This window comes from Populus trichocarpa, chromosome 2 (assembly GCF_000002775.5).
Source record: "Populus trichocarpa isolate Nisqually-1 chromosome 2, P.trichocarpa_v4.1, whole genome shotgun sequence".
Lineage (NCBI taxonomy): Eukaryota > Viridiplantae > Streptophyta > Magnoliopsida > Malpighiales > Salicaceae > Populus > Populus trichocarpa.
In genome coordinates this window covers 5287913-5359752 of record NC_037286.2, presented here as the reverse complement: position 1 = coordinate 5359752, position 71840 = coordinate 5287913, and the positions used below count along the sequence as shown (strand labels likewise).

The 71840-nt window shown below is 33.5% G+C and overlaps 5 protein-coding genes and 3 long non-coding RNA genes across 15 annotated transcripts in view; 6 read left to right on the top strand and 2 right to left on the bottom strand.

Annotated features, from left to right (window-relative positions):
- The first annotated feature begins 21517 nt into the window (after nt 1–21517).
- Nucleotides 21518–22442, top strand: LOC112326586 (uncharacterized). Its single transcript, XR_002980301.2, has 2 exons — nt 21518–21666; nt 21745–22442. It is a non-coding gene; the product is annotated as an uncharacterized LOC112326586 (long non-coding RNA).
- A 4446-nt stretch (nt 22443–26888) lies between these two features.
- LOC7467851 (uncharacterized) lies at nt 26889–28246 on the top strand. Its single transcript, XM_002302175.4, has one exon. It carries the CDS (start codon nt 27076–27078, stop codon nt 28003–28005), a length of 930 nt encoding a protein of 309 aa, XP_002302211.1. The 5' UTR covers nt 26889–27075; the 3' UTR covers nt 28006–28246.
- A 1411-nt stretch (nt 28247–29657) lies between these two features.
- Nucleotides 29658–49241, top strand: LOC18096192 (putative wall-associated receptor kinase-like 16). Of its 4 annotated transcripts, none has more exons than XM_052450663.1 (4): nt 29658–30653; nt 30842–31009; nt 31895–32549; nt 48512–49241. In XM_052450663.1, exons 1-4 carry the CDS (start codon nt 29771–29773, stop codon nt 49050–49052), a joined length of 2247 nt encoding a protein of 748 aa, XP_052306623.1. In that variant the 5' UTR covers nt 29658–29770; the 3' UTR covers nt 49053–49241. The 4 variants fall into 4 exon arrangements, with proteins under 4 accessions (XP_052306623.1, XP_052306624.1, XP_052306622.1 ...); XM_052450662.1 differs by having other exon boundaries at nt 29660–30653; nt 31895–32238; nt 48201–49241; XM_052450664.1 differs by lacking the exons at nt 30842–31009; nt 31895–32549 and adding an exon at nt 46798–46965 and having other exon boundaries at nt 47857–49241.
- LOC127905006 (uncharacterized) lies at nt 37749–44372 on the top strand. Its single transcript, XR_008058571.1, has 2 exons — nt 37749–38002; nt 44234–44372. It is a non-coding gene; the product is annotated as an uncharacterized LOC127905006 (long non-coding RNA).
- On the bottom strand, nt 40295–41391 carry LOC112326442 (uncharacterized). Its single transcript, XR_008058572.1, has 4 exons — nt 41274–41391; nt 40957–41029; nt 40439–40484; nt 40295–40335 (listed from the first exon to the last, which is right to left on the bottom strand). It is a non-coding gene; the product is annotated as an uncharacterized LOC112326442 (long non-coding RNA).
- A 4088-nt stretch (nt 49242–53329) lies between the features above and the next one.
- LOC18096191 (putative wall-associated receptor kinase-like 16) lies at nt 53330–56900 on the top strand. The gene is given in 4 exon segments (XM_024594103.2): nt 53330–54050; nt 54053–54238; nt 54427–54594; nt 55485–56900. Coding segments are annotated over 4 exon segments (2241 nt in total). The 5' UTR covers nt 53330–53359; the 3' UTR covers nt 56681–56900.
- A 4997-nt stretch (nt 56901–61897) lies between these two features.
- Nucleotides 61898–68910, bottom strand: LOC7467848 (probable methyltransferase PMT24). Of its 4 annotated transcripts, none has more exons than XM_002300921.4 (10): nt 68878–68910; nt 66951–67046; nt 64714–65795; nt 64485–64634; nt 64040–64310; nt 63842–63952; nt 63578–63752; nt 63108–63377; nt 62490–62684; nt 61898–62404 (listed from the first exon to the last, which is right to left on the bottom strand). In XM_002300921.4, the coding sequence occupies exons 3-10, from the start codon at nt 65758–65760 to the stop codon at nt 62170–62172; spliced, it is 2454 nt and encodes an 817-aa protein (XP_002300957.2). In that variant the 5' UTR covers nt 65761–65795; nt 66951–67046; nt 68878–68910; the 3' UTR covers nt 61898–62169. The 4 variants fall into 4 exon arrangements, with proteins under 4 accessions (XP_002300957.2, XP_024451583.1, XP_052306621.1 ...); XM_024595815.2 differs by lacking the exon at nt 68878–68910 and adding an exon at nt 68749–68860; XM_052450661.1 differs by lacking the exon at nt 68878–68910 and having other exon boundaries at nt 66951–67189.
- Nucleotides 68911–70604: 1694 nt separating this feature from the next.
- LOC7466435 (magnesium dechelatase SGRL, chloroplastic) overlaps nt 70605–71840 on the top strand; it is a 2290-nt gene continuing 1054 nt past the window's right edge. Inside the window, exons 1-3 of one of the 2 annotated variants that reach the window (XM_024595219.2) lie at nt 70605–70957; nt 71485–71661; nt 71803–71840. The exon at nt 71803–71840 is cut by the window's right edge and continues 382 nt beyond it. In XM_024595219.2, coding sequence (XP_024450987.2) covers nt 70799–70957; nt 71485–71661; nt 71803–71840 — 374 coding nt within the window. In that variant the 5' untranslated portion in view covers nt 70605–70798. The remainder of the gene's footprint in view (nt 70958–71484; nt 71662–71802) is intronic. The other variant, XM_002302172.4, reaches the window with a different exon arrangement.

Sequence of the window (71840 nt, the reverse complement as noted above, 5' to 3'; positions counted from 1 at the left end):
GCCGGATGCTTGACGTCCAAGCAGCTTCCTGCCTCTTTCTTTCTTTCTTTTTTTTTTTTTTAAATTACGTTTTAAAACTAATTCAAAAACTATAAATTCCCTTTCCCTGGTATTCACTATAAAGAGGCACCCATTCGAAACCAGAGCTTTGAAAGGCAAAACAGAGCAAAGAAAGAAGAAGAAAAAAAGAAAAAAGCAGCGATGGAAGTGAAGAACTGGAACAGCCCAGCTGGCGAGGAAGTGATCAAATCCAAGAAATACGCTTGTATTAAACACAAGAATGATAGTTTGATTCCGAAAAAGAGGAGGTCAGTGAAAAGCATGATGTTTGATTCTATTGCCTCTGCAATTTTTGGCTCCTCTTGTCTTCATCCTCCCTCTAAACCCAAAGAATACAACAGCGGTAGTACTTGTTGTATCACAAGAGTCACACCCACCTAAAATATCAGATGTAGAGTCGTTATTGTTGCTGCTGCTGCTGCTGTTGTTGTAGTTGTTGTTGTTTTATCTAGGAGATTTGTGCTTTAATTAGTGATGTTAATTGTGGGTTAAGGTGAGGTGGGATTTGGCAGAGGAAGGGAGAAGGAAACGGAGAACAGCGTTGTTTATATTAATTTTTCGGAGAATTGTAAATAATTAGTGTGATATAAAAGTAATTTTCATTATTAATGGTGTATCTTGCTTCTCTGCCTTCCAAAATTTTGGTGGGTGTCCTTTATAATGATTTATGATGTGCTTCTCGGGCTTATCAGAGCCGGCGGCTCAACGCAGGCGACCGGTTTCTGAACTGGATAAACCCGACCCGTTTCACAGCAATTAACAATTTTCAAAATCTGTAGATTCTTATCTCATCCTGAAAAAGGCAGAGAGGTACATTAGTTAAAGGACAATGATTCCGCATCACAGGTGAAACGAAGATTTAAGCGATGTCTAAAATTAAAGGGAAAAAAAACCCACAACTTTGAAGACGTTTCTTGGGAAAGCCCAGAGAACATTTGAAAAGAAGATTCTTGTGAATGTTAAAAAAGCTGCAGTCAAATTCACCATTGTTGCGGAACATTTGACTGACCACTGAATTGAGCCAACTCGGAAAAAGCCTTGAAAGTTAAACCGAAGACAAAAGGTAAAAAGAAGAAGTCTTTTTCTTTGGCAATAAAGTAGATTTAGCAGCAGATAGCGCCTACACTTGAGTGTGGAAACAGAAGGGAAGGGCCAAAAAATCCCTCTTGAAGGAGGTGGCTTCATTCATTCTGGGGCGTTGCATTATATAATTCCATTATTTCCCCCTTTTTCACTCAAAACTCAAAAGTACTCTTCAAATCTAGTTTCTGAAAACCTAATGTTTTCATATAAAGAACTATTTTAGAGTTTTTTTCTTCCTAAATTAGGCAGTTGTAGATATTTTTTCCATAATAATGTACTTTAAAACTTATTTATCAAAATAAGGTTCCTTTTGTCGGGTTAGACTTAAATAAAGTATTAAAGGCCACGTCTATCCTCGTTGTGTACGTGTCTGGTCTTTTATTTTGAAAAAATCAAAATCACGATTTTTCTCTCCCTCTCTCACGTCCTCCCATGTCAACTTGGTGCATCGTGAGAAAAATTTCATATACAATAAAGGGCATTCTCATGTCATAGTACACGTCAATCAATATTAAATTTCATTTGTTGAAAACTTTAAAAATGCACCCCCATGTCAACTTGGTGCATAGGGAGAAAATTAATAAATTCTCCATGGATTGTAATAATAATTTTTTTGAAAATTTACAATTTGATCCTCAAGCTTTGTTTCAATACAATTAAACCCAAATTAGAACCTAATTGAATGTTATTTTTGTGGATGAGGGTTAAATTGAAAGCCAGGAAACTAAAGTGCAAAACAAGGTTGACATGGGTGGCATATTCAAATTTATTTGTGAAATACATTTGTGCCCTCCATATATGATATTAGATTGATGTTTTATTTGTTAATTGTTTTTTTTATTTTATCATTTAATATTGAATTGGTTGGAAAATAAACTGCATGATTTGTTTTATTATTTTTTGCTTTTCATAGGGTTATTACTGTTTTAAATAAGTTTTTATTTTTAGATTGATATTTAATTTTTTTACCATATATTTTTATCATATAATTCAAAAAAATATTTAATAAAAAACAAATTAGTAAACTTAAAGGAGTCCATGACATGGTTTGCTGGGGGACTGAGATCGATTCAATATATTATTATCTTAATAATTTTTGTTAAAAAATTATTATCTTGTAATTTTATCAAATAATTAAATTGTGTGATTTTAAAATTAATTCATAAAATTAGATGGAATAAAAAAATTCCTTACTTTATTAATATTGTCCAATGGACTAGGAAAAAAGAAAAGGCGACTGCCACCCACGGAGTAAATTCATTGAACAAGAACGAGAAAGAAAGGCGAATGACGTTATGCCGTCGTAAGATAATGACGCAAGTCCAGCACTCTTTGTCGAGCAACCATTCTCTTTTTTCTTGGGATCTCGTATAAGGTATTCTAATTTCCTTACAACAGCTGGTGGGGACACACACACCGGCGGCTTTCTCAGGTCATGCGACAACGCTTGGCAGGAATTCCACGGCCACACAATCTTCATTGGGACGGACGGGAAAAGTAAAATAATAAGTCAGGTGGACTCAGGCCCAGGTGAGCGACTAATTAATTACCAAAGAGTTAGAGAATTAATAAATAAAACTACTAAGGATAGCATAGCAGTTATTTAATTAACGAGAGAATCTTGACTAACCCCTTTTCCTTTTCCGTTCTGAAATTGTTTTGAGTGAACAAGTGAAGAGGACCATGTGTGTGAATGATGAAGTGCTGGCTCGCTCTGGGCCAATGTTAATTAGGTACCTTCATCACGGTCATAAAGATTTGACATCTTAGTCATGAGATCGTCTTTTTTGTTGAATTCTTCGCTTGGATGGATGATTCATTATGATGATTCTTGATTTCACATGCACATGCACATGAACCCAGAAACCTCACTCGTAATTTTTACACATTTTTTATTCAGAATTTGGAGCTTTGTGGAGAAGTTTCGTATTCGTTCAAATCTTGAGAGAACGAATCCACATTCTTCAGTGTGAAAACTCGCAACGCACATACATAATATCGCCCAGATGATTAAGGATTCTCGGTGCCTCGGAAACAAGGGGAGTGATCAAGATTGTGGGTGAGGATAAATCGCACTCACGGGCTGCTCCTTGTCCTCCATTGAGCTAGGCCCACGTACCCCCCTTCATTTCTAAGAATATAATTCTCTCGGTTCTACCATTCTTTGACTGCGGAAAATGGGTCCAAGGTTACTTTCTAATCATACGTGTTCGTTCCTACTCATGGCTGAGAAGGAATGTTCCCAGTTGGATCGTGAGTGATCATCAGCTTAATTATTGAACAAATAATAATAATAACAGGATTTTCCAATAAAAATGAATGACATTGAAAAGTCTGAGCAGTTTTATTGAATTCTTTCCACTGGATGTATAGTGTCCATTAGTATATTGTAATAATTTTCTTCTATGGTCTGAATTCTGGTCACAAAATCTCGTGGTCAAGATTTCCAAATATATTCGTTCACACCATATTAACGAATATATTCTTCACTTGAATTCTCCCAAGGAACACGAGCTAGGAACACTTCCTCTTCTATCTTTTCCATTTCACATTAAGTATTTTAATTTTCTTTATATCTTTAGATAAAAGAAGAAATTACTGTCTAGTAAATGAACAAAAAAAAAAAATACTACTCAAGATAAAACACTTTAGAAACTATAATAAAACTATTCATGAACTGAAAAAAACCAAAAAACCGTCACAAAAACCACAAGCAACTTAAAACGAAAAATCTACTTGAGCTCAAATATGGTTTTTCTTGAACTTTGAAAGTAAAAAAACACATAATATGAACTTTTCTTGTCAAATCGAATAATTTGACACAAATATCGATCGTTTTGGTGGTCTAAATTAATGTTAACGACGTTTCTTTCCCTCTACACCGTCAAAATCTATCAACCTTTCTTTCTTCTCTCTTAACTAAGACTAAAAATAACAAAAATAAACTTTTACATCAAAATTGAATTGAAAAAAATTGAGGTATCAAAATTTTAAAATTCGCATTAGTTTTTAGAGCATCAAAGTGTTTATTTTCTAAAACTTTTAATATACCATCTATGTTTGATGTTTTTTTTTATTCCGATTCCTCTTCTTTCAATTCACAATTAACTAAGAAATTAGAAACAATTGGCCTTTAATTAGGATCAAATCGTACAAAATAAAACTTTGAGGACCAAAATAAAATTGTAAAAATTGTGTGGGTGAATAGTGGTGGCTACTACAGTAAAATGACCTTAGATATTTAGTTAATTATTAGTTAATAATGAAAGGTCCTTTCCCCAAATAAGAGTGAAAAGGACACCGTTAATTTGCAGCTTATAATCCTCTAACGTAGCAATCTTCAACAATCAAAAAGGGAAAAACCAAAGTAAAATTTCTTTTTTCAAGAGGAACATAATGTTATTGGCCAAAGTTGAAAATTCAAGTAGTTTTCATTGGGAATTAGGGGTTTTCGAAGGAAACAAGGGGAAGAGGGCCAGGTTTCCATGTTACCACCAAGGCAAAGTTCACCATTTTGTTGTTTTATGATCACAAATTCACAGCTGTGCATGTTTGTGGTCCTGACCAAATTAATTTAATTTATGAACAGACCCGTACAGTGATATCAATCCCATTCGCAGCTAAACTTTTTTGTTTTGCCCCTATTTTTCCTTTCCTCTACTAATTAAAAAAAACCGAGTCCAGAAAAGGAAATCAAGGGGTTGACCGTCGACAGTTAAACGTAAGAAGGCCGTCATACCCGCGAGGCAGCGTTCCTTTGGGCTAATAGACTGAGCGACTTGGAGCTCAAGCTTTCTACAGTATCAAAGGGGGCTAAACCTACGCCTCTAGGGACCTTGGCGGGAAATCTGGTGGACAGACAGACCACAGGGATCGTGTCTTCAATTTCCACGTGTCAAAAGAGGAAACCATCTCGCTTCAATAGAATCTTCTCCAGTAAGTTATCTTGTGATTGGTGAGTTTTAGAGTTTAAAAGAATATAGAAGGGGGGAAATCAAGCTCCTCTCTATTAAACGCAGCCTTTGTGCAAGCCTGGTCTGCTCTGCTCTGCTCCACTCAAATCAAAGCTCACATAGGTATAGGTAAAACAATTCACAAACGCCACAATTTCTGGGGTAGTGAAACAAGGTAAAAGCAAAGTGAGAAGGACTCTACTCCGGGAGGCTCTACAGATGGAGACGAAGCTGAATTCAGTTGAGGCCGGAACCAAGGCAGGATCATGGTTTAAACCCAAGAAAGGGAGTGTTTTTCCCAGGAAGAAGAGGTTAGTAAAGAGAATGATGTTTGATTATTTGGTTCAATCTGTTAGTTCTCTATGCTCTTCCTGTTTCTTCTTCCCCCGGCTTGGAGCCTCCCCTCAAGCAAACAATGAATATCCTCGCTGCAGGAAGATCATTTCACCCACAAAAGTATCAAATGCGGACTGTATTTGATGAGTTCCTTGTTTGATATATATATATTTTTTGAAGTTTTCGTTACTTTAGAACCTGTTATTGTGTTAGTAGATATTTGTGTTCTGGATACGCTCTTAATTAATGATCTGTGATAAGTGATGTACTTTTTCTCTGGCATAAAAACACGTTTCCTTGTTTCTTAGCTTCTTGCGGGCTTATTATATTCTTATGATGTGCATTAATCGCCGGTTGTTGCCATCAGTGGCCAACCCATCGACAGGGGAAATTAACCCACTGCAATTCTCTGACAAAACCCAGCTTCAACTTTCGAGCCTCAGTATTGATGTTTGTTAACCTTGTATCTGATCTTACCATCACCACTCAACTCACAAGTCACAGAAAGGGGGGAAAAGAGAGAATTCTGCTGAAGTTGATAATTTTTTAAAACACCAGAAACCCAAGTTCGAAAACTTCATAAAAATCCTGAAAGCATCTCTAAGAAATGTCGAGGAATAGAACTGAAAAGCCTCTAGTTAAGTTCCAGCAATAAAAACACGAACCACGATTGGTAATTCTCCACTTTAATTCAATTGAGTAACTCGATTTCCGATAACCAATTTAAGAAAATCTCAGATTCTTGAAGTATAAAGAGGTAATTCTTGAGTTTTGGTACATGTACAAAGTAGGTTGGGAACCAATTCTAAATGGGAAAAAATTTCTTTTAGAGGGTCCCAACACCGCTGGTAATCATAAAATAATTTCTTGCCGGCAGTGTCATGGATCTCCCACAATAAATTGATATTATCCTCTTCATTTATTTAATTTAATGTTGAGGAAGAAACGTATGCGTGCTAGTGTTTGTTTCTTTGGCCATTACTCTCCAGTCTCACAACATAGCAAGGTTCTGTCTCTACTCTCTACTATCCAGTGACAACCTCAAATGGCAGGACTTCTTCCCCCTTCAGAGGGAGTGGCGCCATTAATTAAAATAAAAATTATTGAGATACTGCTACTGCTGTTTAATCATCTGGGAAATATATTAATGCTCAATCAGCACTTGCTCCACTGCTATAAATGTTCAAGGAGCAGCCCTGTTGGCTGTTCTAGTATCATCAAGAGCAACCCTGTTGAATTCGAATGGGATTGTATGGAAGCTACGACAGTATCGAAATGGTTACCTTGTCGTATTGTATGTGGGCCGGTTATGTATTTACTAGATGTAATCAAAATGGTTACTAAAATGTTAGTCCGAGGCGTTAGCAGATCTCGAAGCTGGATTTCCGCGCGTGCTTCATCTTGGAATACAAGGGAATGGTTATTATCTAGAATCACAGATTATGAGGTTGACAATGGGGTTACATGAACAATTAGTGTTTTAATTTTTAAAGGAGAGAAGAGGAAAAGAGAAGAAAGAAGAACTTGGTTTAACAAACAACTACTCTAACCACTGCTAAACATGATAGATTGACTCAACGATGTAAAGTTATAAAACTTGATTTAACTCATGATACAGTAAAACAATTACGAGGTTGGCTATATATCTAAGTAAGCAATTAGTGTCTGTTTGAGAGTTACAGTAAAAGTATAAGTAAAAGATTATGTTTTAATTTTTTTTATTTGAAAATACATTAAAATAATATTTTTTTTATTTTTTAAAATTTATCTCTGATATCATTATGATAGAAAAAAAATAATTCAAAAATTAAAAATAGCAAAACAGCGTATCAAACACAGTAATAAACAGCAGGTCACAAACAGCTTGAATCCCAATTTCAAACAAATATGAACACAAAACATTCACGCAAAGAAAAACATGGATGCCGTTTACAAAACAACTTTTCAAACACAGTACTTCAACTTCAACTTCAACTTCTTTTTTTTCTTTTTTTAAGTTTGCCTAATGATTTTCACGACTCACGAGCAACACATGTTTAGGGAAAGTGTTCCAACGCCTGTCAAAACAAAACAATTTTAACGTTTCGTTTAGTTTTACATCAAATTCAAAACTACCTTTTCTTGTAGTGTCTGTGTAAGAATACAACACTTGTTCCTTGTATCGTAGAGTTTACGTAAAAATAAACTATTTATTCTTGTTTGGTTTATTTGTCTATCATTTTCAAAGTCTTGATTATATGCTTTTACTGCATATTTAATATGTAAAAAAATGGACGACTCATCTGAAATCTTCTTAGAAATAAACGTGGAGGATATAAAAAGGTTAATTTCATCAAAATAGTGGCGTTCAAGCATTTTATGACCTTTAAGTATCTCACAGGGAATGGAAGGACCATGTCGATATGATGATCGTCCCTTGCTAGCTAGCTTGTTGCTCTTCTTCAATTGTTTGCTACTGTAAATAATTCTAAATCATCATCAGGGTCATCATCGTGAAAAGGCGTTTTAGTAAGAAATTGTTAGAAGTCATAAAAATAGAATGGACAAAAAATATATAAAGAAATGTAGCTACGATGGAGAAAGTGAGGGAAATGATGAATGAAAATGAAAGTTTAAGTGATTTTTATATATATAAAAATATATATGTTAAGAATATGATAATTGAAATATAACTATTATCGTGCTTGGATTTTAAAAATTATTATTATTAATTGATTAAAAAATAATAATAAAATATTCATGAATTTTTATTTTAGAGAGCATGAATGTAATAAAAAAATTTAACCAACTGGCTAAAATAACTTTTTAACTATTTTAGTTAAAAGTTATCAATAATTTAGAGAGGATATTCTGAGCGTTGTCTCAATATATATGCATGAATTTGCGGGTTCCTTCGCTATATTTAAATATGTTGGCATAATTAGATTTAAGGATGTCGTGTTTAAAAAGCGCTTCTGAAAAAATTTGAATTTTGTTTTGTTTTGAATTTATATATTTTTGATGTGCTGATCTCAAAAATAATTTTTAAAAAATAAAAAAATATTATTGACATACTTTTTTGAGTGAAAAACACTTTAAAAAATAATCACAACTACAACCACACTCCCAAACACTTGATCTCCTCGGAGGACACCAAAATCCCACATATATAGTCCATCAGCATTTTTTCACTTTCTACCAAGCATCCAAACTCAGTAGGAGTATCTTGAACTCAGTTGATGTACTATTTGGAGAAAAAACAAGGAAAATATATCAATAAGTTAAATTTTGGGAAGTAAAGGATTAATGAGTTTTATCAAAATCTTCATTGACAAATATGTTCATATTTATTTATTTTCCAAAAAGGGTTAGATTTCTTAATCATATATTTCCTATAATATCTGCTTAAATAATAAATTGCTTACATAACCTTAATTTTTTTTTTATTGGTGAATTATGTGTTAACTTTCCTTTTCTTGCTATGGTTTTTACAATGATTAAAAGTGTACAGTAAGAGTTGAAAAATTTATAAGAGAATAAAAAAAATAAAGAAATTAACCTCAATCTAGCAAGTTATATTATGAAAACTGGACAATTAACAATAAATGCATATTTTGTTTTTATTTAAAAAGGTTTTTAGATAGTAGAAAATAAATTGAATTTAAAAAAAAAAGGACTCGAAAAAGGACTCACTTGTCGACTAAAGAATCAATCGAACTTATAGGTCTTTTAATTTTTAAAAATGTATTATTAATTTTTCTAAAAAACAACAAAAAGCAAAATGTATTAGTATTTTTTTCTAAAAATCAAACAAAGAAAAGAAAACGATAAGACGGACGCTATCCTTTGTACAAGTGTGAAACCTACGCTATTGCTACCGGCAGCATGTGGTGCATGATACCACAGGGCGAAAGTCTAAAGAGCATATGATAAAACAGCAACAAAGAACCCATTTATAAAGTAAGAGGATGAAATTGGAACCCTAAATAAAGTGGTGAAGAGGAACACATGATGAGACAGCAGGCAGGAGCGAACATGACACTGAAGCTGAGTCCAAGTGAAGCAGTCGAAGCCAAGACAGAGCCATGGTTCAAGCAAAAGAAAGGGAGTGTGTTTCCAAAGAAGAAGAGTTTGGTCAAGTCCATGATGCTAGGTTACATTGGCCGATCTGTTGCTTCTCTTAGCTCTGCTTGTCCGGCCTTCTCATCAACCCTCTCTTATGATCCATCCAAAAAGGATGGTTGCTGCACAAACTAATTTGGCTACGTACCTTCATCAAATGTTTGTGTCATCGTTTACCAGTCTTGGGTTATGTTTTATAGTACCCAGAGTTTTGCCTCTTCACTACTCTACTTGCACGTAATTTATTTATATCGTCAAAGGCTGTCTGTACCGTGTCTGGTTTTCACTTCTTGTGTCATCGTTCTTTACTTGAGTGTTTGATGCTGGCTCATATCTCTGTGTCTTGTAATAATTGATTGAAACCACTTCTCGTAACTATAGATGTGGAGGATAAATTTAAGAGTAATGAAAGGAACTTCCCGTGAAATTGAAATTCTAAAAAGTGGAAGTACAATTTTCCCATTTCCAAGAATCTTTAAGAACCCCTTTTTCGGATTAAACTTGCAAGGATGGTTAATATAATTGATCATAAGGGCATTCGTATAATTGATTAATTAGCCAATAGCATGAAACTAATTTAGAATTAAACTAAAACCCAACGTTATTCACGCATTTGTTTTTATGATTAAAATTGAGGTTGAGGATGGATACAACTTAATAATACATAAAATTCAATCATAAAAACTAATTTTTCTTATTTTTTTTATGGATCCTAAATACAAACCTTAACCTCAATCTCAACCATAAAAACAAACAAACCCTCAAGTACGAAAATATTTTCTCTATTGACTAGAGGTTTAACACTATACTAAATAGTTGCTCTTTAAGAGCTTGAAAGCGAAAGGCCCGAAACGAATTGAAAAACGATAAGAATAGTATAGGATATTATTAACAAAAACTTTAGACTGTATATAATTGTAAATTGTTATAGTAAAATTATTATAATAATAAATATAGTTTATGGTGAATTGCTATAATAAAATTATCATTTTATACCTGAATTGAAAAAAAAAATGTAATGGCATTAAGGATGTTTTAATCTTTATAATTGTTCCATTAGTCATTAAAAGGTTGTAGGGGTACGTTGGTATTTTTCATTTTTTTTGTATAAATACATTTTTGTCCTTAAATTTAACAATTTCTTGAGTTGTTGCCCAGGGGTTTTTTTAGTATTTTAAAAAATATTAAAATAGTCAAAATACATATTTACTCCCGAAGTAAAAAAAATGAGTTGTTGACCGAGGATTTTACTTTGAAATACAGTAGAAATACAATTATACCCTGAGAAAAGATAAAACTAAAGGCATGCATCTAAGGACATATGTGTACTTTCACTAAGTTTTTTTTTTTTTTTTGTGATTCTCATATTCATGAAGGGTATTATGGTATTTCTATGTTAGAAAACAATTATTTTATTTCAAAAAAGTGCTAGCACCTCGCGCTCGCGCGCTCGCAAGTAGGTGTCGTCTATGATATTTGGATGGCGCGTGCAGACCCATACGGTGGGAAAACATACCTTTCTTCCGTGTTATTGGATGCACCGTTGTGTCCTCTACCATATGAGACAACAAACATTTTTTCTTCCTTATGTTCTCTCATTTCTAGAGGAAGTGCACCTTTGTCCTCTTTTCTTTAAATTTATCAATTTCAATCCTTTTATTTTTTATTGTTTATTGTCATCCTTGGTCCTATTATAAAAGTTTTAGTTTTTTTTTTCAATTTAGTTCTTGAATTACAATTTGTCATATATTATGTTTTCCAATTAAGTCCTTATTCTTTTGATTTCTGATTTTTTTTCTATTGACTCTTCTGTTAAAATTTTGTTGGCTTTCAATTACATCCTTCAATCAAAGTTTATGTTTTTTTATTGTTTTCAATTTAGCTCTCATTCTTTTGAATTTTTTTTTGTTAAAGTTTAATTGTTTATAAATTAACCCTCCAATTTAAATTTTTTAGATACATCTAATTTATTTTTTATTTTAATTTTCTCCCTCATTCTTTTAATCACAATTTTTGTGTGGTTTTTTTCTCCAGTTTCATCCTACGACCTTTGATTTGATGGAGAATGAGCTTTGAAGCTTTTTTATTTGTGATGCTTCTGATCTATTGACAAATTCATGCGGTTCATGATCCTTTTCCTCAATTTCTTTTATGATTTTCACATTCAACAAGACTATTTCTTAAAAAAAAAAAAAAATGGTTTTGTGGTTATCTTTAACTTCTTCTCTACCAGTATATCATGGTCTCATGATTTAGGTCGTGAGTTTTGCAAACTTTTTTTGAAAAAATGATTTTTTTGTATTTAATTTTTGAATAATGCTTTTTATTTTATACAGGTGAGCTTTATTTTATAAGAAAATATTTATTCATAAATAATATTTCTTATATGTTTGGCCAAACATAATATTTTCAGTTCCGTATTTGTTTTTTTTTCTATTATCTTTAATTGATTTTAATAAGTAAATTCAGTATACACAAACGAGTAAATATCTCATTTTACATGATTAAATATCTTGGTATACATTCATCTCTCAATTTTTCTAATTTTTTTTTTTATTGTTAACAATTTTTTTTTTACTTAAATAATTATCAATTTATTTGATTAGATGTTTACATTAACTTTTTGATTTATCCTTTGAAATTTTTGAAAAAATAACTTTCATAATCAAGGTTTTTTTTTTAAAAAAATAGAACCATGACAGCACGCGGGTCAAATAGCTAGTATTTTATATTTTCAATCTAGAAAAAAAAAATGTAGCTGTAAACAGCTTATAAAAATAATAAGAAAAGTTCCTTCGAGATTTGATTCGGAAATGGTGCCATTGTCATCGACTATAAAAAGGGTTTTCTTTGTACAGTGAATGGGCCAGATCGAAGCTAATCGGACACTGTACACGTTATCCACCCCCACACCATTTGGATTTTGGACCATTATAACAGAACTATTCGCAATATGTTGTCGCTGGGAGAGAACATTAATAATGTTTTATTGGAAATAATAGAAATTTTAATGCATTCACGCCATGGAAATTAACATTTGAATAAAAGTAGGCTAATGAGAAGGGCATTAGAGAAGGTCAACTATTAATGGAGTCCAAGGGATAAGATATGACAAATTTACCATTATGACATTACCGCTGATAATGTTTTAATCGTGTGGCTAATCAAAACCAACCTAAATTAACCTCTCTCTCTTTTGCACATTTAGAAGATGTTTTTATTGTCATAATTTTACATATTACAGATTAATTGTTCCGTCGTTGTTTAGAACACTACATGACATCTCGGATAATTATTGCTTATCAGAAAACTTGTCGTTGATAATTTTTATTTACTTAGTCGGTCCATTAATAATATAAACATTGATATATTGATAAATAGACAAAACATGCTAAATTAAAAAATTTCTGACATCATTCCATCGGTAATTTCATAAGTTAGTATGTCATATTATTGACTAAAAAAACCATTTGTAATTTTATTAGTGATTTATTTTATATTATTGACGGATATAATCCGTCAGTGATTAACATATGCTCAATGGTATTTCAAGCAATTTTATTCCAACTCTCTAGAACTTTTTGATAGACGTAGTTCATTAGTAATTCCGTCAGTAATGTGTTTAATTTTTTTTAATCCAAACAAACAAACTAGAAAAAAATTAAAAGAAATAAAACTAAAATAAAAGGATTAAAAAATGTATTAACATTTCAATTCTTAAAAAAATTCAGCAACCTCCCATACAAGACAGATTGTCTAAAATTCATGTACCTACAAATATGCATCAATAAATAAAGCTATATATTATTAACATTTTGTTCACTACATGGATTTATTTGTTAACTAAAAAACACCCTTTATTGTCAGCCATAAATCAAAATTATACAACCATGCTATTTCATTTATGTTCACTTGAAATAAATTTAGAAAGGAAGTTTTATATATAATTCAATAATTGTTTTTCTGATGATAATGGAATTACCATAAACGAAGAAACAAAACTGTCATTAACACCTCTATGAAGGACCCTACTTGTCCACATCAGATCCGAAAAGCCCGCGATTTTTGTGTTGTACGGAATAGAATCTTTGAGATATCCATCCGATGACTTCTCATTTTGGGTCACTTTGACTAAGAAGAACAATCACACCCAAAAGCGCTTGTTTGTCTTCATGTCATGTTCACTTACCTCCTAGGCAAGACAGCCAATCTCGTAACAGCGCGTTCCTACACGGTCCCATGCCAGGTATTTAAGGCCGTATTTGTTTTAAAAAATTAATTGCTAAAGTTTTTCAGGCCTGTTTATTACTAAACAAGCTGGTCAATGAAAACTTTTTATAATTAAAAAAATATTTAGCTTGAATTTTATAAAAGTATTTTTCTTCTATTTTGATTATAATATCTTTTCTAGAAATTGTAAAAAATTAAAAAAAATCTTGATATTTATTAATTATATAAGATTTAGTCCTTAATATTTTGATTGTTATATATTTTATTTTTATTTTTTATTTTTAATTTTATTCCTTAAAATTTGATATAATTTGATTTTATATCAACTTTGATCCTATTTTTTTTATTGTTATTTATTTTTTTCTTATCCTTTCTTAATTAATTTTTTTATTTATTAAATTTGGTCCTTATCTCTTTAACCACTATTTATTTTATTTGAAATTATTTATATTTTTTTTTAATTTCATCATCTTTAACGTTTTCTACTTATCAGATTTGATTATTATTCTTTTGACAAGTATTTTTTTATTTGAAATAATTTATGAATTTTTTTTTAATTTCATCATTCTTTAACATTTTCATCTGTCAGCTTTGACCCTTATTTTTTTCATTGTTATTTGCTTTATTTAAAATAATATATGAAATTAGAATTTTATCTTCCTTTAACTTTTTAATATGTCAGTTTAGGTTCTTATTCTTTTAATAAATTTTAAAAAAATATATTAATTAGTTATTTTTCAACTTATTTTTTTATGACATGACCAAACACTAAAAAATATTTTCTAATATATTTTTCATAATATTGTAAAATATAAATAAATAATCTCACTTTTTAAGAATTTTTTTTTTATAAAAACTAATTTCCAAAAAAAAAACAATAGCGTTAGCTAGTTTTTTTTTTAACTTCTCTCTTTTTGGCACAAGCTAATTGGGTCCTTCGTTTTTGGCTATTACTCAGGCGATTATACATGGAATTGTTGTGAAATCTCGGTGGTACATGTGGATGTGGTGTAGCTTGCCTCCCAGTGCCAACAAAAATCCGCCTCCTTCCCCTTCTCTAGCTTCTGTCCTTTATATAAATTATATTAAAAGTGATAATTTTTAAATTTATAATAAATATTTGGTTTTTTATCTTAGTTTTATTTTTTTATTTTTATTTCTGTTTTTTTTGTTCATTTTTTAAATATTAAACAAAATACTAACGGAATTACAAATAGACTAAACCCATCGAAAAGTTATAGAGAGTTGGAAAAAAATCACAGGATTTTGCCACTGGCCATTACAAACAGAATTATTGACGAAATAAATCCCAAGGAAAGTTCCAAAGAGTTCGAAGAAAAATTACAAGAAATGCCACTGACAACATGTAAATTACCGATGAAATTAAAACGGTTTTTTTATCTGTGACATGTCATTTCACCGATGGAATTGCTAACAAAATGATGCTAGTAAATTTGTTTTGTTTGGCGTGTTTTTTCTGTTTGTAAATTTATCGGTGATTATATTATCAACAAAATAACTGATATAATAGAAATCATCAACAATAAGTTTTTTAACTAACAATTACTATCCATGATTTTATCAATAAATATTTTTACAACAGAATCAATATCAAAACACTAAGGAAATAATTTGTCGATATTATGCAAAATTCTAGTTGTTTGCATAAAGAAACTCCTCACCGTGGTTTTCTTTATTTAGCATATAAGTGTGGATATACAGCCCAACTAACCCTATAGATACGTGCAGTCATTCTATTATGCACACGAAGTACTCCAATTATCCAAAAACAGAGCACTACCTTACGATACTCCCTCCTCTGCTCATGATACATGCTATGGACTTAAATTTCTGAATTTGCAGGTTTATAGTTTTGTCATTATTTGAAAAGAAATCTCCTACTTTCAATAATTTGTTTTAAAGTGATTTCAATCACTATTGAGGAATGCTCGTGAAAGCATGTACAGTACAAAAGTGAAAAACGATGCATATATCCGTCCATCTCTCTAGCATAATATCGTGTACATATATGAATACACTAGCTTACAACATGATAGAAAAATGAAAAAAAAGAAAGAGAAGAGAATCATAGTTGTAAAATCTGATTCGAAAGTTGATTTGGGATAAAAATCTGGGTTAAAAAGATCAACCTGAATCATAAATTAGAAGAGATAAAAGAATCGGTATTCAAGAAGTTAAAAGTATGCTGATCACTAGCTTTCTTGACTTCTACTCCTAACGCAGAAATCTCCGAGAAGCTTCCTCCAGCAAGCATTTCAGTAAAAAATAACCACACCATGTGGCAATGGAATGTAAAGAAAAATTTACTTAGAGCTAGGTCCACTTTAATCCGAATAGATGATTTTATTTATTTAGGAAGTTTATATAATATATAGGTCATAAGGAAGCGTGCCCTTAAACATTGTTGATGCTAAGCTTGATATCTCAGTACGTTTTACAGGTCCTCGTCAGTATTAAATACTAACGGGGCGATTTTTTTGTTGATTATTGTGCTTGTTGTTAAATACATAATTACTTAACCTGACCTTAGCTAGCAACATTGATATAGAATCTAGCTTTCAAATAACTTTTAAAAATGATGTTGTTTTTAATTTTTTTATATAAAAAATTATATTGTTTTAATTGACTTAGTGTTGACCCACCAAACCTAAAGGTTTGGTTTGGGTCATGAAGCAAGACGTGTTTAATTATATATTATTGTTAAATATTGTGAGTATTAAAATAAAGGTTTGAGTTGGGTCATGAAGCAAGATGTGTTTAATTATATATTATGGTTAAATACCCTGAATATTAAAATAAAATTTATTAAATTAGGATGATCTAGTGGTTTTAGCTGCTTCAATCTCTATGCAATTTCCACAATCCCATTTGTTGGAGTCCTAAACAGATTCAGTCGAAAACAAAGGATATGGTGAAGCTATATAAAATCTTTGTCCATATTTATTTTATACAAACATCTATTTAATTACTAAACATAGTCAACCATGCACAGAGATATTTTACTCCTTTCAAATCCAAACTCGGCATTACTAGTTAATACCAAAATAACAAATATCAATTAGTAATGTAGATTAAGGCCGAGGGTCTTTAAAAGTTGCCATTTTGCTGTGGCAAATTCCAAAATAAGGAAGAACTTCATTTATTATTATAATTAAAGAGTAGATTTGCAATGACACGGTCGCATCATGCATGACGATATACATGATCACGCATTGGAAAACCCCACCAATTCCTTGCTGGAGCCGATGTGGTGCACTAAGCATTGCTTGCGAGTCGACTTCTTCTTTCTAATCCGTAATTCCCTGGCTCCTTGACCGCCCATCACTCACCGCAACAAGATGTTGTGGGAGGATAATAATCGACTTTAAATTGGGATTTATGGTTGTGTATATCACCAGTTTCCTTTTCACGTCGTGTTTTTTCTTGAGATGGGACCTTCTCTTTTAATTCAACACGTTGTATATCACCGATGTGGTACTATACTCTTCGTTAATCTCGAGATGTGATGGAGGCATGTTTCTTCCTAAATCACGCTGTGTTATTTGACCCTTGAGCACAAGCTCGACAAATTAACTAACCATTTTCACCCAGAAATTGGTTTCTCCCAATTGGAGTCCTGGTCTTTAGGGAAATTTCCCTGAAACAAATCATTATGTACAATCTACTAGTGCTTTAATTATTAAGACAGATTCCCTTTTGGCCATTGCAAGTCCTGCTTTTTTGAAAACACGCATTCTTTTGTTAATTCATGATGTACGACTAGGTTAAGTGCCTATCAGTACATGCTTATGTTTTAAAAATAATAATAATAAAAAACTCGTAAGTAGAGCAGCCCCATTGCATTTTCTCACCTCTGTTTGATATTGTGATTGAATTCAGCGTAAAAAGGAACCGCTTAAATAATAAGCAGAGCGCCAATACCTTTTTTTAATGAGAATATTTAAGCTAATACCATTGAATCCTGGAGTCGGCAATCACCAACAGTAATCGGTAATTGGTAAAAACCATGAAAAGGAAAAATGAAGAAAGAGAAAGGAGGAGAGAAAGAGAGAGTACTCCAGGGTCTATTTGTCAATGCAAGTGGAGTTGGCACGTAATTGAAGTTTGTAGCCTTTGATTAGGAAAGACCCAGGAAGTTTCCAACTGGCTTGCAGACTCCATATATTGAGCTAGAGGTGCTGAGGCAGGAATAGAAAAGGCACCACCAGCTGAGGAAATGGCAACAGCAAGGAGGGAGGCAAAGAAGGTGAAGGAGATTAGCTCCGTAATGAAAGAGGTGAGCTCCAAGGCAGAACCACAGTTCAACAATAAGAATGGAAGTGTATTTCCTAAGAAGAAAAAGGTGAAGAAAATGATGTACGAGTCCTTGGCCTCATCCCTTGCTTCTCTGCTGCAAAAAAGTGAGCTCGCCAAGAGGAGCAGAAACAACGCCAAAACCATCATCAAACACCAAAAATCATAGTTGTTCTCCACCTTCTTGTTTGTTGTTTAGTACTCCCTCTGTTTTTCCCATGTAAAAACATACTATAATGTAATAAGCTCGCTCATTCTATGTGTTTTAATGCTATTTCTTCTATTCTTTATGCAAACCGCTTATCCCTAGCTAGATTCCAATTTTCCCTTCTCTTTTTTGACAAGCTAGATTCAAGAATTTTTAAAACTTTTGGTATTTGATTTTCTACCACGCTATATATACTTCTCTTCTATTTCTCTATGGATTAATTTACGGTGATTATCATACTTCCATGAGTTTAAGATTCTAATAATTCATTCTCTTTAGATCTTGAAAACCCTAATTAGAAACCAAAGGTCTAAGCATTAGGACGCCAGTTTTAAATGGCTTCAGGAGCCCGGCCAAAATTCTAAAAAAAGAGAGAAGGTTTACATGGTGTAAGAATAGACTTAACTTCTTCGAAATACAATGAATAAATAAACTAAAAATCATTAATCGACTGTATTTGATGAGTTCTTATAAATGATGCTAGTAGATCGGAACAGTCTTTTTGGTTACATGGAGCAGCTCATTTATACACACGCGCACACACACACACACACTTCGGGCAGTCACCGGAGAGGTTTTGCATAGAGGGTATCTTTTCTGTGGCAGGATATTAATATAGTCTGGAAAGATGGAGGAGGTCGAAATCTCCGACAAGAGACTATTTTGCCGGAAAATTTCAGCCATAAGAAACAGGATAAAGTATTTTTCAGTTATTTGTCTTTTATTTGACATTAATTTCTCTCGAAGATCTCTACCTTATTATGTTTGTGGGAGCCCATTGTACGTTACGTCGGGGGAATAATTAATAAGAAGTCAATAAATAAATTACACGACTGTTTTAATTATAATAAGGTCTCTCTGGTAGGGTTTTGTGTCAAATAAAAGATCGAAGAATAATTATGTAGTGTGCCTCGATCCCTTTACAGATCTTAGAGTTCAAAAGAGAAAGGCATTTGTTTATGATCATCAGGCGCTTTAATTCTTTCAATGCCTTTGTCCCGGTACAAAGGGTTAAATATTCGAGTGCTTTTATAGAGAGAAAAATATCAAAGAAAAATATTCAGCTATTACGTTATTAAATATTCAGCTACATTGTAACTCGAAATATTTTTAACACATCTGGTTAAATACCACAACTGCATCTTTAAGACAATATTCTGTTTGATTTCCCTTTTCTTTTAATGGGTGTTTGGATGGAGGGATTTCTAAGGATTGGACAACGTGAGGTGGCAGACATGCTGCCTGCCTTGAGGATCTTAGCAGTATTATTTTTTCATTGCTACTTTTTCAAGTGGTTTTAATAAATTAATCATTCTTTTATTTTTTTAACAGAAAAATAATGAAGACATGATTTCTTATTCTTGTTTGAAACTTGAATTTTAGATTATGATAAGTTTTTATTCAAGCAAAAATGTTACTAATAAAAAAATGTTTTCATATAAAATAAAATTATATTAATAACAAAACGGGGTTGTTGCCTCCATATAATTTTCTTCCATACTTAATTTAAGTTATTGGAATCTTTATAAATAATTAATTTAATTACTTGGATTTTTTATTTAAAAAAATGTCGCTAAAAATGATATTTTTTAACAAATTTTTTAATAATTATATATATGCCTAACATGCAACAAATTTTAAAAACATTAATTGCACATGATTATTCAATGAAAATAAAAAACATAGTTTTTTCTTTGTTAATTTTTTATATGGTTTCATGAATTAATTATTCTTTTATTTTTTTATGCAGTCACATGAAAACAATGAAGATGTAATTTTTTTATTTGAAATCTGATTTTTATATTATGATAAGTTTTAATTTAATAAACTATGTTACTAATAATAAAAACATGTTTTTTCATAAAATAAAATTATATTAATAAGAAAATGGGACATTTCCCTCAAAAAATAATGTTTCCATCTTTAATTTAAATTAATGATTTTTTAATAAATATTTAATTTAATTATCCAGAGTTTTTATTAAAAAAACGATGTTGCTATTAAAAAATATTTTTTTATCAAAACAAAAAACATAAATAATAAACAAGAACTTACTTAAGAAATCAATTTTTTATTTTTCAAAATCTAAATCCTTTAAGTTTTCACAAATACTTATTTTAATCACTGGTAAAATTATTTAAAAAATAACTTTGAGAATTCATACATAACATCGGGCGGGAATAAATATCCAGCTTTGCTAAAATATGGAAGCTATTCTTTTATCGACGCTCTTGGCATTGCCCGTCCAAATGTGCGTGAAACTTATTGGGCTTGTATCCTTTCCTGGGCCCATCCATATTAATGCCCAGTGGATTAGGAAACAGCTCCATGGATCCAAAAGAAGGAAAAATACTGGAAAAGGACAAGCCGAGGGGGTTCCTTCTTTTGGAAGATAGCGAGACAGAATTGGACGGAGGCCACCGCGTTGAGAAAGAAAATTATTTTTTATTTCATAAAATATTAAATTGATTATTTTTAGTATTTTTTATAGTTTTATATGCTGATATTAAAAATAAAAAAATATTAAAAAATCATTTTATATATTTTAAATTAAATGTTTTTTTAAAAAACATTATACATAGTACAAGTAAATAGTTAGAGTGAAAAAAAGATAGTTTATTTCATTACTCAGATAACAAAAGAAAGAATAAGTTTAATTTTGCCTTTTTTTTTTCAGTGAAGAAGACATGGAAAGTAAGGCCTTGAAAGTTGAAACACGATACCAACAGCATCTCCGAGTAAGATGGAGTTTAGCCCAAGTAGGGGATGGTGATATAAATTAATTGCCTCTGTTATTATGATAATTTATGTTTTTTAAAATATTTTTTATTTAAAAATTTTATAATTTTTATTAATTTTTTGAATAATTTTAATGTATTAATATAAAAAATTATTATTTTAATATATTTTCAATTTAAAATACCCCCAACACACACAAAGAGTCTTCCTTGGAATCCATTTTCATCGTTCATCACGTGAGAATTATACAATAAATTGACTACACTAACATTTTCGATTTTCTTATTCACGTTATAATTAAAGGAATATATAAAAAAAAAACCCATCATTTCAATCTTTGCATAAGTCAAAAAGTTTGTCCTCTTTGATGATAGGATAAGGACAGGAAATAAGGGACCCTATACACAGAGGCAGAGCAATGGGGGCTGCCCCCTGCAAGGAAAATTTTTCTTCCTTTAACAATTTATATTTTTAGTCTTAAAAATAAAATAAAAAAGAATCAATTTTACCTCCTCTAGAATTATTTTTCTAATTTGGCCCTCCAAACCAAAATTCCTAGGGCAGGCACGGCATCAAATTAAGGTTTTAATGTGAGATACAAACTGGGGCAGGCAGGCACCAACCTGCGCCTGATAAGGGCAGGTATTGTCTTAACATTTTTTGTCATATACATTTGTCCCTCCTTCCCCTCCAATATTTATTTCTTTTCTCTGCTTTCAGGAAGCTTTATCACTTCATTTCCAAAACTTTTTATCTGTAACATCATATACGAGATCTGATTGATTAACAAGAGATCAGCCGGATGAGTGAGGTCAGCAGCAACCAAAAGAACACCAATAATGCCGCAACTAACACCAGTGAAGCCCCTCGTGAACGGGGATTTGGGCGGCCTTCTGGGCCAATGGCGCCGCCCAAGAGAGGAGGTATAAAGAAGAAGATGTGGGAGGATTTTACTGGTAAACCCTCCCCTTCCAACCCTCCAGCTGGTACTACTTAGAGTTCCGCATGATATATATTTGCCTTGATTGCTGTACGTGTACATATGTTTGTCCTTTAATTAGTTGGGGTTTGTGCGCTTCTCTTTTCTTGTAGTAACTGCCGTGATCTCCAGCTTAGCTTAATAGAGTTGCTGGGATGAAGAATAGGAGCTTTTTTTTTTTTTTTTGGTTTAATCCGAGGAATAATAGGAGCTCGAGCTCATAGTTATCGTGTGCTATATATATGGGCTGAATTCTTCTAATGTGGCAGGGATATCCTTTATAATGTTGTTTATTAACCGAGCATGACTTGAATATATGTATTATATTGCCAGTGGCCTTACGATTTGGTTTCTTGGCCCCTGGTTAAGTACTTAAATCCCTTGTTTTAATCTTCTCTGTATAATTTGAATTTGATCTAATGTCGCATGTTTTATTGAAGATGACCCGCTAACTCCAGTTGAACAATTTCGCTACTCTGCTACCCCTCTTTTAATGTAATTTCCAGCTGCCATGCGAATTTAATCCTCATCTTATTTTCATTTTTGAAGGTCTTTTTTTTCTGTTGTTGAAAGAACTCTTTGATTTATGAACAATTAAGTTACTATATGTCTGTTCGATAATCATGAATGGCGTCATATAAAAAAAGGGCACTTGATGTTATCTCGCTGTTTTAGCATCAAGCAGTGTTTGGTATAACATGGGAGGGAGGGTAGTTTTTTTCCTTCTTGTTGTCCATGGACGTTGTTCAGGTACCTAGCCGCAACCACAGAAAAGAGTCAATAATTGGTGAACTTTTGCAGTAGGGCACTTTTGGAAAGAGAAACCTCGGACCCCACAGTCTGCACCGCTACCAAATTGAACAGATAAAAAACCTGTCCTCAATTCCTCCTCCCTGTAATGCGTCCCTGTCACTGGAAGCTGTCATGCAGTGCTTTCAAGGGATGAAAAAGCAACATAATAATTTGCAGCTTAAGCTTTCGAGACTGCTTGGTATTGTGTTTGTAATTGTGTTTCGTTAAATTTTAAAATTTTTTTTTTGTTGAAATTGAGTGCGGTTTGTATTTTTTGGATCGTTTTGATGTGCTGATGTCAAAAATGATTTTAAAAAAATAAAAAAACATTATTAGCATGTATTTCGACACGAAAAGCTATTTGAAAAACACCCGCAACCATACTGCTAAACACGCTCTTCATAGGGCTTGCAGACTTCGGGATATGGTGCGCTTTTAACAAGCAGTTAGAGTTCACCAAGAGGGTGCTTCTATGGTTAGATTGGAGTTATAATTTGGTGGTGTCAGAGTTGAACTCCGAGGAGGCGTGAAGGAGGATTCATAGATTGCGCAAAGGGTATCATGGATTATATTACCCAGAATCAATCCAATATAAAATCACGACATCAAAATTCTACAAGTTCTAATCATGGTTAATCCAGTGACTCGAAGGCAATTCTATACTTTGGAAACTCTACCAGGTCAACTCTGAAGAGTTTTAAAAAGAAAATATTTTGAATGAATGGCTAGTCTAATTTGACTCAATAATCCACGTGTTCATCCAACAACTCAAGGAAGTGGGCCTTAAACTGTATAAGACCTTGAAACGAATACTACAACTATGCGAACAAGCTTCCTCGGAATAGTCATTCTCAAAATGCCACAAGATAAGACCGCGGCTATGCTAAAAGCAGTATTTGAAAAACCGCGGCTATTCTAAAAGCAGTATTTGAAAAAATGAAATTATGTTTATTAAAAATTTTAATTTTTCTTATAAAATTAATTTTTTTATATTTTTTAAATTGTTTTGGAAATGTTGTTGAAATTGTACTTATTAAAAATTTAATTTTTTATATTTTTTAAATTGTTTTGAAAACATTGTTGAAATTATGTTTATTAAAAACTTAATTTTTTTATATAAAAATAATTCTTTATGTTTTTTAAATCGTTTTGATATTTTAATATAAAACAAATTTAAAAATAAAAAATATTATTTTAATACATTTTTAAAAAACAAAAGTTATATCCCAATTATTATCATAATCCCAATCACTCCTTTCGTATATAAAGCTATGGGAGTATGGGTGATTAAGCACAGGGAATGGATGGTTAATTAATTTATGGATGCTACTGGTTACTTCGTCCATGAATGTAACTGCAGGAAGTAAAGATTATATTACAAGGTGTTCTCCTTTTTGCTCTACAAATTTATCCGCTTGTCATTATTGTTCTTTTTATTTTTAAATACTTTTGTTTTAGCTTGTTCTTCCAATCTTTAACTAGTTTTGATTATTAAACACTCACTAATATACCTGGTAATATCTAAAGTGACTATTGACCGTTGTCTCTACAACGGATAACGAGCAAAGGATGTAAATTAATTACAAACAAAAAACATAAAAATAATCGTGTTATATTACAGGTTAAATCAATTTTTTTTTTAACATAAAAAAATAATCAGATATTACTAATATGTTTTCTAGCATAATTTTTTAAAACTTTACAGTGGTTGACTTGATATAATTCAATTAATTTAATAGTCCAAAATTAACTCGGACGCTCGATTAATACTAATTTTAACTTGAAAAAAATTCAAAATGATATATATATTTTTTTAAAAAATAGTTTTGATTCGACAACTTATTGGATTGACTAGAGCAACCACAGTTAACATGTTAAATCCATAATTCCGGTTATGAGACCGTGATAATCTCATATAAAATAAATTAAAATAAATTATAAAGTCTAATTCTCAATCAATTTAATATTGCAAAATGAAATTAATAAAAAATTCAATTAAAAAGAGACATAATCCATAAAACCTATGACATGAGTTATGAAATTGGAATAATTTTTAATAAAACAAATTAGAATAAATCATGAAGTTCAATTCTTATTTAATTTAGTATTAAATGATAAAAAAAACTATCAAAAAGAAGAAAAAAAATCCTAAGTTAACTAAATGATGAAATTGAAATAAAAATAAGTAATGAAAAAAAACAGAAAAAAAGAAAAGCATTGTTTGAATAACAATAAATTTATGTTTTTTTAAATAAATTAATAATAATTTTCCCAAAAGCCTCTTGCATTTCCTAGGAAGTATATGGATTCAGTTACTGTATTCATAATTCTTTTCAAGCCTGAACGGAGATGTTTGGTCGTAAACAATTCTAAACTGTTATGTTCATAAAAAAAAAAATTAAAAGAAAATTCATAGAGGAGCAAAGCCAGTCCTATTCTACAACACAGGGCCCATTGGGTCTCATAGTAAATAATTAAAGTGGGTCCAATGATACGGGTAAGCCCATCATTACAGGAATAAACATACACAGCTAAGAGTCCCAGATTTACGGCACCTGGAAGACCTGATTTTAGATGCATTCACCCTGGCCCAGTTGAATAAGCCCAAAACTTTTGTCATCTAATGGTAAACCTTGCATGACTAATAGTTTCGTTTTTTTTTTTCATAAAATATTTTATATGTAAAATATATTTTCATAAAAAAATGATGAATAATGATAATAAAAAAAATGATGGTGATAAAATAATAATAGTAATAAAGAAAGCAATGATAATAAAAAAAATAAAAAAATAGTGATTAAATAACGATAATAGTTGAGAAGCTGATAACAAGGTAATTGTGATGAAAAAAAAAAGAGAGATAATTGTGAGATATAGATTGTGGCTAAATAGTTGGATAGTAGTATAAGTTGATTATTGTTCATAAAATACTTTACAAACTTCGTGATTTAAAAATATTTTTTGTAACAAATGAAATAGGTTTGAAAATTCATTGTTAAATATTTTTTATTAATTAGTTTTTTAAATTATTTTGTAAAAAAATATTTTCTAAAAAATATTTTGTAAACAGACAAAAAAAAATATTTTTATATTTTTTTTGTAAAGTACTTTACACAAAACAAATAGACACTAAGTTCAAATGTATAGCAGAATGTTTACCAGATTGATCAGAAAAATAGAAAAACTTTGTCATATACAAAATTAAATTCTCTTGTAACCGGAAGAGCACAACGTGCCAGAATCCTGATGTAATCTGTTCTTCCGCTCTTTGTTATTCAAAATTTACCATTGATCTGCACACGTTTCTTTCTTTTTTTTACACGAAATACAGCAATCCTCGTCAGCATGGAAGATTTTAGGAGTGTTTATAAGTGCCGTAATTATTATTTTTTAAAATATTTTTTTTTGTTCAGAATTATATTAAAGTAATATATATTTTTTAATTTTTAATATTTGTTTTTAATATCAGTAAATCAAAATATTTTAAAACTACAAAAAATGATTTTAAATAAAAAAAATTAAATTTTAACTAACCTTCATTTAAACTGCAATCTCAGACTGTAAATCCCAAATCACAAAGGGTAATAGAAAATTTTAGTGCACAAGTCCCGCCTCTGAAACTAGAACTATGGTGTCCATGCATTCTCAAGAAAGATGAGTACGGTCAGTGTTATCATAGCCAATCATAGCTTAAACTAGTAAAGATATATTACTAGTTTGTCCGTTTTAATATTTAGAAAAAGTTTTAGAATATTTATGGCAAGTTAACCTTGAATGAAAATTATTAAGAATATTATACTCTGCATCATAATTTTAAATATATATTTAAATAGTTTTTGATATTGTGATAATGATTATTTTTAAAAGTAATTTTTATTTGAAAATTTATCAAAATAATTTTTTTTAATTTTTTAAAATTTATTTTTGATACACTATACCAAAACAATTTAAAAATATTAAAAAAATAAATTTAAAATAAAAATAAATTTTAATTTTATAAAAAGCATGGTTGTATCTAAGAAAAACAATGTCTTAATCTAGCGGGTTAAATATGAAAGCTTTTATAAAGCAGCCAGCATCATTTTCTACATATAACCGTTATCCAACGGAATCAATCCCCGGCAACCGAATTCAAAATCTTGAAAAGCAAAAGCCAGCCATCACCTTCCCTTCACCTTTTCAGATTCAACTTCCTAGACTATATAAAAATGCTATACCATGTTCTTTAAGTCTGCAGTCCTAATCTCAGTTGCCTCTTCATCCCTTTCAAATCTAACAAAATGGGTTGTTGCATTAGTAAATGCAGACCCAAGAAACGTTCCTTTGAAGAATGTCATGGTAACAATGTCGAAGACAAGCTCGTGATCTCTCAGGCTCCAAAAACTCCCAAGATTCCTGTTCCTGTATCAAACAAAATCTCCCCATCTCCTCCTTCACCTACCACATCTACATCTTCTTCTGGCTCTGCTTTTACTTGTTGTACCAATAGCAACACCACCACAATTAGTTCATGCTCATCACTCTCTAGTGGATCTTCGATCTTGAACTCAAAAGATCGATCATTCTCCAACGAGTTTTTGTGGTCATGTGTCAAGGAAAATCCGCACATAATCCGCATCAATTCAATTAAGGAACGATCACAATTGCTAGCATCGCCAAATGTGTATTCCAGAAAACTGGGCTCACCAGCAAAACAAGTCGTGGCACCAATGCAGCAATCGATCCCACAAAAGGTAAACACATCTACACCCCATAAAAGAGTTCGATCGAACTCACCAACCGCACTAACACGACAAAAGAGCTTTCGTAGGGAGCCAGATAGGTTTAATCCTTCATATTCTCTACCAATCAGTAGAACTTTGAGGTCACCATCGCCTAGCAGGCGATTTAATGGAGATAGTGGCAGGGGGATCTTGACAATTACGCCAAAGGAAAGTTGTTCAGCGCGTACGGTTGGTGCCAGGGTAAATTCATCTAATTCCTTTTCTTCAACTTCAAGAAAGGAAAATTTGAGGCTGCCTAGTCAATACATCAATTCGAGCCAGCTTCGTTCTTGTCTGAGGAATAGAGAGACTTGCATTCATCGTATTAGCTCTAAAATAGATGAAGATGCAGTAAAAGAAGCACTAGCTCAACAAGATAGTGACTCTATTCCCATGGAAGACATAGACAATCCTCTCATTTCCTTGGATTGTTTTATATTTCTGTGAAATTGTGTGTGCATGCCTCCTTAAATTGTTGTGCTGTTCATAAGAATCTTTCGTTTCTTTGTTTGTTTTTCTCTTCTCTTCAAGAGGATATTCATTATTAATTGGTTTCTTTTTCTGTTTTTTTCTTAATCAGTTTCATTTATTGGTTTCAAAATGATCAACTAGATCAGAATTTCTGTATCGATTGTAAAAGAAGATATATATATAAAAGAAAAAAGGATCTGTTTGTTGCCTTATATAATGGATGTTTCATGTTTGCTGGATTGCGGCTGGAGCTTTTTATTTATTTTTTTATTTTAATGAATTGGTTAAAAATCATCGGAGTTCCTGGACTGTATACTTTCGTGGAATTAATTATCCCTATACAATGAACTCAATGTTTTTTTTTTTGTTCTTTAAATGGCCTGCGCCGTTGATTTGTAGTGCTATATTGCCAATTCATTTTTTTGAACTGTTGTCAATTGGAGAAATAGGGAGAGATTAGCCTCGCAACGTTAATTAGACATTTTTTCACAAAACAAAACTTAATATAATATTTCGATTAGTTCATCTACAATTTTTATTTTATTTTATAATTAATCAGAGCCCCTGAACATGAAACGCAATCGTCTCTTCAAATTGAGCAGGTAACCTCGGATTTATGCTTCGGTTGGTGAAGATCTAGTACATGAACTTGATAGGTTGTTTCGTACTGTTTTCTTTCCGGTTTTCATGGTTAAAAAAAATATCTTATTGGTTTTTAATTTTATAATGAAGAATTTAGTTTGATTGTTTAGAAAATGGTTAAATATAAGAGGATGAAAAGTAAAAGTAAGTTGAAACTTGAAATGATAACTTTTTATTTAAAAAGAATTATTTTCTTTACATTACTACTATCTTCAGGTTACCTAGTCTCTTAAAAAACACCCTGCTATAGATTGTTCCTCTGCAAGAATTTTTGTTTGTGAGAAATTAACAAAGGTTCAATAGCTAATTAACAATTGTTCCTTTGGGCCAAAATAACCTCCCTTCTCCCTTTAGTTTTTTTTTTTTGAAATAATTTTGATTTTGATTTAAAAGGGGTTTGTGTCATGCGTGAGATAATTCGTTGTTTCACCAGCGTTTGATTAACGGCAGACAGCTACTAGTACACAAACCTCTGCCACACGGCTAGTGCAAGTAAACTCCACAAGTGGACCCGCAGGATTAGACTGTGAAGGTGGAATCTAGCTGACTTTAAAAGGTTACCTCTCAAGTGAAGGTCGCACATCCACTCTATTTGCCATGCAATTTCTTGAAATCAATTGCCTCGCCGTTTGATTTACGGCAGACGGCTACCATTACACAAACCCCTGTCACGTAGCAAGTGCAAGTAAATTTGCTGACTATGATCAAATGATGTATCTGGCAGAGAATTCTTTCCTACGTCGAGGTTCTAATTGAGATAAGAAAAATCGAGGACCTAATTGAAATTGACCTCAAAGTTTGGGAATTTTATAATGAGATTTCTCAAGGAAAAAATGTACTGACACTTCCATATTCAAAATGAGGAGGCTTGACTTAGTCGAGTAAAAAGGCTTCGATTCTAGTAAGTTCTTGCTTGCAAGTCCTCTACCACACGCTCTTTTAGATATTCAGTCACGTATATCCCAACTGGCATTCAAGCCTCATAATTTGGTCTTCCGTCGACCAATATCGGGGTAATTTGCTTTATAAAAAAGGCTAGCTGCCACAGTGACTTTTGCACCACCCGACTCCATTCTAATTAAACAGAAAAGTAGCTGTCATGAGAATTCGAGGAATGGCCTTACAGTTCACAATAACAGGAGTGCTGTTGTTAGCAGCAGTTACAGCAGCAACAGAGCTTCCTATAGCGAAGCCTGGATGCCAAGATAGATGTGGGAATGTTAGTATCCCATATCCATTTGGCACGGGAGAAGATTGCTACTACGACTCTAAGTTCCTCATAACTTGCAACCATTCTTTCAACCCTCCACAAGCGTTTATAGGAAAAAGTGACTTAAATTTCACAGAAATAACCCTTGATGGGAAGCTTCGCCTCACGCAATATATAGCTAAGGATTGCTATAATCGGGCAGGTGCACCAACAGAGAGCAACACACCCTGGATAAACCTACCCCCCCAAGGTCCGTACGTTTTTTCTGACACTGACAATATGTTCGTCGCTATCGGCTGTGATACTTACGCTGAACTGCAAGGTTTCCGAGAAGACAAGAATGATACATACGTGGTAGGATGCATTTCCAAATGTAGCAACGAAAAATATGTACCAAACACATGCTCCGGAATCGGTTGCTGCCAAACCTCCATTGCCAAAGGAATTAAGTACTTCGAAGTGAGCTTGTCTAGTTACACTAATCATACGGGAATCTGGGAATTCAATCCTTGCAGCTTTGCCTTCATTATTGAAGAAAAGCAGTTCAGCTTTTTTCCAAGTAACCTGTCGGATTTGAAGGAAGTAAGCGAGGTTCCTATTATAGTGGATTGGAGTATTGGGCACAATAACTGCGAAACCTTGGAAAAGAACAAGATGTCTAATGCATGTCAAGGACAGAGCAAATGTCATGACCCTGAAAATGGGTCTGGGTACATTTGCAAATGCTTAGATGGCTTTCAAGGAAATCCATACCTCCCAAATGGTTGCCGAAGTATGCATTCTTTTTCTTAATTTTATTCCTGTTTTTTATAATTTTTTACTTACATAAAGAGAAAGTAAAATTATTTGTAATTGATTTCGAGGAGATCTCTAATCTGATTTTTCGAGATTGGATTACTTGAAATTATGAGAATTTACTATAGTTTTACATAAAGGCTTCTCTTTATGATGCTTCTGCAGACATTAATGAATGCTCAGATCCAAAAGTAGCCCGCAATTGCAGCCACAATTGCATCGACACCGAAGGGAATTATACATGTTCTTGCCCCAAGGGGTACCATGGAGATGGGAGAATAGATGGAGAACGCTGCATCCGCAATCGATCATCAGTGATTCAGGTCGCTGTCGGTAAGTTCGTATATCATCCTCTTCATTTTCAATCCCGATATTCATGCACATACTATTGTGTATATATCTTTCAAGTGCCATTAAAGGTAACTGTTTGTTTTTTTGGTTTCTCATTTTAATTTGGATAGGATATATACATGTGCCAATTTTTAGTTCTCATTTTTAGATGAGGCCGTGATAGGCAGTATTATTAAAACTATATCACAGTCCCTACTTCTAGTTCATCCTAATACTTGGTTCCCTCCATCAGAGACCTGAGTTTAATACTCTTACTGGCCTCTTGTAGCAGGAATCGAGTGTAGATTTTTGTTAATTTTCTTTTCAGGATTCTTACATTTTCAAAGCATAAACTGAAATCCATGCAGTTGTTTAGAAGTATGGTGATAAATGCTTTGGCCGGATGTCAGAGCTTTGGCTAGAATTTATTTTATTAATAAAATTTGAAGTAGCTGGCGATGCAAAAGTGACTTGAAATATCCAGACACCATTCTAGATTTATTTCATCTCAAATTTGCAGCCCTTGGTATTTCAGAAAACAAAACTGAGAGGAATCTAATTTGATCCATATAAACTCTGGAACTTCAAAGCCCACAACGTTTCAAAGTCAAATCCACTACAAATGTACTCGTTTATAATTTATTCTATATTGCCGCGGGATCATTTCGACCGGAACTTCTTGATGGGAAATTTTCTCTCTTCACCTTTTATACATGATTTCAAATATTTCTTATTAAATCGAAAGGTTTACTCGCTAAACAGAAGCAAAAAATTGCAACAATCCCCCCTATGATCTCAACCCCATTCGGGTATACTTAATGGAATTTTCATATCTGCAATGTACATAATTAATTACAAATAAATGTTTCAACATCCTTGTACATGTAGGAATTGCAGTGGGACTGACATCTTTGTTGATGGGAATTACTTGGCTGTACTGGGGATACAATAAATGGAAGCTAATGAAGCTCAAAGAGAAGTTCTTTAGGCAAAATGGTGGTCTAATGCTGGAGCAGCAGCTATCAAGAAGGGAAGGACCCGTTACAGAAACGGCAAAAATCTTTTCAGCTGCAGAACTCGAGAAAGCCACAGACAAGTACCATGAAAGTAGAATTCTTGGCCGTGGAGGTTTTGGTACAGTTTACAAGGGAACTTTAACAGATGGAAGAACTGTTGCAATCAAGAAGTCCAAAACAATCGATCATAGCCAAATCGAGCAGTTTATCAATGAGGTGGTTGTGCTTTACCAAATCAATCACAGGAATGTGGTGAAGCTTCTAGGATGTTGCTTGGAGACAGAAGTCCCATTACTAGTTTATGAATATGTTGCAAATGGCACCCTTTATGACCACATTCACGACAAGAGTAAGGTGTCGGCCTTCACCTGGGAAATCCGTTTAAAGATAGCTTCTGAAACTGCAGGTGTTCTATCATATTTGCATTCCGCAGCTTCTGTGCCAATCATTCATAGGGATGTCAAGTCTACAAACATACTCCTGGACAACAGTTACACGGCAAAAGTGTCAGATTTTGGCACTTCTAGGTTAATTCCGTTGGATCAAGTTGAATTGTCAACAATGGTGCAAGGCACTCTAGGATACTTAGACCCTGAGTACTTGCACACAAGCCAACTGACGGACAAAAGTGATGTTTACAGTTTTGGAGTGGTTCTTGTGGAACTACTAACTGGGATGAAGGCAATTTCCTTCGATAAGCCTGAGGGGAGAGGAATTTATCGGCGTATTTTCTTTGTGCACTGAAAAAAGATCGCCTGGTCCATATTCTTCAGGATAGCATGGTGAAGCAGGATAATATTAGGCAGCTGAAGGGAGTTGCCAACATTGCAAAGAAGTGCTTAAGAGTAAAAGGAGAGGGAAGACCCAACATGAAGAATGTAGCAATGGAATTAGAGGGGCTAAGAACATCTGCAAAACATCCTTGGACTAATGACGAATCAAATGTAGAAGAGACAGAGTACTTGCTTGGTAAATCAGTGGAAACTGCTCGTTTTGAGGAAATGGCTGGTACAAGTGCTGGATATCACAGTTTACAGAATTATTTAATGCAATCACTGGATGGTGGCAGATGAACATTTTATTCTAGTGTCACAGCTTCGCTTGATAGTTTGCTTTGAATAATAGCTTGCGCCATGGCAATGCTTTTCTTTTCAATATTTCAGTCCAGTTCTGTTTTTGTTATAGTGGTCCTGTAATTTTAAAAGACGAAGAATTTCTGACAGTATGTCCAATATTCAATCCGCATTGAAACTCTTTATCGTATCTCCATTTTGCAATGTAATATTCCAGGTGATCTCCTTCTGAAAGCAAAACAATTGCTGGACAAACATTCTGGTGTATGCCATTTGACCACTGAAAAGCATATCATAAACAGGCAACACGCTATCGTATTCCTTTCTTCTTGAGAACACATGTAAGCTTAGAAGCTGTTAGTAATCCAATAGTGACTCGTTTTTCCAACATACTCTTTCTTCATTAGATATTACCTGAAACAGAAAAAAAACGATGGCTAATAACTTCAGCATATTAACGTTTCGCGGCCATGAGCTTCACTTCCCTTGTAAAATCTATGAGTTACCCATGCTCATTGACAAGGACTTCGATTATATGTCTCTGGGAAGGAAATTTTTATTGTCGCCCCGACATTTAGACAACCACAAAAAAAGAAATCCGTAAAGGTTCAATCATCAATGGCCAAGTAACAATGGTTCCTTTGGGCTAAAACAACCTGCCTTCGCCCTTTACCTTTTTTTTTTTAATATTAATTTTGATTTTGATTTAAAAGGGTTTGTGTAATGCGTGAGGTAATTCGTTGTCTCACCAGCGGATGATTTTCGGCAGGCAGCTACTAGTACACAAACCTCTGCCACATGGCAAGTGCAAGTAAATTTCACAAGTGGTCCCCGCAATATTAGACTGTGAAAGTGAAATCTAGCTGACTTTAATAGGTTACCTATCAAGTCAACAAGGGTGCACATTCACTCTATTTGCCATGCAATTTCTTTAAACTAATTTACCACGATATTTCTTGAAAGTAAAAATACACGAGGAAGTAAGTGAAATTAACCTCATAGTTTGAAGATTTTTTATTGAGATTTTTCAAGGAAAAAATATTTTGATATTTTTATATTTAAAATTAGGTGATTTGACTTAGAAGATACTTCATAGCATTAGACTGTAAAAGTGAAATTTAGTTGACTTTAAAAGGTTATCTATCAAGTCAAGGTTGCACATCCACTTTATTTGCCATGTAATTTCTTGAAATTAATTTGCCATGACCTAAGTGAAATTAACCTCACAATTTGGAGATTTTTTAAGAGATTTTTCAAGAAAAAAATATACTCATATTTCCATATTCAAAATTAGACGGCTTAACTTAGAAAATACTTCATAGCATTAGACTTAGACTGTGAAGGTGGAATCTAGCTGACTTTAAGAGGTTACCTATCAAGTCAAGATCGAACATCCACTCTATTTGCCATGCAATTTCTTGAAATTAATTTGCCATGATATTTCTTGAAATTAAGAAGACACGAGGACCTAAGTGAAATTAACCTCACGGTTTGGAGATTTTTTAATGAGATTTTTCAAAGAAAAAATATATTGACATTTCCATATTCAAAATTAGACGGCTTGACTTAGAAGATATTTCATAGCATTAGACTGTGAAAGTGGAATCTAGCTGATTTTAAGAGGTTACCTATCAAGTTAAGGTCGCACATCCACTCTATTTGCCATGCAATTTCTTGAAATTAAGAAGACATGAGGACCTAAGTGAAATTAACCTCATAGTTTGGAGATTTTTTAATGAGATTTTTCAAGGAAAAAATATACCGACATTTCCATATTCAAAATTAGACGGCTTGACTTAGAAGATATTTCATAGCATTAGACCGTGAAAGTGGAATTTAGCTGATTGTAAGAGGTTACCTATCAAGTCAAGGTCGCATATCCACTCTATTTGCCATGTAATTTCTTGAAATTAATTTGCCATGATATTTCTTGAAATTAAAAAGACACGAGGACCTAAGTGAAATTAACCTCACGGTTTGGAGATTTTTTAATGAGATTTTTCAAGGAAAAAATATACTGACATTTCCATATTCAAAATTAGACGGCTTGACTTAAAAGATATTTCATAGCATTAGACCGTGAAAGTGGAATTTAGCTGATTTTAAGAGGTTACCTATCAAGTTAAGGTCGCACATCCACTCTATTTGCCATGCAATTTCTTGAAATTAAGAAGACATGAGGACCTAAGTGAAATTAACCTCATAGTTTGGAGATTTTTTAATGAGATTTTTCAAGGAAAAAATATACTGACATTTCCATATTCAAAATTAGACGGCTTGACTTAGAAGATATTTCATAGCATTAGACCGTGAAAGTGGAATTTAGCTGATTGTAAGAGGTTACCTATCAAGTCAAGGTCGCATATCCACTCTATTTGCCATGTAATTTCTTGAAATTAATTTGCCATGATATTTCTTGAAATTAAAAAGACACGAGGACCTAAGTGAAATTAACCTCACGGTTTGGAGATTTTTTAATGAGATTTTTCAAGGAAAAAATATACTGACATTTCCATATTCAAAATTAGACAGCTTGACTTAGAAGATATTTCATAGCATTAGACCGTGAAAGTGGAATTTAGCTGATTTTAAGAGGTTACCTATCAAGTTAAGGTCGCACATCCACTCTATTTGCCATGCAATTTCTTGAAATTAAGAAGACACGAGGACTTAAGTGAAATTAACCTCATAGTTTGGAGATTTTTTAATGAGATTTTTCAAGGAAAAAATATACTGACATTTCCATATTCAAAATTAGACGGCTTGACTTAGAAGATATTTCATAGCATTAGACCGTGAAAGTGGAATTTAGCTGATTTTAAGAGGTTACCTATCAAGTCAAGGTCGCATATCCACTCTATTTGCCATGTAATTTCTTGAAATTAATTTGCCATGATATTTCTTGAAATTAAAAAGACACGAGAACCTAAGTGAAATTAACCTTATAGTTTGGAGATTTTTTAATGAGATTTTTCAAGAAAAAAATATACTGACATTTTCATATTCAAAATTAGGCAGTTTGACTTAGAATATATTTCATAGCATTATACTGTGAAAGTGAAATCTAACTAATTTTAAGAGGTTACCTATCAAGTCAAGGTCACACATCCACTCTATTTGCCAAGCAATTTTTTAAAATTATTTTGCCATAATATTTCTTGAAATTAAGAAGACACGAGGATCTAAGTGAAATTATCCTTATAGTTTGGGGATTTTTTAATGAGATTTTTAGAGGAAAGAATGTGTTGAAATTTTCATATTCAAAATTAGACGGCATGATTTAGAAAATACTTCATAATAGGTGTTGTTTTTAAAAGTTTTATTTGTTATCTTATCATTTAATATGCATGCATCAACTATATATATTACTCTTAGTATTTAGATAATGCGTATCGGAATGAATACTTTAAACCTGATGCATAACTCAATAAGTAATAGATGAAGTATGAATAAAGCATAAACTCAATTTCTGAATATCCATTATCATACCTCTATTGAGAAATTATTGAACTTTTTTTTTTAATGTAATCTTAAGCTACAAAACTGTATATCAAATTCAGTTTGATACTGAAATTGTTGAGGTATTTAGAAATCAAGGCAGTAGAGATATTTGGACTTTTATTTTGACCAAAACATAAAATTAATGTCTTTTAAGTAATGCATTTCTCAGCTAATGAAATCACCAATTAAATCTCAGGAGTCCAGGGATTGCTAATGGATCAAATTAGAGGCATATCGAAGATATAATAAATACACCCATCAGCAGGAATCATCAAAAGCAGCAATCACAATCAAATAGGCAGAGAAGGGTACCCCCACCACTGCTCTTGTTAAAACCCAATTCCTCTTGTGTATATACTTTTTGCAAAAAAAATAAATTTACAAGCTTTTAAATTTTGTTTTTTTATCCTAATTATAAATTAAAAAAAAGCCCTATACATTCACTTAATTAAATAAATTAAGAACTATAAATGCTAATAAATATAAAAAATAAAGTTTTAACATGTTTATTTAACTCGTCTCGCTATATGTCAAATAATTTTCTTTTCTAGTATAAAAAAATTAATGTGTAGGTGTTATTAACATGTTTTTTGACATCGAGTAAAAAATATAAATGTGAATAAAAAAGATCAATACTTATTTATAATAAACTATAATAAATATCATATGTGTTAATAAAAATATACAACATCTCAAACTAATTTTTATATAGTAAAAGAATGAAACAATGTTGAAATTGCTACGGTGGGGCAATTATTTTTGACACCTCAGGTTTTTGCCATGCATGAACTTTTAAAAGCTAATTTTAGTTCCTGGTGAGGATTATAGATTATATAAAATTAAAACCACGTTTGCTCTTTCTGAAATCTATGCAATGGAGAATTCTAAGCCTTTGATTAAGGCTTGCTAATTATGAAACGGGTTTGAAATTGGTTATATCTCCCTTGTCGACGTCTTGTATTAATCGAATTCAAAGCAAGGGACAAGAAAATCTTTACGAGGTTTGCAAAGAGAGGGGACTTAAACGCATTTAAATTTTCGGGAGAAATTAATTATAATTTTGAAGCATGTTGACAGAAGATTAATATCACAGAAACATCCGTGAGAATGAAATACCCAGACTAATTGAGTTCTTGTCTGAGGAATAGAGAGACTTGCACTCATCGTATTAGCTCTAAGATAGATGAAGATGCAGTGAAAGAAGCCCTAGCTCAACAAGATAGTGACTCTATTCCCATGGAAGACATCGACAATCCTCTCATTTCCTTGGATTGTTTTATATTTCTGTGAAATTGTGTGTGCATGCCCCCTTAATTTGTTGTGCTGTTCATAAGAATCTTTACTTTCTTTGTTTGTTTTTCTCTTCTCTTCAAGAGGATATTCATTATTAATTGGTTTCTTTTTCTGTTTTTTTTTTAATCAGTTTCATTTATTGGTTTCAAAATGATCAACTAGATCAGAATTTCTGTATCGATTGTAAAAGAAGATATATATATATATATATAAAAGAAAAAAGGATCTGTTTGTTGCCTTGTATAGTTCATGTTTCATGTTTGCTGGATTGCGGCTGGAGCTTCTTCTTCTTTTTTTTTTTTTTAATGAATTGATTAAAAATCATCGGAGTTCCTGAACTGTATACTTTTGTAGAATTAATACCTGTACAAATGTTTTTTTTTTCACAAAAAAAAGCTTAAGATAATATTTCGATTAGTTCATCTACAATTTTTATTAATTAAAACCAAGCAGAGCCCCTGAACGTGAAACGCAACCGTCTCTTCAAATTAAGTAGGTAACCTCGGATTTATGCTTCGGTTGATTCTTGTAAGAAACCCGTCCAGTCGAAGCTATTTGTTTATTAGTCTAACGAGATCTTTGAACTCGTTGCTTGGTTTTAGCTTATCAGGCTGGTGAGATTCTGAATGATGCACTGCTAAATATCAGCAAGTTGGGATTTGGCAAACCTCAAGAATCGAAGATATGTTTACCATCGAGCTTAATCCATGCAGATTGACTCCACCATCGCTGCTTCGTTAATTATTCATAACTGATATTTGCTTAATTTTAACGTCACTGCTTCAATTCACTCTGTCAAAAGCCCCGGTCTTTTACTATGGTCTTTGAATGAAAACATTGTGGATCCAAACAATGTTTTTATTTTATATTCTTCTTAATTTTCTTTTTTATTATGGCTATAATTTTTTTTCAATTTTAGCATTTTATATTGTGATTATTGGTAAATGGACTTGATAGTTTGTTTTGTGTCGTTTTCATTTGGGTTTTTGTGATATCATCTAAAAAAATATCTTAAAATGAATTTAGTTTGAAAAATTTAGTTTTGTCATTTATAAAAAGATTAAATAAAAAAGTATGAAAAGTAAAAGTAAGTTGAAATGATAACTTTTTATTTAAAAAGAAAATTTTTATTTTTCACATTACTATCTTTTTACCATATTTTCTATAAAAACTAGGGGTGATCATTTTCGGTTCGGTTCGGTTTTTACCCATAAAAAACAACCAAACCGAAAAAAAAAAAAAAACAGACCCGAAACCGAACCGAAACCGGCCCAAACCGACCGGTTTCGGTTCGGTTTCGGTTCGGTTTTTTATGCCCAAAACCGAAAAAACCTATATGCATTTTTTTGGGCTTCATAATGGGCTTTATTATGGGCTTTTAATGGATTTTTGATGGGCTTGCAATTAATGTTGATATTGTCTAATTTTCTTTGAAGATCCAAAAGTATATTTAATTTTTTTACCTCTAAATATTCATTTGTATTAAATTATTATTGTCACTCTTATGTTTATTAAGTTTTTTGGCCATTGAATATTCATTTATATGAAATTATTAATGTCAATCTTATGTTCAATATATTTTTTACCTTCCTAATATTTTTCTGCTTCCAAAAAATTTAAATAACACACTCACAATCACACACTAATAAGTTAAAATTCAAATTACAAACCATTGCCTTCAAAGGGCTTAAAGAAAAAACAACAAATACCATTATTATAAAACACAAAAGATATCTAATAAACCTTTGCTATCATGCTATCAGTTGTTCCCAACAAGTTGTATATTAGTACACCAAGAAAACCCAATAGCAAGCTGTCCTTTGAATGGAGCATTCTGCACAAGCATGCGAGTGAATTTCTAACAAAATCAATGCATCATCATCTACCACCAAAAAAGAAGAAACTAAACATAAGGCATGAAATATAAAATAACGAGTGTTTTAACTGGTGAGTGACACCAGTCATATCTTAACATGCAATCATTATCATTGCAATAAAATCACCTCTTCCGTATATAAACTTCACCCAACTCACCATTGCCCAAGTAACAACATAATCAATACAATTATATGACAGATCTACATTTTGATAGCAAGGAAAGGAATACAGAACAGCTTGAAACTATAGTGGCTGGATGCATGATTTTGGTAAAAACAAGGAGAGTTTTATGAGTAAACCTTAAGAACGATCTCAGATTTGAGGGTACCATAGTTCACTCACCTCGGATACTCTTCTTTCAATGGCTGCTTCAAGACATTGTATAATCCTTTGTCTCTCAGCCTCTAATTTTACAGGGGACCCATCAATATGCTTGATATAATATTCCTACAAAAGAATCCATAAATCCATGAGCCAAAAAATCAATTGCAAAAGCGGTTATCCCTAAACACATTTTGTTAGCACTATCAACTTCAAGAAGTATTCCATGTTTGTTAGCACTATCAACCTGTAACACAATGAAATATTTAGTACCCAAAAAACAACAAGAATGATGGGCAAGACTGAAGAGCACACACCCATCAAAAAAAAAAAAATACCAAAACTCTTACCCTTATGACAATAGCATTCTTGCAAGCTTCATTATCAATCACAACCCTGACATAAAAAAAAGAAGAGAAAAAAAACTGAACAAAATGGATGTAAATCTGTTTTCACTTCAAAATCTAACATGTTGAAACTTTAGCATTGAATGAAACCTCAGCTTTGCCATAATACTCAGATTATGGTTGCAATATATCATAACATTTACGAATTCTTTCAATAAGCCAAAATAAGTGGCAATATACATGCATGCTGGTAAGAGCTGCTATGAACATACTTACAAAACATTAACACTTATATATGGCTCAAAATCAGGGCTAGACAAGTTAACAGTAAGGTTCTGCATCAATAACAAAACCTGCAAGACACCAAAAGGAATTATATACAGAGCACATCGGGATAATCAAGAAAATTAGAATGTGTACACACCAAAGTTATTTTAAATAACACCTTGATGAGAAAAATTTAAGGTCACTTTCACTTAGAAAATTAAAAAAAGAAGATGACGAATCTGCATAATACATACCTGGGTGGATTCAATCTCCTAAAGAGTTTCTCATATTCATCATCCATGTCATTTGAAAAGCTCACGTTGACCTCTCTGTAGAAATTAAAAATTTTGAAGAGGAAAAGGCAAAAAAAAAACTATGAGAACAAAACCAGCCAATAAAACCAGAAGTTGGTTTCTTGAAGAAGAACCATGACCAATGACAAGGTAAATAAGAAACACACAGATCCCACATCAAAAATCCTTGAAAACTGAAATAAAACACGACTAATCACCTCATCAACAAAAACCCATCACCCAAAAACAAAAGGAGAGGAGAGGAATTTGATGCTTACCCATTGATGCTTCTGTGATGTACTCGTACTAAACGAAAGAACTTGTCTGAGTTCTCTCAAGAACTTGTCTGATAGGCTAAAATATTTTGGAGAGGCGAGAGGGAGAGCCTCTAGTACTGGGGTGGGTGCTCTGGTTAGGGTTAGCAGAGAGGGAGAGGGAGAGGGGGTGGGATGGCGGGTGCTCTGGTTAGGGTTAGCAGAGAGGGAGAGGGAGAGGGAGAGGGGGTGGGACGGCAGGTGCTCTTTAGTTTGTTAGGGTTAGGCAAGAGGGGAAAAGTTTCTATTTATACTAGTGGTGGTTAGGGACCTTTTTTTGAACCGGTTCGGTTCGGTCCGGGTTAACCGGTTTCTGCATTACAAAACCGAAAACCGAACCGAACCGAACCGAAATTTTTTCTAAATATTCTTATCGGTTTAATCGGTTTTTTTTCTTGGTTCGGTTTTTTCGGTTAATTTTTCGTCGGTTTTCTCGGTTTACTCGGTTTTTTGGTTTTTTTGCACACCCCTAATAAAAACACCCTATTATAGATTAGATTGTTTCTTAATTTTTTTTAAAATCTATTCATTTTTGTTGATTGTGAGAAATTAGCAAAGGTTCAATGGCCAAGTAACGATTGTTCCTTTGGGCTAAAATAATCTCCCTCCCCCCTTTACTTCTTTTTTTTTTTTAAATATTAATTTTGATTTAATTTAAAAGGGGTTTGTGTCATGCGTGAGATTGCTGAATGTTTCACCAGCGTATGATTTCGGCAGACAGCTGCTAGTACACAAATCTCTGCCACACGGCAAGTGCAAGTAAATTCCACAAGTGGGCCCCGCAGAATTAGACTGTGAAGATGGAATCTAGCTGACTTTAATAGGTTAGCTATCAAGTTAAGGTCGCACATCCACTCTATTTCCCATGCAATTTATTGAAATTAATTTGCCATGATATTTCTTGAAATTAAAAGGACACGAGTACCTAAGTGATATTAACCTCACAGTTTTCGGGATTTTTTAATGAGATTTTCTAATAAAAAAATGTACTTACGTTTCCATATTCAAAAGGCGGCTTGACTTAGAAGAGACATAGTGTAATAGTAATTTTTGTTTATTTAAAAATATATTAAAATAAAAAACAAAATAAATATTATATGTAAAAAATACTAACACCCTTTATTGATCGAATAGGTTTGGGAAAGCAGTGCAAACCATATTTTTTAAAAATTTAATTTTTTTTGTTAAAATTTAATATGTTTTATATGTTTTGATGTGCTGATGTTAAAAATAATTTTTAAAAATTAAAAAAATATTATTGACATGTATTTCGGCATAAAAAATTATTTAAAAAACAACCACAACCACACTATCAAATATTCTCGAATTCCCTTGGGACATAAGAAAAAAAGTAGATAGCCCTTCCACAGACGAAAGAGCTCAAGGCTTCTTAGCGGTCTAGCTTCGCTACCTGCATTCCTGAGTGAGGAAAGACCTGTGCTGGGTTAGGCATCCTCCTTGGTTGCTTGCCGGTAAAGAGTAAGATGATGATTCTATACTATAGCAGCTAGGCTCCTAGAACCAGATTCTTTTCTTTTTTATCTTCTACCTATCTATGCTATTAAAGAGAAGACCAACGCAGCTTGAACAAGAAAACCTCCCCTACTTTTCTTACTCCAAATGTGGTAATGCCGACAAGACATGAAATCAACAGGAATCAGGAAGACGGAGATAGAGAAGTCTTATATCCCTCCATAGAGCATCCAAGGAAGCCATGAGCCTTAAATTAAATAAGAAGAGAGTTCCCAGAGAAAGTACCAGCTCTTTCTCTGTTCCTAGCCTTTCTTCTACGATGTGTCTACCCTATTTGCTTATTATGAGATTGGGCTGTAGAAGCCTACTCAGTAGCTACTAGGTATGGGGCAAAAGAACTACGGGTATCTCCATATTTTAAATAATAGCATATGATTGACTCACAAACCACCTAGGTTTATTCAACTAAGCCTATTCACTTAATTAATATATATTAAGAACTTTTAGATTAATAAATATAAAAAACAAAATTTTATCATGTTTAATCAACTTGCCTTACTGCAGGTTAAATAATTTTCTTTTCTAATATAAAAAAACTAATGTATAGGTGTTATTAACGTGTTTTTTGACATCGAGTAATTAAAAAGTATAATTATAAATAAAAAAGATCAATACTTATAATAAACTATAATAAATATCATGTGTTAATAAAAATATATAAAATCTCAAACTAATTTTTACAGTAGAAGAATGGAATAACATTCACATTGCTATTGCTATGGTGGGGCAATTATTTTTGGCACCTTAGGTTTTTGCCATGCATGAACTTTTAAAAGCTAATTTTAGTTCCTGCAGGTGAGGATTATAGATTATATATATAAAATTAAAACCACGTTTGCTCTTTCTGAAATCCATGCAATGGCGAATTCTAAGCCTTTGATTAAGGCTTGCTAATTATGAAACGGGTTTGAAATTGGTTATATCTCCCTTGTCGACGTCTTGTATTAATCGAATTCAAAGCAAGGGACAAGAAAATCTTTACGAGGTTTGCAAAGAGAGGAGACTTAAACGCATTTAAATTTTCAGGAGAAATTAATTATAATTTTGAAGCATGTTGACTGAAGATTAATACCACAGAAACATCCGTGAGAATGAAATACCCAGACTAATTGAGTTCTTGTCTGAGGAATAGAGAGACTTGCACTCATCGTATTCGCTCTGAAATAGATGAGGATGCAGTAAAAGAAGCACTAGCTCAACAAGATAGTGACTCTATTCCCATGGAAGACATCGACGATCCCTCTCATTTCCTTGGATTGTTTTATATTTCTGTGAAATCGTGTGCGCGTGCCCTCCTTAAATTGGTGTGCTGTTCATAAGAATCTTTCCTTTCTTTGTTTGTTTTTCTCTTCTCCAAGAGGATATTCATTATTAATTGGTTTCTTTTTCAGTTTTTTTCTTAATCAGTTTCATTTATTGGTTTCAAAATGATCAACTAGATCAGAATTTCTGTATCGATTGTAAAAGAAGATATATATATATATATATATATATATATATAAAAGAAAAAAGGATCTGTTTGTTGCCTTATATATTGGATGTTTCATGTTTGATGGGGATTGCGGCTGAAGCTTTTTTTTTTTTTTAATGAATTGGTTAAAAATCATCGGAGTTCATTTTAATCCCTATACATTAATGAACTCAATGTGTTTTTTTTTTTGTTCTTTAAATGGCCTGCACCGTTGATTTGTAGTGCTAAATTGCCAATTCATTTTTTTGAACTGTTGTCAGTTGGAGAAATAGGGAGAGATAAGTCTCGCAACGTTAATCAGACATTTTTTCACAAAACAAAACTTTATATAATATTTCGATTAGTTCATCTACATTTTTTTAAATTTTTTTATTAATTAAAACCAATCAGAGCCCCTGAACGTGAAACGCCATCGTCTCTTCAAATTCAAGAGTAGGTAACCTCGGATTTATGCTTCGGTTGAAACTTGAAATGATAACTTTTGATTTAAAAAGAATTATTTTCTTTACATTACTACTATCTTTCAGGTTACCTCTGGTCTCTTAAAAAACACCCTGCTATAGATTGTTTCTCTGCAAGAATTTTTGTTTGTGAGAAATTAACAAAGGTTCAATAGCTAATTAACAATTGTTCCTTTGGGCTAAAATAACCTTCCTTCCCCCTTTAGTTTTTTTTTTTTTTTTAAATAATTTTGATTTTGATTTAAAAGGGGTTTGTGTCATGCGTGAGATAATTCGTTGTTTCACCAGCGTTTGATTAACGGCAGACATCTACTAGTACACAAACCTCTGCCACACGGCTAGTGCAAGTAAACTCCACAAGTGGACCCGCAGGATTAGACTGTGAAGGTGGAATCTAGCTGACTTTAAAAGGTTACCTCTCAAGTGAAGGTCGCATATCCACTCTATTTGCCATGCAATTTCTTGAAATCAATTGCCTCGCCGTTTGATTTACGGCAGACGGCTACCAATACACAAACCTCTGTCACGTAGCAAGTGCAAGTAAATTTGCTGACTATGATCAAATGATGGATCTGGCTGAGAATTCTTTCCTACGTCGAGGTTCTAATTGAGATAAGAAAAATCGAGGACCTAATTGAAATTGACCTCAAAGTTTGGGAATTTTATAATGAGATTTCTCAAGGAAAAAATGTACTGACACTTCCATATTCAAAATTAGGGGGCTTCACTTGAAAAAAGGCTTCGATTCTAGTAAGTTCTTGCTTGCAAGTCCTCTACCACACGCTCTTTTAGATATTCAGTCACGTATATCCCAACTGGCATTCAAGCCTAATAATTTGGTCTTCCGTCGACCAGTATCGGGGTAATTTGCTTTATAAAAAAGGCTAGCTGCCACAGTGAGTTTTGCACCACCCGACTCCATCCTCATTAAACAGAAAAGTAGCTGTCATGAGAATTCGAGGAATGGCCTTACAGTTCACAATAACAGGAGTGTTGTTAGCAGCAGTCACAGCAGCAACAGAGCTTCCTATAGCGAAGCCTGGATGCCAAGAAGATAGATGTGGGAATGTTAGTATCCCATATCCATTCGGCACGGGAGAAGATTGCTACTACGACCCTCAGTTCCTCATAACTTGCAACCATACTTTCAATCCTCCAAAAGCGTTTTTAGGAAATGGTAACTTGAGTGTCACAGAAATAACCCTTGATGGGAAGCTACGTCTCATGCAATATATAGCTAAGGATTGCTATAATCGGGCAGGTGCACGAACAACGAGAAACATACCCTGGATAAACCTACCCGTCCAAGGTCCGTACGTTTTTTCTGACACTGACAATATGTTCGTCGCTATCGGCTGTGATACTTACGCTGGACTGCTAGGTATCCGAGAAGACACGAATGATACATACCTGGTAGGATGCATTTCCGAATGTAGCAACAAAACAGTTGTACCAAACACATGCTCCGGAGTTGGTTGCTGCCAAACCTCCATTGCCAAAGGAATGAAGTACTTCGAAGTGCGCTTGTCTAGTGAGACTAATCATACGGGAATCTGGGAATTCAATCCTTGCAGCTTTGCCTTCATGATTGAAAAAAAGCAGTTCAGCTTTTTCCCAAGTAACCTGTCGGATTTGGAGCAAGTACGTAAGGTTCCTATTATAGTGGATTGGAGTATTGGGCGCAATAAATGCGAAACCTTGGAAAAGAACAAGATGTCTAATGCATGTCAAGGACAGAGCAAATGTCATGACCCTGAAAATGGGTCTGGGTACATTTGCAAATGCTTAGATGGCTATCAAGGAAATCCATACCTCCCAAATGGTTGCCAAAGTATGCATTTTTTCTTCTTAATTTTATCCCTTTTTTTTTATATAATTTTTTACTTACATAAAGAGAAAGTTAAATTATTTGTAATTGATTTCGAGGAGATCTCTAATCTGATTTTTCGAGATTGGATTACTTGAAATTATGAGAATTTACTATAGTTTTACATAAAGGCTTCTCTTTATGATGCTTCTGCAGACATTAATGAATGCTCAGATCCAAAAGTAGCCCGCAATTGCAGCCACAATTGCATCGACACCGAAGGGAATTATACATGTTCTTGCCCCAAGGGGTACCATGGAGATGGGAGAATAGATGGAGAACGCTGCATCCGCAATCGATCATCAGTGATTCAGGTCGCTGTCGGTAAGTTCGTATATCATCCTCTTCATTTTCAATCCCGATGTTCATGTACATACTATTGTGTATAGATCTTTCATGTGCCATTAAAGGTAACTGTTTGTTTTTTTGTTTTCTCATTTTAATTTGGATAGGATATATACATGTGCCAATTTTTAGTTCTTGTTATTTAGATGAGGCTGTGATAGGCAGTATTATTAAAACTATATCACAGTCCCTACTTCTAGTTCATCCTAATACTTGGTTCCCTCCATCAGAGACCTAAGTTTAATACTCATACTGGCCTCTTGTAGCAGGAATTGAGTGTAGATTTTTGTTAATTTTCTTTTCAGGATTCTTACATTTTCAAAGTATATACTGAAATTCATGCAGTTGTTTAGAAGTATTGTGATAAATGCTTGACCGGATGTCAGAGCTTTGGCTAGAATTTATTTTATCAATAAAATTTGAAGTAGCTGGCGAGCAAAAGTGACTTGAAATATCCAGACACTATTCTAGATTTATTTCATCTCAAATTTGCAGCCCTTGGTATTTCAGAAAACAAAACTGAGAGGAATCTAATTTGATCCATATAAACTCTGGAACTTCAAAGCCCACAACTTTTCAAAGTCAAATCCACTACAAATGTACTCGTTTTTAATTTATTCTATATTGCCGCGGGATCATTTCAACCGGAACTTCTTGATGGGAAATTTTTTTCCCTCCACCTTTTATACATGATTTCAAATATTTCTTATTAAATCGAAAGGTTTACTCGCTAAACAGAAGCAAAAAATTGCAATAATTTCCCCTATGATCTTAACCCCATTCGGGTATACTTGCTCAATTTGGACGAATTTTATCTGCAATGTACATAATTAATTACAAATTAATGTTTCAACATCCTTGTACATGTAGGAATTGGAGCGGGACTGACATCTTTGTTGATGGGAATTACTTGGCTGTACTGGGGATACAGTAAATGGAAGCTAATGAAGCTCAAAGAGAAGTTCTTTAGGCAAAATGGTGGTCTAATGCTGGAGCAGCAGCTATCAAGAAGGGAAGGACCCGTTACAGAAACGGCAAAAATCTTTTCAGCTGCAGAACTCGAGAAAGCCACTGACAAGTACCATGAAAGTAGAATTCTTGGCCGAGGAGGTTTTGGTACAGTTTACAAGGGAACTTTAACTGATGGAAGAACTGTTGCAATCAAGAAGTCCAAAACAATCGATCATAGCCAAATCGAGCAGTTTATCAATGAGGTGGTTGTTCTTTACCAAATCAATCACAGGAATGTGGTGAAGCTTCTAGGATGTTGCTTGGAGACAGAAGTCCCATTACTAGTTTATGAATATGTTGCAAATGGCACCCTCTATGACCACATTCACGACAAGAGTAAGGTGTCGGCCCTCACCTGGGAAATCCGTTTAAAGATAGCTTCTGAAACTGCAGGTGTTCTATCATATTTGCATTCCGCAGCTTCTGTGCCAATCATTCATAGGGATGTCAAGTCTACAAACATACTCCTGGACAACAGTTACACGGCGAAAGTGTCAGATTTTGGCACTTCTAGGTTAATTCCGTTGGATCAAGTTGAATTGTCAACGATGGTGCAAGGTACTCTAGGATACTTAGACCCTGAGTACTTGCACACAAGCCAACTGACGGACAAGAGTGATGTTTACAGTTTTGGAGTGGTTCTTGTGGAACTACTAACTGGGATGAAGGCAATTTCCTTCCATAAGCCTGAGGGGGAGAGGAATTTATCATCGTATTTTCTTTGTGCACTGAAAGAAGATCGCCTGGTCCATATTCTTCAGGATTGCATGGTGAACCAGGATAATATTAGGCAGCTTAAGGGAGTTGCCAACATTGCAAAGAAGTGCTTAAGAGTAAAAGGAGAGGAAAGACCCTACATGAAGAATGTAGCAATGGAATTAGAGGGGCTAAGGACATCTGCAAAACATCCTTGGACTAATGACAAATCAGATGTAGAAGAGACAGAGTACTTGCTTGGTGAATCAGTGGAAACTGTTCGTTCTGAGGAAATGGCTGGTACAAGTGCTGGATATCACAGTTTATATTTAATGCAATCACAAGGAGATGGCAGATGAACATTTTATTCTAGTGTCACAGCTTCGCTTGATAGTTTGCTTTGAATAATAGCTTGCCAGCATTGTATGGTAATGCTTTTCTTTTCTATAATTCAGTCCAGTTCTGTTTTTGTTATAGTGGTCCTGTAATTTTAAAAGACGAAGAATTTCTGACAGTATGTCCAATATTCAACCCGCATTGAAACTCTTTATCCTATCTCCATTTTGCAATGCAATATTCCCGGTGATCTCCTTCTGAAAGCAAAAAAATTGCTGGACAAACATTCTGGTGTATGCCATTTGACCACTGAAAAGCATATCCTAAACAGGCAACACGCTATGATATTCCTTTCTTCTTGAGAACACATGTAAGCTTAGGAGCTGTTAGTAATCCAATAGTGACTCGTTTTTCCAACATAGTCTTTCTTCATTAGATATTACCTGAAACAGAAAGAAACGAGGGCTAATAACTTCATCATAATAACGTTTCGCGGCCTGATGCGACCATGAGCTTCACTTCCCTGGTAAAATCTATGAGTTACCCATGCGCATTGACAAGGACTTCGATTGTATGTCTCTGGGAAGGAAATTTTTATTGTCGCCCCGACATTTAGACAACCACAAAAAAAGAAATCCGTAAAGAAATCCGTAATGGAAATCATTATTCAATTTTTCTTGCCGGTGAAACCTAAAAAAAAATCTAACGTTGATCATGATAGTTCTTAATAAAGAAATTGATTCCACTTTTTTGTAATCTTATCCTTTAATATGCATGCATCAAGTATATATATTACTCTTAGTATTTAGATAATGCATATCGGAATGAATACTTTAATCCTGATGCATAACTCAATAAGTAATTGATAAAGCATGAATATAGCTTAAACTCAATTTCTGAATATCCATTATCATACCTCTATTGAGAAATTATTGAACATTTTTTTTTTATCTAATCTTAAGCTACAAAACTGTATAACAAATTCAGTTCGATACTGAAGTTGATGAGGTATTTAGAAATCAAGGCAGTAGAGATATTTGGACTTTTATTTTGACCAAACCATAAAATTCATGTCTTTTAAGTAATGCATTTCTCAGCTAATGAAATCACCAATTAAATCTCAGTAGTCCAGGGATTACTAATGGATCAAATTAAAGGCATATCGAAGATATAATAAATACACCCATCAGTAGGAATCATCAAAAGCAGCAATCACAATCAAATAGGCAGAGAAGGGTACCCTCACCACTAGTAAATGACTAGTGATAAGAGTTTGGGATTAAAGAATTTGTTCTTTCTGTGATTTCAGGTTTGAACTTTATGGTTGCTAATATGATGGGCACTGGAGGTTTACATGGCCGTTAACTTCAGGGCCCGTGGAATTAGTCGAGGTGCGTGCAAGCTGGTCCGAACACCCACGTTAATAAAAAAAAAAACTCAATTCCTCGTGTATATACTAGTTATATCCGCGAAGTCAGTCAGATAAATTTTTTTTGCAAAACAAATTAAATATGCAAGCTTTCAAATTTTGTTTTTTTATCCTAATTATAAATATAAAAAAAAGCCTATCTTAATTAATATATATTAAGAATTATTTGTGCCAATAAATACAAAAAACAAAGTTTTATTATGTTTATTCAACTCGACTTGCTGGAGGTCAAATAATTTTTTTTTAATGTAAAAGAACTAATGTGTAAGTGTTATTATCGTGTTTTTTAATATCGAATAATTAAAAAAGTATAATTGTGAATAAAAAAGATCAATAATTAATTATAGTAAATTATAGTAAATATTATATGCGTTAATAAAAATATATAATATCTCAAACTAATTTGAATGAAAGTGGAGCAATTATTTTTGGCACCTCAGGTTTTTGCCATGCAGGAACTTTTAAAAGCTAAATTTAGTTGCTGGTGATGATTATAGATTGTATAAAATTAAAACCACGTTTGCTCTTTCTGAAATCTATGCAATGGCGAATTCTAAGCCTTTGATTTAGGCTTGCTAATTATGAAACGCGTTTGAAATTGGTTATATCTCCCTTGTCTACGTCTTGTATTAATCGAATTCAAAGCAAGGGACAAAAAAATCTTTACCAGGTTCGCAAAGAGAGGAGACTTAAACGCATTTAAATTTTCTGGAGAAATTAATTATAATTTTGAAGCATTAATAATACAGAAACATCCGTGAGAATGAAATACCCAGACTAATTGAGTTGTTGTCTGAGGAATAGAGAGACTTGCATTCATCGTATTAGCTCTAAGATAGATGAAGATGCAGTGAAAGAAGCACTAGCTCAACAAGATAGTGACTCTATTCCCATGGAAGACATCGACAATCCTCTCATTTCCTTGGATTGTTTTATATTTCTGTGAAATTGTGTGTGCATGCCTCCTTAAATTGTTGTGCTGTTCATACGAATCTTTCTTTTCTTTGTTTGTTTTTCTCTTCTCTTCAAGAGGATATTCATTATTAATTGGTTTCTTTTTCAGTTTTTTTCTTAACCAGTTTCATTTATTGGTTTCAGAATGATCAACTAGATCAGAATTTCTGTATCGATTGTAAAAGAAGATATATATATATATATATATATATATATATATATATATATATATTATATATATATATATATATATATATATATATATAAAAGAAGAAAGGATCTGTTTGTTTCCTTGTATAGTTGATGTTTCATGTTTGCTGGATTGCGGCTGGAGCTTCTTCTTTTTTCTTTTTTTTTAATGAATTGATTAAAAATCAACGGAGTTCCTGAACTGTATACTTTTGTAGAATTAATACCTGTACACATGTTTTTTTTTCACAAAAAAAAGCTTAAGATAATATTTCGATTAGTTCATCTACAATTTTTATTAATTAAAACCAAGCAGAGCCCCTGAACGTGAAACGCAACCGTCTCTTCAAATTGAGTAGGCAACCTCGGATTTATGCTTCGGTTGATTCTTGTAAGAAACCCGTCCAGTCGAAGCTATTTGTTTATTAGTCTAACGAGATCTTTGAACTCGTTGCTTGGTTTTAGCTTATCAGGCTGGTGAGATTCTGAATGTTGCACTGCTAAATATCAGCAAGAATTTAGTTCTTGATTTTGCAGAGAAGAATTTAGTTTGGTCGTTTACAAAAGGATTAAATATGAGAGTAGGAAAAGTAAAAGTAAGTTGAAATGACAACTTTTTATTTAAAAAGAAAAACGTTTTCTTTTTCACATTACTTTCTTTCAGGCTACCATATTCTCTATAAAAGCACCCCACTAGAGATTGTTTCTCGATTTTTTTTCAAGAATCTTTTCACTTTTGTTGATTGTGAGAGATTAGCAAAGGTTCAATGGCCAAGTAACAAGTGTTCCTTCGGGCTAAAACAGTTGATTTTAATTTCAAAGGGGTTTGTGTCACGCGTGAGATAATTCGTTAACTGTTTCACCAGCGTATGATTTTCAGCAGACAGCTACTCGTACACAAACCTCTCCCACACGGCAGGTGCATGTAAATTCCACAAGTGGGCCCCGCAGGATTAGACCGTGAAGGTGGAACCTGGCTGACTTGAAAAGATGCCTATCAAGTCAAGGTCACACATCCACTTTATTTGCCATACAATTTCTTAAAATTAACTTGCCATGATATTTCTTGAAATTATAAAGACACCAGGACCTAAGTGAAATTAACCTCACAGTTTGGGGATTTTTTAATGAGATTTTTCAAGGAAAAAATATACTGACATTTCCATATTTAAAATTAGACGGCTTGACTTAGAAGATACTTCATAGTGTAATAGGTATAGTCCAATAGGTAATATGAGTTTTTTTAAAAAAATATTTTTATTTAAAAATATATTAAAATAATAATTTTTATTTTTAAAAATTATTTTTAACACCAACACATCAAAATAATATAAAAATATTAAAAAAATTAATTTGAAACAAAAAAATTAAATTTATTTTAAAAATACTTTTAAAATACAAAAACTTGATAGAATTAAAAAGCTTTAATTCTAGTAAGTTCTTGCTTGCAAGTCCACTACCACACGCTCTTTTATGTTCAAGAATAATATATATTATATTTTAAAACTTTAATTAACATCTTAAGTTATTGAATTGAGATCGTTCTTTGATATGATATCAAAATCTTGATAATCAAATGATCACGAGTTCCTATCTTTTTATTTTCACAATTTCCATTTATTTGCTTTATAAAAAATGCTAATAATTTGGTCTTCCATCGACCAATATCGTGGTACTTTGCTTTATAAAAAAGGCTAGCTGCCACAGTGAGTTTTGCACCACCCGACTCCATTCTAATTAAACAGAAAAGTAGCTGTCATGAGAATTCGAGGAATGGCCTTCCAGTTCACAATAACAGGAGTGTTGTTAGCAGCAGTTACAGCAGCAACACAGCTTCCTATAGCGAAGCCTGGATGCCAAGAAGATAGATGTGGGAATGTTAGTATCCCATATCCATTCGGCACGGGAGAAGATTGCTACTACGACCCTCAGTTCCTCATAACTTGCAACCATACTTTCAATCCTCCAAAAGCGTTTATAGGAAATACTAACTTGAGTGTCACAGAAATAACCCTTGATGGGAAGCTACGCCTCATGCAATATATAGCTAAGGACTGCTATAATCGGGCAGGTGCACGAACAAGGAGAAACAGACCCTGGATAAACCTACCCGTCCAAGGTCCGTACGTTTTTTCTGACACTGACAATGTGTTCGTCGCTATCGGCTGTGATACTTTAGCTGCAATGCTAGGTAGGCGAGAAGACAAGAATGATACATACCTGGTAGGATGCCTTTCCAAATGTAGCAACAAAAAATATGTACCAAACACATGCTCCGGAATTGGTTGCTGCCAAACCTCCCTTGCCAAAGGAATTAAGTACTTCGACGTGAGCTTGTCTAGTTACAATAATCATACGGGAATCTGGGAATTCAATCCTTGCAGCTTTGCCTTCATGATTGAAGAAAAGCGGTTCAGCTTTTTTCCAAGTAACCTGTCGGATTTGGAGCAAGTAAGGTTCCTATTATAGTGGATTGGAGTATTGGGCGCAATAACTGCGAAACCTTGGAAAAGAACAAGATGTCTAATGCATGTCAAGGACAGAGCAAATGTCATGACCCTGAAAATGGGTCTGGGTACATTTGCAAATGCTTAGATGGCTATCAAGGAAATCCATACCTCCCAAATGGTTGCCAAAGTATGCATTTCTTTTTCTTAATTTTATCCCTTTTTTTTATAATTTTTTACTTACATAAAGAGAAAGTTAAATTATTTGTAATTGATTTCGAGGAGATCTCTAATCTGATTTTCGAGATTGGATTACTTGAAATTATGAGAATTTACTATACTTTTACGTAAAGGCTTCTCTTTATGATGCTTCTGCAGACATTAATGAATGTTCAGATCCAAAAGTAGCCCACAATTGCAGCCACACATGCATCGACACCGAAGGGAATTATACATGTTCTTGCCCCAAGGGGTACCATGGAGATGGGAGGATAGATGGAGAACGCTGCATCCGCAATCGATCATCAGTGATTCAGGTCGCTGTCGGTAAGTTCGTATATCATCTTCATCATTTTCAATCCCGATGTTCATGTACATACTATTGTGTATAGATCTTTCATGTGCCATTAAAGGTAACTGTTGGTTTTTTTGGTTTCTCATTTTTAATTTGGATAGGATATATACATGTGCCAATTTTTAGTTCTTGTTATTTAGATGAGGCTGTGATGGGCAGTATTATTAAAACTATATCACAGTCCCTACTTCTAGTTCATCCTAATACTTGGTTCCCTCCATCAGAGACCTGAGTTTAATACTCATACTGGCCTCTTGTAGCAGGAATTGAGGGTAGATTTTTGTTAATTTTCTTTTCAGGATCTTTAGATTTTCAAAGTATATACTGAAATTCATGCAGTTGTTTAGAAGTATTGTGATAAATGCTTGACCGGATGTCAGAGCATTGGCTAGAATTTATTTATCAATAAAATTTGAAGTAGCTGGCGATGCAAAACTGACTTGAAATATCCGGACACTATTCTAGATTTATTTCATCTCAAATTTGCAGCCCTTGGTATTTCAGAAAACAAAACTGAGAGGAATCTAATTTGATCCATATAAACTCTGGAACTTCAAAGCCCACAACGTTTCAAAGTCAAATCCACTACAAATGTACTCTTTTTTAATTTATTCTATATTGCCGCGGGATCATTTCAACCTGAACTTCTTGATGGGAAATTTTCTCTCCACCTTTTATACATGATTTCAAATATTTCTTATTAAATCGAAAGGTTTACTCGCTAAACAGAAGCAAAATATTGCAACAATTCCCCCTATGATCTTAACCATTCGGGTATACTTGCTCAATTTGGACGCATTTTCATATCTTCAATGTACATAATTAATTACAAATTAATGTTTCAACATCCCTGTACATGTAGGAACTGGAGTGGGACTGATATCTTTGTTGATGGGAATTACTTGGCTGTACTGGGGATACAATAAATGGAAGCTAATGAAGCTCAAAGAGAAGTTCTTTAGGCAAAATGGTGGTCTAATGCTGGAGCAGCAGCTATCAAGAAGGGAAGGACCCGTTACAGAAACGGCAAAAATCTTTTCAGCTGAAGAACTCGAGAAAGCCACTGACAAGTACCATGAAAGTAGAATTCTTGGCCGTGGAGGTTTTGGTACAGTTTACAAGGGAACTTTAACAGATGGAAGAACTGTTGCAATCAAGAAGTCCAAAACAATCGATCATAGCCAAATCGAGCAGTTTATCAACGAGGTGGTTGTTCTTTACCAAATCAATCACAGGAATGTGGTGAAGCTTCTAGGATGTTGCTTGGAGACAGAAGTCCCATTACTAGTTTATGAATATGTTGCAAATGGCACCCTCTATGACCACATTCACGACAAGTGTAAGGTGTCGGCCCTCACCTGGGAAATCCGTTTAAAGATAGCTTCTGAAACTGCAGGTGTTCTATCATATTTGCATTCCGCAGCTTCTGTGCCAATCATTCATAGGGATGTCAAGTCTACAAACATACTCCTGGACAACAGTTACACGGCAAAAGTGTCAGATTTTGGCACTTCTAGGTTCATTCCGCTGGATCAAGTTGAATTGTCAACGATGGTGCAAGGTACTCTAGGATACTTGGACCCTGAGTACTTGCACACAAGCCAACTGACGGACAAAAGTGATGTTTACAGTTTTGGAGTGGTTCTTGTGGAACTACTAACTGGGATGAAGGCAATTTCCTTCCATAAGCCTGAGGGGGAGAGGAATTTATCATCGTATTTTCTTTGTGCACTGAAAGAAGATCGCCTGGTCCATATTCTTCAGGATTGCATGGTGAACCAGGATAATATTAGGCAGCTCAAGGAAGTTGCCAACATTGCAAAGAAGTGCTTAAGAGTAAAAGGAGAGGAAAGACCCAACATGAAGAACGTAGCAATGGAATTAGAGGGGCTGAGAACATCTGCAAAACATCCTTGGACTAATGACAAATCAGATGTAAAAGAGACAGAGTACTTGCTTGGTGAATCAGTGGAAACTGTTCGTTCTGAGGAAATGGCTGGTACAAGTGCTGGATATCACAGTTTATATTTAATGCAATCACAAGGAGATGGCAGATGAACATTTTATTCTAGTGTCACAGCTTCGCTTGATAGTTTGCTTTGAATAATAGCTCGCCAGCAGTGCATGGTAATGCTTTTCTTTTCTTTTCTTTTCTATATTTCAGTCCAGTTCTGTTTTTGTTATAGTGGTCCTGTAATTTTAAAAGACGAAGAATTTCTGACAGTATGTCCAATATTCAACCCGCATTAAAACTCTTTATCCTACCTCCATTTTGCAATGTAATATTCCAGGTGATCTCCTTCTGAAAGCAAAAATATTGCTGGGCACACATTCTGGTGCATGCCATTTTACCACTGAAAAAGCATATTCTAAACAGGCAACGCGCTATCATATTCCTTTCTTCTTGAGAACACATGCAAGCTTAGGAGCTGTTAATAATCTAATACTGACTCGTTTTTCCAACATATTCTTTCTTCATTAGATATTACCTGAAACAGAAAGAAACGAGGGCTAATAACTTCAGCATAATAAATAAAGTATGCATATAGCATAAACTCAAACTCTTGAACATCCATTATCATCTCTCTCGAAATTATTGAACATTTTTTTTATCTAATCTTAAATAAGATAATTTAAAAACTGAGATGAAGTGCAATCAGTTACCTAAATTGAAGGCAAGTTATTGGAACTTTATTGGGAAGCAATGAGTTATGGATTAAAACCCAATTTATGCCCATAATCAAATATACTAAATTTGGACCTTAGGTCTAAAGCCACCTTGTCAATTCAAAGATAATAAAATTAAAGTTTAAAAACCATTAAAAGAATCCAAAATAATGAGGACATGAGCTCTATGTCCGTGTGCATCTATCACATCATGTATTTAAAAATAAAATGGAACCTAAGGCTCGACCTCTATTTCCCCCCCCCCCCTAAAAGATCTGCAAGAAGGAATTTATTAGTGGCATAACAAAAAAAAAAATCAAATAATAATGATACCAAAAAATCTAGAAAAAATAAAAAATCTTATAAAAACATCTTCCTCCTAGCTTCCCAAAGCAATCTTAAGTTAGTGTTAAAGTTTTTTTTTTAATATTTTCTAGAATATATAATTATAGAGTTATTATATTAAATACACGGATCAATATTTCAGCTCAAAACTAAAGTTTTTCTTCATCTATACAGCACCCCCATCTAGTATGAACTAGGTGTAGTGCTCGCGTTTCACCGTGAATCAGATCAAAAGCTAATTATTGCATAAAAAATATGTCGTTATTTTTTTATGCATTTGGATAAAATATTTGAAATGATGATTAAAAAAACTTGACCACTATATTAGATTAAATCAGTCAACCACAATATATATTAATAATAAAAAATTAATGTGGCTTGTTGGACTTATAGGGGCCAAGAGCAAACTAGTTACCTCATTTAAATGGTGGTATCGTTAAAAACAAATCCATGCCATCATTGTTTTAACCTCTACCTAGCTCTAGCTTAAATATGAAACAATATATTGTCAAAGCATTAAATCATAAAAAAAAATTGGGAGTGAAATGAAAAAATAACGACATATTATACTGATCTGAGTTAACATGTGAAATTTACAATCCATATAATGGACACAACCATAATATATTAACCTGGTAGGACAATTTATATTTTTCTTTTTCCTTCCTTTATGCTCTTCCTAATTGGATCTTAATATATCTCAAGTTAGATTAACTTTGGAACTAAATTTAAAAAATATAAAAGAATTAAAGATGTAATTTAAGAAATAAATAAATTATGAATGATAAAATTAAAAAAAACTTGAGTATAAATAAAGAAAAAAAACCAAACAAACTCAGACAAATCTTTTAAACTTGAGTTAATTTTTCAGAACTGCAACCAATGAAATTCTAGATCCAGTTTCAATAAAAAATATCAATTTTCTATCAATTTAATATTTAAGGAAGAAATTGAAAAAAAATATTTCAATCTAAAAAATTTACCAAAGTAAAAAGCATAGTAATTAAAAACATAAGAATTAAATTTGACATAAAAATAAAATCAAATCTAATATTGAGTAATGAAGTTGAAAAACAAATTTAATTGAGATAATGATTCAAAGCAAAACAAATAATAATCAAAAAAATTGGATCAAATTAAAAAAATAAAAAACTAAAAAAATATAAAATATAAAAAAGAATGAATTTTGTAAATCATTTTAAATAAAATAAATAATAATAAAAGATACTTTTGGTATTATGTAACATGAGTTATTGGACTCTTTTCAGGCTGTAGAGTTTGAATAGTCAAAACAGGGCAGGAATGTTCATTCGCATGGAGAAGTTGAACTGCGATGGTTTCAGACTCTCTAAGACAGCCATCTACATTCGGTCTCTGGCTCTGGGCTCCTATGGCTGACGTCCCCTCTGATACCAGTCAGATGAGTCCCAAAAAAAAGATAATTAGACAACTAAGAGGACTAATGCGAATGACGCTATAATGGACCGAGAGAGAAAATGAAATAAAAACAAATGAATAGGAAACAACAGAGAGAACTAACTCTGGAGTCCGTTGGAACTTTATTTTGAAGAATGATACATCTGCTCGCAGAAATTCAAGATATACTTGCCTCGTTGTGATCATGTTGAATGAACATCCAAATTACAAGAGATGTTAATTACACAAAAGAAAATCTACAAAATTGCTACAGTAAGTTATTTCTCTGCATTAACATGATCCATGCTTCTCTGGTAACAAAACCAAGCTCACTTGTGAAGTCGAAACTCCTGAAAAGAATCTTTCCCTCCGAGCTCGGTGCCCGTTACTTCATACTCGTTTCATGATAATATATCTACTCAATCACCTCTACAATGTTTTAGCGGACCAAGCCGAAAAAATCTAAAAGAGTTTGCTTCTCTTTAAAGCAAATATATAAATAAGCATCATCATGTAGACTAATTTACAAAACTCTGCATATGCTTGCGAAGTTCCAGACTGCATATACTACAGTTAGAGAGATGAAATTAGAGTTCTTGAAACTGTAGCTAGACCTTTCCATCCGATGAAGGAAGATTGCTATCTGCTTTCACCATTGTAAGTGATGATCTGGAGACCGAATTGGTTCCTTTAGAGGGAGATGAGGAAGGAGCAGGCAGTTTCTTGGGCATCATTTGTTCCCAGTTAGACTTAGACAATCTTGACGCTTCTGATGAAAGAACAATGAAAGCAAGAAGAGTGAAGAGCAAGCACTTTTGCCTCCAAGAAACTAACATGTTGAATACTATCGTCAGGAGATGTCTTGAGAGCTCTCCTTTAACATTCCAAAGTAGCAGCTTTTAGAGAGTTTGTGCCAGCAGACATGTTGAGCAATGTGAGGAGAATGCCAACTTGTTTGTTTGAGGAAAGATGAGTCAATGGCAGACAATGGATAATTTGATAATACTAAACTGTTAAGTAGTTCATGCTGTTGCTCTCATTGTCTAAAAGGGAGTAGGAATCTGAGCGTACGAGTGAGGAATTTGAGGGATTTTAATATTCACCAGGGACCACTCATTAGTTGGGGTGAGCATAGGTGCATACTAGTTCATGAATGCAAATTCTGATTAAAATATGTCAAGATATTAAACCTGATACTGAAGCATGTGTTGTTACTAAGAAAATGGCTATAGCCTCAGCTCTATTTTTGAAAAGACCCACCTAAACAGACGTAGGGTTACAATTGTTCTTTAATTTCAATCATGCAATCAAGAGGATAGTACTCTTTTCATAATTTTCAGATAGCTCAAGAGCCGAACAAGTCTAACGAATAAAAGAAGTTCACTAAGAAATTCAAAAGGAGTCCAAAAAGAAGCATCTTGACACTTTTGTACACTGCTTTCCCAACAAAGTTAACTCCCAGCAATATAAAATATGGATGATCAGTAAGATGTCAATTTAAAAGTCCAGTGATCAAGGCACTCCTGTCCTGAAATGTATTTTGAGCAATTAGACAGAAAGGGACATTTTCACGAACACTGTACGTGCGTGTGTTGAGAATATATATATATGAAATACAACGAGTGTCTAGTGTCCAAACATGCAGCGATAAAATCTGTCATGGTCTGCTGTATTGCCAATTTATGCTGCATTTAAAATGTCTCAGCTGTCACAAATACACTCCTGACTCCTGTTTGCCAAGCTATGTAGCTTCTTTTATTCGCCAAGCTGAAGGAGCAACCATCCTGAAGAACATGTATGGAGAATTGTTCTAACTTCACTCTATGTTAAGAGAGTTTTGGCAGTCCAAAATCTCAACTTCTCTTATTAAGAATTACATCGAGAAAATAAATGCCTGTCAGTCTCACATGGCCCTGAAGTTTTACAGATCATACTTTGAATCTCCCGCAATCTGTGGAGGTACTTGATGGTTTCCTACTCGACAAAGGACTCGAGATTTAAGTGAAATCCTTTTGTAGTAGCAGGCACCAGTAACAGAGTTATTGTGCTTCATCAAACATGCTATTATATTTGCACACGAAGAGATTCCGATGGAGAAGCCCACTTGCTCTCTCTTTTTTCTTTAATTTATGGTCCTTTTCTTTTTCTTTAACTCTCTCTCCTTTCTGCTAATCTAGCTTCAGGTGGCACGAGGCGGTAGGGATCAGCCATGCCAACGGTCTACCTCCAACTAAATCCCCGTTTGGAGTTGTTTGAGCTTTCCAAATTCAAAACCCTAATGAAGATCTTTTTAAAAGATTTAGTAACTAAATTTTAATTTTTAATCATTTTTACATTACAAAAACATCTCTCACAGCTGCAAACTACATCGTGCAAACATCAGTTTAGTGCCAAAACTATAATCAATATCTCAATTAAATCTCTAGAGAATCATTTCCAATTTGTAATCTAGGAGTTAGGAATCCTTCTATTTAATAGATTTTGGAAGTCTTTCGTAATGGATTTGTGATAATCTTGGAAAAATTGTAGAGCTGAGAATTCTTTTAGGGTCCAAATAAGAAGAAAAATCTTTGGAAGACAATTGAGATTCACTAATTGAGAATTTTTTTTTGAGTGTTTGTTTGTGAGAGGTGCCACGCGGCCCACCTCACGGAAAGCATGTAATACATGCTTTTTCATGAGGTGCACGGCGGGCGGTGCACCTCTTAAACAAACACACGCACCTCTTAAAATAGTTTGAGGACTACTTGCCCAGAATCTTTTAATAGCCAGACTCAAAACTGTTCAGCCACATTTACTGAAAAAAGCAGCAACAGCATTATCAAACACCATAGAACAATATATATATAACAAATTTGCAAAATTGTGATTTCTCAGTAACATCCATGATAAGTATGCAGCCAAAATCCCTCTTGTTAAAGAGGGTTGATTAAAATGACAATTAAATATTAATGAAAATAAGGAGAATTTAAAGAATAACTATTATTTTACAACTTCTTGTGGATAAATACAGCTATTGATACTAACCGTCAAATGCCTACGATAGATAACAGAACCATACCTGTAAGCATAATACAGGCAGCCTGGTAAACCTCAGATGAAAGGTACAAACTGACGTGTCAGGCTTGTATGATGGCTGATGTTATTGTTTCCGATTCCGTAGGACGCCACGTTGTCTTTTGAACACAAAGCAGTCCCTCATTGTCTTTTGAGTAAATCATCCGGATCTCCCATTTCAGAGATTTGGCCAGGCTCTCAATCTCACCAATGATTTCAACATTGTCACGCACAATCAGCTTTCCTTCTGGCCTCAGGATCCGATCAACTTCTGCTATTACTGCCACTAAGTTGCACCTATGTTTAGAAAAACAACAGAACATCAGGTCACACAAACTATCCAGATCTCTTTCTTTAGGAAGCGGCAATGTGATGAACCTACCTCTTTTTTAGACTGGAGAAGAGATGATCAGCATGGAGAAGATCATAAGTTCTAGGATAGGTATTGAATGATTCACACCAATCATGATACATTCCAAACAAACCACGCTCATAGATCATTGGAAGCGTGTCTGCAGAGTCAATTGGGACTATATTCATAACCCACACTTTCAAGTCTTTCAGTGCCGCAGCAAACCTAAAACAATCACAGAAAAGCATAAGAAAATAAAAGAGCCATGGCAGCACAAGGCTATATGCATCTTAATCATGGAAAATGGAAACATAGCAACCATGATGATCATGAGCTACTGAGGGGAAACCCCCATCAATCATTAAGTCGAATGACATGCCAGCACATGAACACAAAAGGATAAACCAAAATACATGAAACACTCCTTTACCCAGCAGAACAAATCAAAAGAATGCAGCTTAAGCTTAACACACCAAAATCTTATCTTTGATTTTATGGGTTCATCTACACCCCAATCAGATCTATCAAAAAAAGCACATTTTGAGAATTGGATAGCACACAGATAAGAGAAAGTGTCTCTATTGTGAATGATAAACACAAGTATGCTTAGCCATCTATAGTATAAAATAAAATTGTTAAATTGCTTACCCTCCATATACAGCTCTCATGTCCATGATATTTCTCACAGAAGACCAGTTGATTCCTATCCCATTCAAATAAGACTGGGAGACAACATTTTTCCAATGTTTATAGTCAGCAGCAAAATCCTCTGCAGCAGCTTTACCATAAACTCCAACCTGAGAATTCAACCAGTATGGTGGTTTCTCCAGCCGTTTTGGCCATTGCTCAGGCCAATGAGACCCACGCACTGACGCATCTACAGGCACTTTATGCATACATGCCTCGAGCAGGACATTCCTGAAGACAACATCCATTCCTCTATTTAGAGCTTATAATAAAAGTAGTAGCATTTTTACATCGCTTTAATTAGTTCTGATTTTTCCATATTTAGTTTTAGTTTATAAACATTTTCTACCCAAGCTATGATGAAAACTCGGGAAGGGGTAATTGTGGAAGAACAAAAGGTTATTCTAATTCCATGGGACAAATGAAAGTACCACGCTGCATTTGGATCATCAGATTCTTTGCACAGTGGAGGCTCATTTTGCGGTCTATTATTATAGCAGTCATTGGAAGTTGGCTTTCTATATATTGCTGCACCAACACCATTTAGCGTGTCCGTTTTAATCACCACCAGATCCCAGCACATTGACTTTGTTAGTTTGGACATTGCTGCATAGATGAAAGAAAGAAAAGTAATATGAAGACAACCCATAGTACTATCCTCTTGGAAGGAATGCATGCGTTAGAAAATATTCTACCTTTCCAAATGCCCACATCTTCTGGACGCTTTCGATAAACTGGGGTGGCAGACCAGACAAAGTAACCACCAGGCCTCAACACCCGATTCAGCTCCAAAAGAAGTTTACCACCTGCAAGAAGACTCCAAATATCTCTCTGAACCAAAAAAACAAACCGACAGAAATTTTTTGCTAGAGTATAATAGACACAGACATTACCTTCAATGTGCCAAGGAACCCTACAGCGTGCACAATGAACAAGATCAAAAACAGAATTAGGAAAGGGTAATCTCTTTGTGCCCATAACAGCCAACATCGCAGGGATACCCCTTTCAAGTGCAAATTGAACCTGGGCTTCATGTTCATCCTTGGGAGCAAATGACATTGCAAGAACATCTTTTTCCAAAAGATAACCTCCAAAGCTTGCCACCCCACACCCAACATCCAATATCACTCGGCTTCTTTTTCCCCATGCAATATCAGGATGAGACTGCATCATTCATAGAAAAAAACTATCACATCATACTCTTCAGTGTACACAAACATATTTGCACACAATCAATCTAGTTCAAAGAAATAGCGTCTCATGTTCAATCTGTTGAATTATGATTCTACAAAATAAAGGACAGGAAATGCAGAAAACAGGTGCGATAAAGAAACTCACATCCTGAATGAAATCAATATAATGAAGAGCACCATGCTTGAACTGAGTTCCACCACCTGGAAAAGTAAGATATTCACCAGCAACTTTAACCCAATTCTGATGCCCCTTAACCTCGGCAAGCTTGGTGTTAGGGACATTATAGAACCATATCTGCCATGTGCGCCAAAAGAAGAAATTCAGCCTATAAACAGGAAAGGTTTTTTCATTGATTAGGTGGATCAGTGTTTACCTTTTCCCTGCTTTTAGGCCACTTAACTGAGCGTCTATATCCTTCAGGTATGGGTACCAAACAAGTGGGAGCTTCTTGAGGACAGTGCCTCTCTCGATGTTCATAGTGCTTTGTGCTTGGAAGCCTTCTTATAACGTACCAATTATCAAGGCAAGGAACATAGGCTGGTCCAGCAGTGACATTACAAAGTTTCCATCCATGACCATATTGATCCTTAGCTATTGAAGATTGTTGAGATATCTTCTCATTCTGTGACTCCACCACTTGAGTCGACCAAGCCCCATTTCGAGTATTGGTTTCATTTAGAAGTTCTGACTGTGTGCCAGCAGGTAAAATCTCAATGGAAGTTTGATCATTCTCTTGACTATCCACGTTATTCTCAATAGCACCTTCCTGGTTATTTTCATTTGCATTCTCCCCTGAGTCTGGGTTCTTCTCCCCATCATCTGACTTGGATTTATTTTCACCTGAGCTCTCCTCTGATTCTGTTTGATCGCTTTCATTTGCTTCATTGCCTTGAGCTTGGGTCTCTCCAGCTTCTGAATTTGATTCTTTATCACTTGAATTCAACTCTCTATCCTCTGTTTTTCCATCCTCATTATTTTCAGTCTCCATCTTTCGTTCCTCTTCAGAAACAGTCTTCCCATCCTGGTTTTCTTCTACCACATTCTTAGACTCGGCCTTCTCATCCCTGTTCTCATCTTTGTTATCCTCAACAGTACTTTCACTCTCTTTTTCAGTCACCTTTGGGTCATCATGGACATCAGATTGGCTAGCACTTTGAGAATCAACAGCATTGCCATCTTCTTTTGTTGCATCCTCCGGTAAATCACCAGGAATGTCTTCAAAATGCTTAGAAATATTTTCACCAGCCACTCGTTTCACATTCTCTTGGGATGATGGGTCTGAGTTTTGAACTGGAACAGATGATGAGATAAACATCCAAGCCCCAACTAAACACAAAGCAACAAACACAACCACAGTGGTTGTAGAACAGTAGTTGGATGACTTCCTCCCATCAACACGGGAATATTTTCCCATAGGCATGCTTTCTTTAGTATGATGTTGCTTGTTATGCAAATCTGGAAGGAAAAAAAATCAGCTAGAATACAAACCCTTACAACTTAAATTAAAATTAAAATTTAATAATCTATCATGAAAAAACTAATGGGGAACAATCACAGAAGAGTAAATATAAAGTAAGAAACTGACGCAACAACAATCCTTTTTTAACATATTTTGAAATCTTATGATGAAGCACATGTTATCTTAATCTCAGGGTGGACTAGTCTTCTTCTCTTAGAGATCATACTTCACGGCTCACGTTCGCTTCCCCTTTTAACTTCAATCAATGAAAAAACTTATCCTTTGTGGGTTCAAATTACATCTTCAGTTTCATTCTCTTTTAATATTCTTTTTCGACTTTATTTAAAACACTTTGCCTGCTTTAATACTGTTAAAAACAAGAACTTTTTCATGACCCAGTGGAGTGACAACGAGAGTATTCTTTTATCCCTTTTATGCATTCCTTTAATCTAATTTTCCAAATTATACATTATAACACCTATCGCTAAGGATATTTAAACAGCCAAAAGAGTCACAGGTCACAAACATATCAGAACTTTCAAGGAAAACAATAAATAAAGACCAACATCAAGAGTAAAAAGTGCCAGGAATAAAATCTCAATAGAAATCACCCATGGTGTGAAACATATACATAATTCTCATAAAGGAACAGCTTTTTGGAGAAATAAAAGACAGAAAGAAGGGTAGATTTTTTAGAAAAAGAAGACCTTTTTGTAGCTGGATTAAAGAATGAGAACTAGGAGTCGAGATTTTTGTTCTTGCAATGTAAGTTCAATAAGAAACTTAGAAGTATTATATGAAGAAGAATCAAACGAGTAAACAATCTCAGACACTTGATTGATCGCAGGTACTAATAAATGCCATAGTCAAAGCATATAGGCAAACTTATCTACCACACAGAAAAACAAGCGGTGGTCTTGAACTAAATCAGGAACAGTAAGAGGTAAGATCACAACTCAGCTTAAAAGTAAATCAACGTTCAGAAAGTGAAGAGATTAATAGCATACAATAAAATGTTGAATCTTATAAAGGCTTCGATCATGTCTTTTTAGAACAACATTGTAGGAGTTTAAAGAAGAAGCTTTGGAATTGTGTTTTGCAACAAGTGAAAGTGGGAACTGAGAGTGAGAAAAGAGTTTAGATACAGTTACCTTTCTTCTTTACTTAAAAGAGTATACCATTTGCTTGGATCTGAATGGAAAACCCAGAAACAGCAAAGCAATAGCCTTTTGGTTCTCCTCTTTATTCTGTCAAGAAAAAGAAAACGAGTAAACAGAGATTTTTAAGCATAGTGTTTTTTTTTTTTTTTCAGGTTCAGAAAATAAAATTTTTGAGGGCTGTTATAAATTATTAACATCAACAAAGAAATTAGGATTTGAAAAAAACAAGGTGGATGAACCAGTGGCATTCATGGATAATTGGATATAAATGGGTAGTATATTGAGTATTTTTTCAATTTAATTTCTGATATTTTATAAATTATAAATTCTATTTATTTATTTATTTATTTTTAAACCTAAACGGTTAAATATGTTATTTTGAGCTAAGTTTTTTATGGTTAGATATTAATGAGTGGGTTTAGCTTAATTAGAACTAAGATTTTAGCTCAATAAATTAGTTCAAACATATTATAAGCTTTAACAAATAATTTAGATTTAATATATCACTAAATCAATTAAATAAAATAGAAGAATTAATTGCAAAAAAAAAATATTATAACAAATTAAATTCTCAACAACAACAAAAACTCAATATAATAAGTTATAAACATGAAATTGAATTAAATATCTTTTCCTATCATCAACCAAAATCAACTACTTGAAAGCAACAAGAAGTAGTAATAGTAAGGTTGTCAATTCCGTTCCGTTTTGTTTGGAATGGCCAAAACGTTCCATACCAATTCAAAAAACGAAACAAAACGAAACAAATTTCATCTCATTTTAAATCTCGGTCCGTTCAAGATTTTTCGGCTAAATTTCACCCGGAACGTTCCTATTTCATTCCACATGTTCCGTTCCGCTCTTGAAAAGCCATTGAATCAAATTGAACCTTGTTCAATTTAATTAATTAAACCACCCAATTATAAAAAGTTTCTTTTCATTATAATTTTCAATAACAATGATATTAATAATAATATTGAAAATTATTATTACTATTTTCATTAACAATAATATTAATTTTTTAAAATTAGATTTATCACTAATATATATGGTTTATATTCATGTTGTTTTTTTCATGTTTATACTTTGTAGGAATTTGAGCAAAACAAAGGATACTTTAGATTCCATTAGCCTTGATAACATTAACCTAACTTTATATTTAAAATATTTGTGTTAAAACATTTTACTTTCATAATATTTTGATATTTTGTTTAAGTTGAATTACTTTAAGTTAAAGATCTATTTAATCTTGACTATTTAGAAATATTTTAAATTTTAAAATTATATTTGTTTGACATTGTGTTTGTATTGCATAATTTATAATTAATTTATCTTGAATTTGAATTATGTTTGTTGAATATATATATATGAACAGTACAACCCCGAAACGGCACGCCGAAACACTCCAAAACTGAAACATTCCATTCCAATTGAAAAAACAAAACATCTACCGAAATGGAATTGACAACTTTGAGTAATAGCGGACGGTAGAACAGCACCTCCAACAACACGTCTCAGCAGCCAAAACGTTGTCATGTATAATCCTAATTTTATAATAATTACTTAATAATAAAAACTCAAAAAAAAATTTAATAATAACTAATTACAAGAAACAATGAGTGAAAAAATAAAGCGAAACCACAAAAAAACTGAGCTTAAAATCGGCAATCGAATATCAAAGAAAGTTATAACAAAGAAAAACAGCACAGAGATTCAAAAGAGAAATAACAAGGTGATCAGATGCTGTGTCAAAATCAAAAATCGGAAGGGGGAGAGGGACACAGTTGACCTGAGAGAGAGTTTACAGGGTTTTCAATTATTTTTTTCTTAGGTTGAATTGACATGAGTATGGTGGAGGTTTCTTAAAATCAAGTTGAGGTTTTTATTTATAAGATGAGAGGAAGGAATCGATGCTTACGTTGAGGCATACGGGTTGATAAGGAGATGAAGGAACGAGAGAGGCAAAGCGACAAGACAGAAAAAAATAATGAAAAGACAGAAAGAAAGAGAGTAGTTATATCAAGTTGACTATAGAGTATATTGGTTGGGTTAAGTTGACTATTTTTTAAAAATCTTAACGCGTGATAATTGTCTTTTTTTTATTTTTTAACTCATTATTATTTATATTATTTAATTTTAAGGGGTTAGTTCGAGCAAGATAAGACATTCAACCTCCGAGGAGACTGATTAAAGGGTTTTTTTTTCGTTTTAAAAATATTTTTAAAAAATTTAAAATTTTTTTAATTTAAATTATATATTTTTAATATTTTTATATTATTTTAATGTGTTAATATCAAAAATAATTTTTTAACTTATTATTATTTATATTATTTAATTTTAAAGGGTTAGTTCGAGCAAGATAAGATATTCCATCTCCGAGGAGGACTGATTAAAGAGGGCAACAGAGTCAAAGTTATCTTGTCCTCCACCTTGATAATATTTAAATATTCGGTTCCTTTTCTAAAGTGTTTCAATTTGATCCCCTGGAAAATGTTAAACAATTCGTTCGTTGCTCAAAATTTCTTACTTGCATGTGCTTGGCCCTCCAAGAATATAAAGTTTCCCTTTACTTTTTTGAAAAATGAAACACTCGGTCTCCTCTCTTAAAAAAAAAAAAGGAAAAAACAATTTAATCCTTGAAAAGAAAACCATCACTTTTGCCTTAAAAAAACGATGTTTATTAATATATTTAAATAGCTTATTTTCCACGAGAAGAAAAGGATATCATTGGTTCTCTTAAATCTTTATTTCCTGATTATTTTTTTTCCCTGGCGCGATTTGTTACGAGAATCTAGTGAAAAATATTTTAAATGAGCAAGGAAATTCAGACCTGCGTAATTATAAATTCAGACCTCGGAAAAGAAAGAACGAAAGAAAGACTTTCGAGCGGTAAAAACTAAAAAGGGCTCCATGATCCATCAGTAGCTGATGTAGGAGGGTAGCACTACCCGTACGAGTTCTATGTATTTTTTAGTTTGTTGGGTTTAGGCCCAAAACAAAAAGACTACTGCGGCCCTGTGGCGTGTCGTTGTTATTGGGAAAGAAAATTATATCTTGATCATTTCACTCTGGATTTGGGCTTTAAGCTTTCTGGACTCAGGTTCGAAGTATACGAAAGCTTCTGCTTCTCCACGTGTGACGAAAACAAGCCTTAAATTCTGTAGGCTGTTACCTGGCGAATAGACAATGGGCTTAACTGGAGAGATCAATAAAGTTCATGTTAAGCCCAATGGGCTAAAAGATAAAATTCAGGTTTGAGAGCGTGGCCATATGTTAGGTCGTTGGGTATGACTTATCAAGTGAAGCGTAATAAACAGTGTTCATAGTTGTTTTTTAAATTATATTTTATTTGAAAATATATTAAAATAATATTTTTAATATCAAAATGATAAAAAATATAAAAAATAAATTTTAAATAATAATAAATAATTTCCTCAACCTCTATTTACAGCAAAATAACAAACAGGACTAATGATGCAACGTTATAGCATTACCACAAAACTACTCAAATGTTCAATCAGTGATGCTGACTTGTCACCACATCCCATTCCATCACCGATCACCGTTTCGTTTTAATTGTGAAGTCCCTATACCACTACTAATTACAGTTCACCAAAAAGATTCCAATTACTAGCATTTTTATTTATTTATTTATTTCGAGAAGTATTGAGTTCAAGCATAGCTTGATAAAGATTTCTGGACGTGGGGTCTGAGAATCCCAGTCCACATGACCAAAACTAGTCTCTCTATCCTTTTCGCTCTTTCAAGGTAAGTTTGGAGAGAAGACAATGGTGAGAAGTGAAAGATGAAGAAAAGAAAGAACTTGTTATGCATGTCCCATGGCCTGTCATTGTGCTCACTACGCCTTCTCACCATCACCACACATGCGATATTTCTCCATCAACAACATCACCAAGCTATCATCTAAAGTGACCAAACCTACCGTTCTTTCCTCCATTGACAACAGCAGGGCTTCCTATAACACATTGGTCTCCGAGGTATTCTCCTTTCCTCCGTCTCTTCACTAGGTCTATGTGCAGTATGTGTAGTGGCGTTGTCATATAATGTATAATTGGTTTAGATATACTGGCATTACTGGCTAGATTTTCATGATTTCGCCTTTTCTTCATCTCGTGAATTCACTTGTGTAAGAAAAATGATTCACTTGTTCCCCGCCAAGCAGAGCCATTCAGTTCTGTCTCACTCTGATGATGCAAGACGAGCAAATCAAGTACTTTAAAATTTACAGTAGTTTTCAATTCATTTCGAAGGAAACATTGTCACGAGCAGACTGATCAGATTGCCAAGTGAAGCAGCTAGCCCCTCTTCTTACCACTGATTAGTGCTATGAGCCTAAATAATCTGATTGGTTTGGTCTACTTAGATTGAGTCTATACAACAGTTACTTCATTTCAAGTCATGTTTTCATTTTCTGTTTACAAGGCAAGATTTCTTTTGCTAGAGGTTACAATGGCTCGTTCTACCAATCGTTGGTGTTGACTAACTGCCTATTTGGTGTCATCAGGCAGTTAGACTTTTGGGTCCTCCAGCAAAATTTGAAGCTTCAAAGCTGAAAGTTGTCTTGATGGGCGAAGAGATGAATCAATACTCTGCGATCATCCCTCGAACCTATATCTTGTCTCATTGTGACTTCACAGCAGACCTAACCTTAATCATCTCCAATGTCATCAACCTAGATCAGGTGGGTTCATATGATTTTCCTTTCCTTATTTTTGGACTAGAAAAATTGTGTTTTGGACTCTTGTGTAAGAAAATGAAATTGCTCACTTAGTTTGACTATCTAACTGGCGGTGATTGTGGGCTGCCCATCGTGTATATTCAGCTAAGAGGTTGGTATAGCAAGGATGATGTGGTTGTTGA

What these genes read in the sequence shown, in the direction of transcription:
- LOC7467851 (XM_002302175.4), top strand. Translation starts at nt 27,076, where the DNA reads ATGGGTTGTTGCATTAGTAAATGCAGACCCAAGAAACGTTCCTTTGAA.
- LOC18096192 (XM_052450664.1), top strand. Translation starts at nt 29,771, where the DNA reads ATGAGAATTCGAGGAATGGCCTTACAGTTCACAATAACAGGAGTGCTG. An exon ending in CCTCCCAAATGGTTGCCGAA is followed by an intron (nt 30,654 to 46,797) that starts GTATGCATTCTT and finishes ATGCTTCTGCAG; the next exon opens with ACATTAATGAATGCTCAGAT. An exon ending in AGTGATTCAGGTCGCTGTCG is followed by an intron (nt 46,966 to 47,856) that starts GTAAGTTCGTAT and finishes TTGTACATGTAG; the next exon opens with GAATTGGAGCGGGACTGACA.
- LOC7467848 (XM_002300921.4), bottom strand. Translation starts at nt 65,760, where the DNA reads ATGCCTATGGGAAAATATTCCCGTGTTGATGGGAGGAAGTCATCCAAC. An exon ending in GATGATCCAAATGCAGCGTG is followed by an intron (nt 63,378 to 63,577) that starts GTACTTTCATTT and finishes TGTTGTCTTCAG; the next exon opens with GAATGTCCTGCTCGAGGCAT. An exon ending in ATGAGAGCTGTATATGGAGG is followed by an intron (nt 62,685 to 63,107) that starts GTAAGCAATTTA and finishes TGATTGTTTTAG; the next exon opens with GTTTGCTGCGGCACTGAAAG.